General features: G+C 37.7%; 4 protein-coding genes and 1 long non-coding RNA gene across 8 annotated transcripts; all 5 read right to left on the reverse strand.

Moving 5' to 3' along the window:
- Nucleotides 1-6,632: 6,632 nt before the first annotated feature.
- LOC139196796 (uncharacterized mitochondrial protein AtMg00810-like) lies at nt 6,633-7,577 on the reverse strand. The gene has a single exon (XM_070823139.1). The coding sequence runs from the start codon at nt 7,575-7,577 to the stop codon at nt 6,633-6,635; it is 945 nt and encodes a 314-aa protein (XP_070679240.1).
- A 1,973-nt stretch (nt 7,578-9,550) lies between these two features.
- Nucleotides 9,551-10,965, reverse strand: LOC139196797 (uncharacterized). The gene is made up of 2 exons (XM_070823140.1): nt 9,918-10,965; nt 9,551-9,594 (listed from the first exon to the last, which is right to left on the reverse strand). The coding sequence occupies exons 1-2, from the start codon at nt 10,963-10,965 to the stop codon at nt 9,551-9,553; spliced, it is 1,092 nt and encodes a 363-aa protein (XP_070679241.1).
- Nucleotides 10,966-18,903: 7,938 nt separating this feature from the next.
- On the reverse strand, nt 18,904-21,364 carry LOC114825621 (probable WRKY transcription factor 15). 3 transcript variants are annotated; one of them, XM_029104576.2, is made up of 3 exons: nt 19,850-21,364; nt 19,576-19,701; nt 18,904-19,309 (listed from the first exon to the last, which is right to left on the reverse strand). In XM_029104576.2, exons 1-3 carry the CDS (start codon nt 20,527-20,529, stop codon nt 19,303-19,305), a joined length of 813 nt encoding a protein of 270 aa, XP_028960409.2. In that variant the 5' UTR covers nt 20,530-21,364; the 3' UTR covers nt 18,904-19,302. The 3 variants fall into 3 exon arrangements, with proteins under 3 accessions (XP_028960409.2, XP_028960408.2, XP_070679555.1); XM_029104575.2 differs by having other exon boundaries at nt 18,904-19,265; nt 19,850-21,281; XM_070823454.1 differs by having other exon boundaries at nt 18,904-19,247; nt 19,850-20,768.
- A 637-nt stretch (nt 21,365-22,001) lies between these two features.
- Nucleotides 22,002-27,486, reverse strand: LOC114825622 (uncharacterized). Of its 2 annotated transcripts, XM_029104577.2 has the most exons (6): nt 27,044-27,425; nt 25,069-25,190; nt 24,577-24,723; nt 24,144-24,237; nt 23,718-24,053; nt 22,002-23,611 (listed from the first exon to the last, which is right to left on the reverse strand). In XM_029104577.2, the coding sequence occupies exons 2-6, from the start codon at nt 25,177-25,179 to the stop codon at nt 22,725-22,727; spliced, it is 1,575 nt and encodes a 524-aa protein (XP_028960410.2). In that variant the 5' UTR covers nt 25,180-25,190; nt 27,044-27,425; the 3' UTR covers nt 22,002-22,724. The 2 variants fall into 2 exon arrangements, with proteins under 2 accessions (XP_028960410.2, XP_028960413.2); XM_029104580.2 differs by lacking the exon at nt 25,069-25,190 and having other exon boundaries at nt 27,044-27,486.
- A 36,441-nt stretch (nt 27,487-63,927) lies between these two features.
- Nucleotides 63,928-67,107, reverse strand: LOC139197004 (uncharacterized). The gene is made up of 3 exons (XR_011581964.1): nt 66,675-67,107; nt 64,304-66,012; nt 63,928-64,163 (listed from the first exon to the last, which is right to left on the reverse strand). It is a non-coding gene; the product is annotated as an uncharacterized lncRNA (long non-coding RNA).
- Between the last annotated feature and the right edge of the window lie 4,982 nt (nt 67,108-72,089).

Genomic DNA, 72,089 nt, shown 5'->3' on the forward strand with positions numbered 1-72,089 from the left:
TGAATTTATTTTTTCACGGGAGCTATTTGATGATCTCATTGAGTTTGAGCTTGAGCTCGAGGCCTTTGATGCACTTGACTTCATCTAATTAAGATACAAAACATATAATAAGCAAAGGTAGGATGCACATGGAAAAGCTACGGATGCACATAATAAGCAAGGTCTATGACTATAATCCTTCCATATAAAAGCAAGGTCTATGACTGTAATTATCAAAAGATACAAAACATATAAGATGGATTAAACTAGTTATTTACACTCTCAAACACAACAAACTTTAGTCTTTCTGCTGTTGAGTGACAAATAATTAAAAATCAAAATCAAACATATTTTGGTTCTCTTTGAAATTTAGCCGTTGAGCTAGTATTCCTCATCATATTACTCGAAAGTATTGACACCTAAATACTAATCAATTTGACATTTGGAAAGTAATCTGCAACTCATAAGTCATAAAGATGCAATCAGCAATCCTCCTCCGGTAAAACTTGATTATTTATAATTATGTTTTTTTTAACTTTTAAACAGACAGATACTAATGAAGACTGAAGTGGAGGCCACGAGCAAGAACATACAAATTCCATAACTTATTATTTACTGGTTAATTACATGTTGCTTAACTGAGAATGAGGAGAACCCTAATATAATTGAGGAAGCTACCCCTTAAGCTACTCCAATAACCTACATCGACACTCCCCACTCTCTCCATGGACTCGAAAAGGCTCACATTATCCTGAGAAAACCCTAGAGTGAAAGCTGCAGAACCAAATCCAGCAGCATACCTAAAACAAATTAATCAAACCCTATGTACTCTCACAAATTAATCAAACCTCAACTAATAGTCTAATAGTGTTCAAAAATGAAGTTACCTAATCAAATCCAGCATACCCAAAACAAATTGCAAAACCATGAAATTGAAAAGCTACATATTAGATTCATCAGAACCAACGAAATTGAAAAAAAAATTCTACAAAACGCATCAGGGGGTGAAAGACTAACCTTGCAAATGAGGGAATTTGTGGGTCGAGACTCGAGACTCGAAACGGCGAGAGGAAATCGTGCCTCATGGGTCGCAGGTCACCGGTCATGGGGGTGAGAGACTAAGAGTGAGACGGCGACAGTGAGATGTGAGACAGGTCATAGGTCGCTGGAAAGGAAGAAGACGAAGTGGAAGACAGCGGAGCTGGGAACGAGATGGTTCCAAATGAGAGTATGTACAGAGGAGAGGGATAAGAGAAAAGGAATGGGTTTGGTTCTATTTAGGGTTTCAGACTAAAGAAGGGGCCTCTACAAATTGGACTGAATGACGCCGTTCAAGGGAAAAAATAATATTTATTTATAATTAAATATGAAATGACGTCGTTTTGCCTATACTTCGGTTCAGTTCGGTTTTTTTTGGTTTTCAGTTTTTCGAACCCATACCTAAGCCTAGGTAGGCTAGAAGTCTGGGCTAGGCTGAATTTTCATAACAATGTCAACGAAACTCAAGCGGCCATCGCCGAATCAATAGCTGGCTCTAATACATCTGCTGCATTGGGCTGGCCGATTACTAAGATCTATGTGGTGTGCTCACAGCTGAAGATAGAACGACATTGTCCCAGCCTATATAGATAAGGCAAAGACTGATGTCAATTCGGCGACCGTGCCCTCGAGGGGAGATAGAGAACTCCCAACTGGGAAGAAGGTCAAAGTGCAGGGGATTTGTAGAGGCTTGGCCTCCAACCAGATTACCCCGCTTGTCGCAAAATTGAATTGTGGTTGATTACAAACCACTCCATCTACGAGCGAGCCTAAAAGTCACCAACTTATTGACTCAAACATGGGTGTCGTGATCCATACCAATTGCCATCTGCTCACCCCTTCATGGAAGAAGCTCTCCCCAAGATGCAAAAGGAGATGAGGAAAGAGATTTTAATAAGTATGGAATTTTTTTTTTTTTGCTTTTACTTATTTTGTGTAGTCCATCTGTCACCATTTCATTGAATCAATATCAGGGACCATTTGCGATAAAAATCGTTATTTTGTGTAATCATGCATCACCATTTCATTGAATTTATAGGGTAGTAAATGTCAAGGACGACATTGATTGTCTTATGCCCCCCCCCCCCCAAACAGCAGTTAAAAGACTTGAGTCGAAAAACTATATGGAAGAAGCAAGCCTCAAGACTTATTAAAATGAATGCCCAAAAGGTAAGATCAAGGTGAAATAGTTCACAAGCTGCTAGGGTGCGGCACCATTCAAAACATTACATCCAGGGATTCAAAGGTTGAGATCGCATATCACATTAGTAGAAAAGATGAAAAGGTGCACCTGTTTTGTCTAGGTAGCTTGGTAATGTAGGATAGATATTTGAATGTTGCTAGGGTTAGCGGGGGGTCTGCTAGATAGACATTATCGAATAGCACATTTTGATGAGAGATATGAACAAGTGGCTTTGACAAAACTAGTGTTTTCTGAATTATATGAAGCCAGTAAGCAAACAGTGAATCCATAGGTATTTGAACCTGAGTATCCAGGAAAAAGTAGAATATTTGATGGAAGAATAGAATATCCTTTTGAACAACCTGATTTAATAGGAAATCTTTATATCTTGAAATTAATTCATCAAGTTGATAATAAAATATGTGGATGTTCCAGTGGACATTATGCACTTGTTACACAACAACCCCTTATAGGAAGGGCCAAGCAAGGGGCACAACGGGGTAAAGTTTGAAATTTATTAATTCTATGATTTATGATTCAATTTTTTTTTTTAAGATACTAAAGAATAAAAATCTAAAAGCTTTTCTTTGTGGTTATAATGCCAAAAAATCAAGTCGGCTCATTCGTCTATATATTGATTGTTACAGGCCTCTTGAATTTGAAAGTGAATGACCAAAATGATGAGTTTGATCAATTTCAGGGACCATGAGTGATAAAAACCCTTAAATGTATTTTTTTAAACTAATACACTTGTTTTGTGGTCTATTTCAAACCAACTTCTCTATCGACATGTAGCACCTAGGTACGAAGGAGTATACAATCTAGGTGTGGACTAAGCTCCTACCGATCCACCCCTAAAGTTTGTGAAGATGATTGACTAGTGAGAATGGTTATGCAGTTATTTTTAGAAATTGGAATTTTTTATAAGCTTTTTTTTAATTTAATTCTATTGTTTTGTTTTTCTATTTAAGTTTTTTTTTTAAATTAATTGATTTTTATAATTTACGGTAGAAATCGATAGCAAATAAGGTTAACGGGGAAGATAAGTCATACCTTCGTCACTCTGGTTCTCGGCCCTTCACTTCCCGAGTTGAAGAACAGCGTGATGAGGGTTCGCTTTTCCCAGAAGTCGAGGCATAGGAGCATACGTATGTCAATTATGGCAACCAAGTGGCAGTCGACATTTATGTATGTATTTTGTTCAAAATTTTAATTTTTACACAAAATTTAGAATTATGATCGACAATCTTAATTGGTTTTTTATAGGCTTCTATGTTGCAGAAAAAGGATGAGTACCTCACCAACCTCTCCTAGCAGCAACCGGACACGCCAATGGAGGAGCTGGCACCTGATCTAGGGTTTTTTTTTTTATAGGCTTCTATAGTTGTTGATGGACAAGGTTGGATGACAAAAAGGCAAATAACTCTGCGACCTAGAAGAGGGGGGGGGGGGGGATCTTCTTCATCTAGTAGTCAACCTTGACGCAGAAAGTTTTTCAGACTCCAACAGTTAGAGATTGAGCTAGCAGACCTATGACAACGAGAAAAAGAAGCTTGGAAAGAAGTGTGCTAGTGAGAAGAGGGCCTTCTGCAATACATTGTTAGGATGAAGAAATGGAAACCCCAGGCATTGGCTTCCTAGTCCTCTGAGCAACCTTTAGCCACCATCCCACTAGCCAGCTCACCAACGACCCAATAGTCGTAGTTGGTATAGGATATTTTGTATATGAATATTTTATTTTTAATATAATTAACTATTTTATCATATTGTGATTATTTAGGTTAACATAATTTAAGTTACAATTAAAAAAAATAAAATTAAAAGGTCTGCCTGACAACTACTTTCATGTGGCAAAATATTTTAATTTTTTTATTTTATGGAAACCCAATGAAATAATTGCGTAGGCCAAGATTCATTTGCCGGGCGAACTTGGTTATGTTAGGATGCCAGATGGTATCATGTTATGGTGTTTAGTTACTAGTTTTAGAGTTAGTGATTACTACGAACAATATCTCGTATAAGAAGATAGGCAATTAATGAAATATAGTATAAGCCAGTTTTCGTTCCTCTCAATCCTTCTCCGTTGTATGACGAGCAAAACATCGCGCAAAACCATGGAATCGCGAGTTTCCAATCTAGAAACTGTGTTCGACGAATTTAAGAACAAAATCAAGATTACCCAAGGCTTCATTCTTCTTCAATTGCAGTCCCCAGTGGCGAAGTGTAATGAAGGTTCTCTTAGGGAATCTTCGGAAGCTACTCTCGGTGATCCACATCTCCAAGAGGCGAAAAACCCTAATTTCGGCCCCGATTCTCAGCGTTACGATTTAGTACCAAATTTGTGGCGACCATTCATCAAAATGGTGTTCTCTGTTCTGAAATCGAATAAAAATGTTCTCATGCTTCAATCCTCCCACGAAAGATTCAAGCCCGAGAGAAAGCATATGAGCTCTTTCTAAATTTCGTCCAAGATACAAGCCCAAGACTCATCCTTGTTTAAGACTCATATTAAAGAAATTCAAGAAGGTTCGAAACTACGTCAAACAACACAACGATGGTTCTGCAACGTTTCGTTCCAATCCCAAATTTCAAGAAAGTTTTGGGTATTTTCTTAATGATTTGGATAGGCAAAATGAAAGGTTGTTTTTATTTAATTGACAAGAAAGCTGAAGATTTTGTGATAGTTTCTCCAGTTCTTCATTTTGATGGCATGGAATACAAGGTTCAAGCTATCGTTTTTGGGTTCTGCATTTCCTAACAGCTTGGCTACTGCTTTTGGAGATAAATTCAATCTGTTTTGGACAACGCCTTTGTTTATTTGTGAATCTAATTGTAAGAATGCAGTGGCCCAGGATTTCGTTTTCAAAATTTCTGTTTTTGATGTTGGGTTCATGAAAAAGGATTCATCTACACTCCAAGTGTTTGATGAAAGGTCGTACTCAACAAATGATTATGATCTTCAATTAGGCTATCATATGCCAATTTCCGACACTGGGGGTACAAATATTTGTGGGCGTGGTTTGTTTCGAAATTTTAGAAAAGTGACGAATTTGAGATAATCACATGGGGTTTTGTGGGTTTCTATCAGTTTATGCAAGCACAACCCTCAATTGTTGAGAATGAATGCCAGAAAGACCTGGATGGAATGTATGCCCACAATGTGTTTGTTAGAATGCAGCAAACAACAGACATTGTTTCTTTGAAGCTTGGGTTCCATGTGTCCATTTGTGATAAAGGCGGAAGAACAACTTTTCAAGGGCTCTTTAATTCGAAATCTACAAGGGAAGTTGAAACCATTTCGATGTTACAAATGCTTCTGCTTAACTAGTTGATGAAATGTGGTTTTTTAGTGGGTTTTATAATGATGTAATTGTTGCTGTTGGTTTTGAGTTCAACTACCTTATGGAAATTCAGGACAAGGGTGGAGGGTCTCAATTAGATCTGAGTATAAGATGTTATAAAGAACTTATCCAAGGAAAATGAAATATTTCAACTTAATGAACATGATTTTAAGTCTGCATGTGTAGAAAATAAAGGATATAAAGATGTTAGTGAGTCTACAGTTGCAAAATAATAGCTGATATTAAAGAACATTATCGGGAAAGGCATCTAAAGTACAACTTCCATGTCTTGGTTATTAACCGATGGAAGAATGATGACAATGAGAGACCCTGATATTCTTTACCATCTTAGTAGAGAATATATTGGCCAGAGAATATATTGGCCAGAGAAAATGGGATCCTGACTTCAATGGTGCAAAAATGATGCTTGAGTTAGTAGATGGGTACAATGCTTCAACTGCAAAACATTGTCAGCATCTGTTTTTACTTCATATTGATGTTTGCTTAAAGTGATGGGGAAGAAGGCAACAAATATTTAGAAAGGGAGTTTGAATTATTTTGAAAGGAAGTCAGAATGTGAGGAAGCAACGAAATTTTAAGATTACTCTACAGTAAATATCATTGCTCATTTTTTTGGAGGGTGTAATGTGGAGTTATTTTTCAGCAGTAAGCGACTCTAGATAGGAGAATGATCAAGAAGGACAATGATGTTGCTACTCAAAGTGTGAGTCCAATGGCAGAACCATTCCAAGGATGAGGTTACTTGGGAGTTGTATCATGATTTGAAGCTCAAGTTATTAAGTTTGGATCCAATATATGATTTGAATTATCTATCTGCTGCAATTGCAGCAGAGTTTATATATACATCTTATTACACACGCATGCAATAAACAAAAGGACTAGAAGTGGCATCCTTGTTGTCCATGTTGCAGCAGTCAGAATACACATGCAGTGACCTTGCTGTCCACGATGCATGTGTTCTTGCTGTCCAGATAATGATACATCTCCACATGCTAACCTAGCTGTCAAGGAATGATAACATTCCTTTTGTCCAGTCTGTCATGCAGATGGAGCACCTTTAACACTTCCCCTCAAGTCGGAGCGTAACTGTTAATGACGCCCAACTTGCCTAGATGTGTTTGAAAAATAGGCGCACGAAGTGGCTTAGTAAACAAGTCTGCGACTTGTTCTCCTGTTCTGACATAGGAAGTTTTAATTTCTCCCCTTTCAACCCTCTCACGAACAGTGTGGCAATCGATCTCAATATGCTTTGTGCATTCATGATACACAGGATTTGCGGCTATGTGTAAAGCCGCTTGGTTGTCACAAAATAACCTTGCCGGTTGGGAATGCTCAACACGTAAATCTTCCAATAAATATCGTAGCCAACTTAATTCACAAGTAGCTGCAGCCATAGATCGATACTCCGCTTCATCAGAGGAACGAGCTATTGTAACTTGTTTCTTGCTTTTCCAGGACACCAGTGACTTTCCAAGGAAGATACAATAACCAGTAACTGATCGACGGGTAATGGGGCAACGTGCCCAATCTGCATCACAGTAACCGATTAAATGTAATTCATTTTGGGAAGAAAACATTAAGCCTTGTCCAGGTGCTCCTTTGAGGTATCGAAGAAGTCGATACGCTGCATCAAGATGGTGTCGTTGTGGATCTTGCATGAACTGACTCAATGTGTTGACCGTGTATGCTATTTCTGGTCTTGTGATGGTCAAATAAATTAATTTTCCAACCAAGCGCCTGTACCTCGCAGGTTCATGTAGTGAAGTGCTACCTGTAGGGGTTAGGACCAAATCGGCCTCCATTGGGACTTTCATGGGTTTGGCTCCAAGAAGGCCAGCCTCTTCCAATATGTCCAATGTATATTTTCGTTGGCAGATTGTGACTCCAGATTTTGATCGTGCAACCTCAACTCCAAGGAAGTACTTCAAAGGTCCAAGATCTTTAATTCGAAATTGGCTGCTGAGGAAGGCCTTTAGGTTCTTGATTTCTGCCTCATTGTTACCTGTAATCACCATGTCATCAACATATAATAATATAATGGTGAGTGAAGTACCCTTGACTTGAGTGAACAGAGAATAATCTGCCTTGGATTGGCAGAAACCGATGGTGCATATTGCTTTCGAGAATGCTCGAAACCAACTTCTGGATGCCTGTTTAAGACCATAAAGAGATTTGTGGAGTCGACAAACGACATTCTCCCCCTGTCAATGACAACCCGGAGGAGGCAACATGTAGACGGCCTCATGAAGTTCGCCATGAAGGAAGGCGTTTTGAACGTCCATTTGATGTAAGGGCCAATTGCGGACAGCAACCACAGTCAAGAGGCAACGCACAGTAATGAGTTTGGCTACCGGTGCGAAGGTCTCTTTGTAGTCGATACCTTCACGTTGAGTGAAACCTTTGGCAACAAGACGTGCCTTGTAACGTTCAAGGGTGCCATCAGATTGGTACTTGAGTTTGTAAACCCATTTGCAGCCAATGGGTCGTTGTCCTGGTGGAAGAGGGACAAAACTCCAGGTTTGATTTTCCTTTAGAGCGGTGAGTTCAGCGTTCATGGCTGCAACCCAATGAGGGTTTTGACAAGCCTGCTCATAGGTAGTAGGCTCCACCAAGTGTGAAATATGAAAAACAAAACGCTGATGTCCAGGAGATAATGAGGAATAGGAAACATACCGATTCAGTGGATAGCGCGTGCTGGACATGGATAAAGAGAGGCCCTCCGATGGAGTGAGCAAGGTGGAATGATGAGCCACATAATCTTTGAAGTGAGCAGGTGGGTTGGTGAGACGAGTAGAATGACGTAGTGGAAGTTGGTCGGGGGGGTTTGGTGCAGATGGTGGAGGAAGGGGGGAAGGATGTTGCGGCAAGTGGTAAGTGGCAAGTTCATGTGGTGTGTCGGTGGTGGCAGGTGATATGGGAAGGTTTGAGTTGGGTGGAGAAGGCTCAAGGTTGGTCGGTGAAGACGGCTCAACTTCATTGCTAGGTACCATGGGATATGAGGTGGTGTCGGGTGTGGGATGAATAATGGGAGTAATATGTTCGTTAGTTTGGTCCATGGTGGGTGAGGATTTGTAAGGAAAAATGTGCTCATGAAAGACGACATCACGTGAGATAAAAAAATCTACGTGTGGCTAGATCATATACCTTATAACCCTTTTGGCCAAGAGGATAACCAAGGAAAACACAACGACGAGCACAGATGTCAAACTTGTTGGTGGGTGTGAGATTGGTGGCATAGCTTAGGCATCCAAAAATTCGTAAGTGGGTGTAATTTGGTGGTGTGTTATGCAAAATTTCATATGGAGATTTATGGGAAAGTAAGGGTGTAGGTAAACGATTGATTAGATAACAGGCGGTTTGAATACTTTCTCCCCAAAATTGTAAAGGTAAGTTGGCTTGAAACCTAAGAGCACGACCAACATTCAGAAGGTGCTTATGTTTACGTTCGACCACTCCGTTTTGTTGTGGTGTGTAAGTGCAAGAATGTTGGAATGAGGTGCCACATGAGTCTAGGTAAGGGCGTAGGGAAAGGAATTCACCACCATTATCTGTACGAAGAATTTTAATGGCACATTGGAATTGTGTTTTGACCCAAGAGAAAAAGGATTTCAATATCGTTTGTGTGTCAGATTTGAAATTCATAAGGTGTACCCAGGTGAAACGAGTGAAATCATCTACAATAGTAAGAAAATATCGTGCTCCAGTATGTGTTTGATCTTTGTAAGGTCCCCAAATGTCACAATGAATTAAGTCAAAAGGTGCAGAAGATTTGATTTCACTTTTATGAAATGGTAAACGAGTTTGCTTGGCTAAAGGGCAAATTTCACAAACGTGTGTGGAATCAAACATTACTTCAACATTATTTTTGGCTAATGAAAGTGAAGGTGCAGATGATGGGTGGCCGAGTCGCCTATGCCAGAGGCTATTGGTATGATGAATGTGGTTGGCGAGATGGGGGTTTTGTCTTGGTGTAAGATAGTAAAGCCCATCAAAATGCTTGCCCAGGCCAATCACCCTCTTCGTGTCCATGTCCTGCGCAACACAAAAATTGGAATAGAATGTCACTTTACAATGCAAAGCTCTTGTCAATTTACTAACAGATAATAAATTGACGCGGAACTTTGGTACGTGAAGAACTTTATCAAGAGGGAGATCATGTGACAATCTCATGGAACCAATATGTTTGATTTCTGCATGCTCCCCATTTGGTAAGCCAACATACTCATGATGAGCATCAATGATGCTGTGTGATGGTGGTGAATGTGATATATGGTCGGTTGCTCTGCTATCAACAATCCAATATATAGTCGAGTGTGGATCTGTTTGTGCTATGTTGCATTTAGGTGGGAAAATACCTGTTGCATTTGCAAGTGGTTGTCTATTACCATTGCGGAGCATGGCAATGATCTGATTGTACTCCTCGGCAGTGAACATGGGACCGACAGATTCCGCCGAGTTGTTGGTGGTGGCAGAGGTGATGATTTCGGCATTGTTGGCTGCTGTCCTTTTGTTCTTGAGTTTCATGTTCCTGCCATGCCATTTATGACCTATTGGGAACCCAATGATGTAGTAGCAGCGGTCCACTAAGTGTCCATCTCCATCACAGTAAGTGCATTTAAGTGACTTACGTGAAGATGTGTTGAAGTGCTTGTTGTTATTCAATTGCGACGCTGAAGCTTGTTGAACCTGCATTGCATGGGAGTTTGTTCCCATATCGCGTCGATTGACCACAGCTATTTGTCGTTCATGTTGGAGAATAAGACCATGAACTCGGCGTGTGTCAGGAAGTGGACTCATCAACATAACCGAGCCTCGTACAGTTGAGTAAGAGTCGTTCAGTCCCATCAAAAATTGCATGACTCTTTCTTTCTCTTCCCGTTTAGCAAGCCCCTTCAAACCTGCACAAGTGCAAACAAGTGGATCATGGTAGGACGCTAACTCGTCCCACAAGGCCTTCATCTTGGTGTAATAGGCAGAAACTGAAAGCTGCTCTTGACGATTCTCGACAATTTCTTGTCGAATTTGGTAGATCCTTGAGTCACTGCTTTGTGAGAACCTGTCCTTGAGATCATTCCAAACTGCAGCAGCAGTTTCGGTGTACATGATGTTGCTGGCTATGTCCGAGTGAACCGAGTTCACAATCCACAATGTGACCATGTCGTTGCATCTTTTCCAAGCTGTATGCTTTGTGTCCAAGAGTGGTGGAGCTTTGATGGTTCCATCAATGAACCCAATCTTGTTCTTTGCGCTGAGACCCATGCACATGGCACGGCTCCATTGCCCATAATTGTTTCCGTCAAGTGTTTTGGAAACTAGGATAAGCCCCGTATGATCTGAGTGGTGTATGGTGTATGGATCTGAGAATTCCTCATCAGGTTTGGTAATTTGGGTTGGGTCTGTCATGGTGTTGACAATGGTGTTTGTGGGAGATATATGTAGTAGTTATGGCGGGGAGGAGCGGAGCTACGGTGGTTATGGCAGCGGAAGAATGAAGGCAGAGCAGAGCAGGGATTAGAACCGCTCTGATACCATATTAAGTTTGGATCCAATATATGATTTGAATTATCTATCTGCTGCAATTGCAGCAGAGTTTATATATACATCTTATTACACACGCATGCAATAAACAAAAGGACTAGAAGTGGCATCCTTGCTGTCCATGTTGCAGCAGTCAGAATACACATGCAGTGACCTTACTGTCCACGATGCATGTGTTCTTGCTGTCCAGATAATGATACATCTCCACATGCTAACCTAGCTGTCAAGGAATGATAACATTCCTTCTGTCCAGTCTGTCATGCAGATGGAGCACCTTTAACACAAGTTTCCAGAAATTGTTAATCATTGAGCTGTTATGTTTTCATTGTGTAGTTTCGTACCTGGCTTTTATTTCCTTAAGTTCTGTTTTAAGAGGGGGTATTATTAGGATGCCAGATGACATCATCTTGTGGTGACAAATGTACAATGGATATTAATAGTTAGTTACTAGTTGTGTCATGATGAAGATGTCTATCCTTTAGGTAAATAAGCAATTTAGTTTTAGGTAGTACAAAAGAGGCTCAGAAGACAATACAGACTCATGCCATTGTTCACTTACCAGACTTAAGAGTACCTCTGCAAGATCATGAACAGTTTTCTCATAGTATTCAAGAGGTCAATACATTTTCAGTTACAGATAACAGTGCAAATTTAGTTTCAAGTATCAGTAGTCTAGAATCTCCTACTAATGGTGTTCTCAGTTCTTCATCAACAATGTTGACTTCAAGGCCTTCACATCATCACTCTCTCATACATCATCACTCTGGTACAACTCCAATGTAGCTTGTCCATCCACACAACCAGATTCAAATTCATGCAATAATTCATCATCTCATCATTTAGAAAGGCAGCTACTATGTCACATTGAAAAATGGCAATGCAAGAGGAATATAATTCACTCAGGGCTCAAGGAACATGGATTTTAGTGCCACCTCTAGACGATAGAGCCATTGTTGGAAGTAAGTGGGTATACAAGGTTAAAAAAAAACTCAAATGCGTTAAGATAAAAAGCCAAACTAGTGGCTTAAGGTTTTTCCCATGAGCATGGTATTGATTATCTGGATACTTTTAGTCTTGTGGTAAGACGTACAATAGTTAGGATGGTATAAGCCTTGATTGTTGTTAACCATTGGGATCTTAGGTAATTAGACCTTAAAAATGCCTCATGCATGGTGATTTACAGGAAGAGATGTATATGAAACAACCTCAGGGCTTTGTTGATGCTACTTATCCCACATATGTATGCAAATTGATCAAGTCATTATATGGTTTAAAGCAGGCCCTAAGAGCATGGATCTCAAAGTTTACAAAGTTACCTAGCAACTTTGAATTTCATTGTTTCTTCTTCTTCTTATACAAGTCTATTTGTGAAGAATGATGGTTCATATATGGTTATTCTGTTACTATATGTGGATGATATCACCATACTGGTTCTATCCCATCAAAAGTACAATTGGTTATTCAAGAACTCTCTGAAGTGTTTGAACTCAAGAATATGGGTAAGCTGACCTATTTCCTAGGATTACAGATCAATTATAAGTCAAATGGTGATATGTCAGTAAATCAATCTAAATACATTTAAGGCTTGATTCACGAAGCAGGAATGGATTCATGTGAGTCTGTAGCTATACCTTATTAACCTTATATTAGTTATTTGATGCAGAAGGTACCTTATTGACAAATTCAATTGTATACAAAAGTTTGGTTAGTTCATTGCAGTATTTGACTTCACTAGGCCCTACAATGCTTTTGCAGTAAATTCAGTATGCCAATGCATGACTGCACCCACTGAATTGCATTATGGAGCTGTCAAAAGAATTCTTAGATATCTCCAAGGTACAATTACCATGGGATTACATATTCTGCAGACACATTAGTTTAGTTTACTGCATTTTCAAACTTAGATTGGGCTGCTAATCTTAATACTAAAAGATCAGTGACTGGTTATGTGGTGTTTTTGGGATCCAATCTCTTGGCAATCAAAGAAGCAAAGCTCAGTGTCTAGAAGTTCAACTGAAGCTAAATACAAAGCTCTATGACATACTGCATCTGACATTACTTGGGTGAGAAATATTTTGAAAGATTTAGTTGTTGCTTTGTCTAATCCTCCAGTGATTCAAATATGTTGCAATTGCATTAAGTGTAAATCCTGTATTTCATTCAAGAATAAAGCACTTAGACACAAACTACCATTATGTAAGGGAGAGAGTTTAGAAGAGAGATTTGGAAGTGGTGTATATTCCAACAGATGAACAAAGAAGTGGTGTATATACTAACAGATGAACAAATTGCAGATGTATTGACTAAAGGACTTCACAATCCAGCTTTTGTTAGACACTATTACAATCTTCAACTTGGAAGCCCCAGTTGAGATTGAGGGGGGATGTTGAAGATAAAACCATATCAGCTAAATGCCACATCAGCAGAAGAGTGCCACCGCAGCTAAAGTTTGTCAGAGAAACTTTAGACTGTTAGTAGTTGTTAGAATCTGTTAAGACTGTTAGCTATAGCTTAAGACATAAGAAGGCTCATGAGAGTGGACCTGAGGATTAGAAATGCAGAGCTCTTATCAAGAATCCAATGAGTCTGCGAAATCCAAATTGCACCAGATATGTGGATCAAATTAATAATAATTGGAATTAGGGTTCCAATATGCTTAAGCCTTGAGCTCCAAAATGAGGTTATTTCAGCAAAACTTAAAGATTAACATGCACCAAAAAGATCAACGAGAACAGACATGTCATAATGCGACGTAGAAATTTCCGATAAAAACTTTCGACAGACTTTCGACAACCAAGTTGCACATATAAGACGTATCTCCCACAGATTTTTCTTTCTCATCGTAATTCAATGGTTCTGGTGGAAGTCCGTCAGTTTCATTGGACTTGTGACCTAGCTATATTATATATCTTATATTATGTATATGTCCTCTTGTCTATGATGGCGAGGAGAAAGGAAGCGGATTGGCTAAAAGGAGATAAGTATGGTGACAAATGTGCTTCCTTTTTGGCCAAAAAGATTTGAGGGAAATACTATTGACTTTTTATGAGGACAAATTTTTCTACCAAATGATGGAAGATTGAACACAAGGATCCCTTTCACGTCTATTGAAAAATGATTGTTTTTAGAAAGTTGCTAACTTGTACAGTTTTACTAGATGGTTGGTCGATTTTCTCATACAACAATTTATCATATTCACTAAACAAATTAATATAGGACTACTTGTAAGTTGTATACACGAGTTACCTAGCAAGGGCAATTTTATAACAACAAAGTTGATCCTTAAGCCACTTTTAGCTTGTTAAATGTGTACGTTCACAAGTGTTTGCGTGTTTAATATAAAGGAGGAAATTTTCCTTTTAGACATAGATTTTACCAAATTAATCCTCTCATGGATGAGATATATATATATATATATATATATAATGTTTATGAAATATTGTTCCAAGTTTATATACATTATTCACCTATCTTTTAATGGTTCAAGTTTTAGTAACATTTAGTAAGAGTATTTTCTCCCGGTGAATTTGGTTAAGTGTTGGATATGATAATCAAATTGTCAGTAACCTCTCGACAATGTTTAAACATCTTCCATTTTGCTCTCATTAGATCGTCGTCGAATCGGTAACATTCTAGAGAAGACCTAAATTGAGGACTTGCTTGTTGAATCACATGAAAAATATAAAATCCTCAACTTATGTCGACATCAATCAATCTTTCCAAGTTACTCACTTTTTCCCAAGGTGGAATCATTCCTTGTGATGTGAGTTTCAACTATCTATACATTTATCCAAGACTCAGTAATCATAAATTCTGCTTTTGATGATAATATTCGAGAAGAAAAGGAAGCATGCAGATGCAGTTTCAAAGGGACAAATCATGCAAAACGATTGACTGCAATAACCTTCAAACTTGATTTCTACATCAACCATAATTCGATGGATTTTCATGCGGCTTATGCTTATTATTATGATATTGGACCTCCCACTTCAGCAGATTAAGCATAACTAATGGTTGAGAATGGATAACATAGGATGGTGCCCAACTTTATATAACACCTTCTACTGCTGGCACTCATCAGCCATCACTCATTCATGCATATGCATCAATCTACACCCATCATTCAATAAGCGTTCGAGCTAGCACACTTTTGATGAAAATAAATAAATAAAACATCATATTTCTTAAAGGACCTTAATGATTCAATATCAATGATATATATTTCGAGTAATGCTAGGGAGATCAAATTTTTTTTAACTAAATTTACAAACCAAATGATGTGGTTGTAGATAATTAGATTGTTAATGAAATGTCGATTAACATGCTTGTTTATTATTTGGGACACGTAATTTGATTTTAAAATTTGGTCTTTTTAGCATTTATCCATTTCTAAAAGAATGTATACTATTGAAATGAAACATCAAAATCATACATCCTTCAGAAAGGAGAATCCAATGTCGAGAAAGTGTAATCAAATGCAACTTGTAGGGAAAAAAAACCATAATTAGAAATATGAAAAGTCAAAATGAGTGAGGGAAATTTACTTAACTAGAACTTCTTATAAATGTTCAATGAAAAACAATTTTTTTTCCTCTAAAACAGGCAATAAAGATGAACTTAATGGACACTAAAGAGACACTAAAATGACTTATAACTTAGGTGGTTAAACATATTCAATCTTTACCTAAGGTCTCGAGAATAAGCTGAAGTGATGCGATACATAAAAGGTCGTACCCAGTGCACAAGGCTCCCGCTTTACGCAGGGTCTGGGAGAGGTGAATGTCGGCTAGCCTTACCCCCATTTATGAAGTGATGCGATACATAATGAAACAAAATGAGATACTTTAACGATACAAGAGGAGAATTTTGATTCCCACATCCTCCGATATCTCTTCTAGAGAAAAATGGGACACTATTATTGACTATGTAGTGTCTTTTAGTGAAAGTTCTAATATACGTTGAAGATTTGTTAAGAGATGAACCAATCCATTTATATTTCCAAATAAGTAGTAAAGGGAACTAAAAGCTTGTGTGTATTGGAATTAGAATTTGTTAAGACGAATTTGAACCACATCATTATTAGCTTATTGTGAAGCTAAATTCATCCCTCCCTCTTAATGTAGATAATATCGTTTGTTCAAAAAAAAAAAAGGGGGTCAATACACGGTGTTTGGTGTGCTTGAATTAATGATGGTTTGTCTTATGCCTAAGACAGAATGTTATTTACATATCTCTGTCAAGCCTGTGAGATCTTCTGGCTAGAAACTACTTCAGACAAATTGGTGGGCCTTTAGGATTTGTTTGCAAAGGATATGTGGGGGAAATTAGCCGTATCGAATTGAGCCGAAGCTTGAGAGCCAGGCACATAATTATAATATAATGTAAAATATTGGTTAATCTAATTACTTGGTAGGGCATGCTAGGGAATCGCTAGTCTCAATTTTTTTTTTTAGAAACCAGTCTCAAAAAGCTTAAACGCCCATATTGTAGAAGAGCGAGACAAACATGTAAGTGAAGCCTCACCAAGAGCTTTGTAAATCAATAAAGATGTGGGGAATGAAGATCAAACTCAGGAACACTTGTAAACAAGATTCTGATACGATATCAAACATCTTTTAAGAGGATTCACGGCATGTTAAATCATGTTAAGGTTCTTTGCTATGCATCGGAGTAAACCACATGCTCCACCGCTGCTACAGTCCTCCTCAGTTCTTTGAGTTTCATTCTTCCACATTGTACTCCAGAAATAAATATAGAAACAAATATATAGAAGAAGAAAATAGTTTTATGAAAACTATTTTGATCAAAATTAAAAGGGAACTTTCATGAAAAGGGCTTGGGCTAAATTTATTTTAACAAAAAACCATGCTATAACTTTATTAAATAAAGATTCGACGTAAACTAGGAGTGTCGGCTGTCGACTACCTGACGCCCTCCCCCTCCTCCTTTATCCGGGCTTGGGATCGGCAATGTAAGATAAACTTACACAGACGGAGTTTATAACTTTATTAAATGAAAAAAAAAAATTAAATTTTAATGAAAAGCCCTTAAATTTTAATAAAAATGACAAAAAATATAAATTTTAATGAAAATGACACAATCATAAAAAAATAAAATAATAATAATAATAATAATAAAAACTGACACACGGGACATGTACACTGTTTATAAAACTAAACACTATTTATGAAACTGAACACTATTTATAAAACTGAACGGTACTATACTATTTATTGGTCAAATTTCATAAATAGGGCCTAGTTTTTTTGTCCACTTTCATAAATAGTGTCTAGTTCTTGGTCATATTTCGTAAATAATGCCTAGTTATTGGGCCCAGTTTCATTAATAGTGTCTCTTTCTTGGTTCAATTTCATAAATAATGTCTAGTTATTGGTCTACTTTCATAAATAGTGCCTAACTCTTGGTCAGGTTTTTATAAATATTGTCTAATTCTTACTCCAGTTTCATAAATAGTTTCCACCTATCGGTTTAGTTTTGGAAATAATGCATAATTCTTGTTTTCGTTTTATAAATAGTGTCAACTTATTGGTCCAGTTTCATAAATAGTCTCTACTTATTGGTCTAGTTTCATGAATAGTGTCTACTTATTGGTCAAGTTTTATAAATAGTGTTTAATTCTTGGTTCAATTTCATAAGGTTTGAAACTTAGACCATTTTTGGTTCTGTAAAAGCACCCATTGCGCAGAAAACGATGAACACAAAAGTGATCTTTTAGATCAAAACCTTGCAAAGATTATGTTCTTAGTAATTATATTTAAAAAGCTATTTTCAATTATCAAATTAAAATTTCCTCACATTTTTTACATACCTACAATAATAAATGTAGCTCTCCATCCAATTTCTTGAGCTTGGGTATCATCTTGGAGAAATTTTTCCTTGTGCCCATAATACAAAATGGTATACCATGTATTAATATGTAAGTGGTGGAAAATTTTATTTTTTATGTTATTAATTTTTTAACACAAAAATCTCATAACTTGTATAAAGACAAGTGGTGTATTATCCCGTGTTCCGAGCATATTGAAAAAAATTTCATCATCATGAACACTACTATTGGAAAACAACACCACAAAAATAAAGCTAGAGAATGTAATTCAATTTGAAGTATTTTAAGCAAAAAAAAAAAAAAAATATATATATATATATATATATATTAATTAGCTGACAATGAGAGAAAAAAGTGGAATGTGGAAGGGGGGGGGGAGGGAGGTGACGCGCCCAACACAAGTTAGGTTATATATATATATATATATATATTAATTAGCTGACAATGAGAGAAAAAAGTGGAATGTGGAAGGGGGGGGGGAGGGAGGTGACGCGCCCAACACAAGTTAGGTTATATATATATATATATATATTGTTCTTATTATTAAATAAATAAATAAAGTTGATGAATGATTTTTAAGTAAAATGTAAAGATTTAAAAAAAAAAATTATTAGTTTTCCTAAATTATAAAAGCATTCTACTTGTCCTCACAATTGGTCACGACCAGCCACACATCGTGGTCTTTCAATTTTGAGCCCATCTAATTAAATAAAAGTTGGGAGCCCACTTGGGTCATTTCGGGTTTGCAATAAGGAAAGGCCATTGCATATCCTGCACCTGCACTACATCGTCGTTCATTCTTTCTCTCAACAACGTTAGCCTGCTTGTTTTTGCTTTATTTTCAGCTTGCCATCTCACACATGGCAATTTTCACTGACCAAATTGTGGCGTCAACAAAACTGAGAATCTGGTGCATTTTTAACTTGGTTTCTTCACAACCATAAGACCATAAGGGATGTAATTCAAATACAACTTTTCACATGTAAATATGTACAATGATCTGATCTGAGTAAAAACATTATTAAAGACAAAAATTGGGACGGAGGAGTAGATCACACTTCAAAGTTACACTTTTAACAGTTTCAGGATTTGAGCAGAAGAGAAGCCTACAATGTAAAACCAGGTCAAGCTGTGAAATGTCGGCCTATTTTGATTCATTTGGTGAACTTAAATCGCAACAGAGGGTGCCTGAAATGTAAACCTCGGGTGTTGATGATTGCCTTCATATGTAACAACCAACATGTTAGGATCCTCCAAGCATCGTTCGACATGCTTTCGTGCAGGACATCCTCGCACACAGCTGCATTTGTAATAACTCCTTTGAAACCAAAAGCATGATTGGACAGACATATCAGCTAAACCCTTGGCAATGGTTAAGCATACATTCAGATTTTGTACTTAATTGACCATTAGTTGGTGATAAAACATCGAATCTATGCTTTACTAGCAGGACAATGACAAGATATGCACGCATACATGATAGAAGCGTATGCATATATATACACATCAAATAATCTTAACACTGAGATTGGAAACCAGTGCAGCTTAATGGTTAGTGGTTAACTTGTATGCAGTTTAGGAGACTTTTCGAAATCTATATGGAAATGAAAATAATAACATAGAAATACCTAGGATATGGAGACCCTTTGATAGGCTTCTGCCCATACTTCCTCCAAGAATAGTCATCAGGAGGTATATCAGCTAGCTTATTGCTCACAGCCGGAACTCGTATTCTTCTCTTTATTCTCAGTTTCCTGTGAGGAGATGAACAAACATAAGAGATTAGTAACCTTTAGCAAGCAACAAGAAAACAGCAAACAAAAAAAACCAATTATAAAATTGTATAAAAAACAACAAAAAGCAGTCATGTATAGGATTGTATTTTAATTAGGACTGAAATACCTTCTCTTTGAGCAATGACATCCACCGGTAGAGGCTAAACATCTTGTACTGGCTTCTTCACACTTCTTTTTAGAAGAAAACATAGAGTCGCTATCTCGAGAAGCGAAGAGTTCAGACGAAGAATAGTGAATCATCCACGTCTGCGTGTTAATGCTACTTCCGTCCATACTGATCAAAGAAGTACTAGGCTTCTGTGAGAATTGGTTCAAACCCATGATCAAATTATTAGGAAGAACCACACTGGTTTCACAGTGGCCTTGTTGCAATGCCAGGCTCGGTTTTCGCTCTCTACCCATGCTAAAGCCATTACTGCGGATCACATTTGCAGCTACATGATCACTCTGATGAGTATTACTAAACAACTGTCTAAACCCTAAGCAAAGGTGATGGGATTCCAACAGTTCAACCTGGTTTATGCCATGGGATTCGGGCAGTGGACCCCTTCTGATCCTCTTCTGATTTGATAAGATAGATCCATCAAGGAGAGTAAGCAGTTTGCGGAATTCGTTTACTGCATCTTGAGCAACCAGGCTTACTTCTTGAGCACTTCTCTTATGCTTTTTCTCAGAGATGCAACGAAAGAGGCGATGGGCATGCTTCAAACTGCTTTGAGCAACCTCATGAATTGTGAAATCCATTCCTGGGTTCCTTGAAAGACAGACACCTGATTCCCTTTCCATGATTCAATTGCAGATTAATATTCATGCAAATTATGCAATCGCAACCTCAATATTCGGGCATATCAATGTGACTCTGTGATAAGGGTAAAAGCAATGTGGCAGAAACCACCCAATGTAGTGTGATGCTTTAGTGGATAAAATATTCATCATCCACTTCGTCAGATCTTTGGTTATATTTTGAAATAAACAAGAGCTTGCTGCCCAGATAGTCAATGGTGCCTTAAGTTTCACAACCCACTAAGTCACTAACCAATACAATATCTGACAAATCTTACATTGATTGAGAGAGAGAGAGTGGAGTACAGGGAAGAATGATAAATTGCATGCTTCATCTGTTTAAAAATCATAAATCTTAATAATAAATTGCATGCTTCATCTATTTAAAAATCATAAATCTCAATAGGATGTTGAAAAAAGTATATACTAATACTTCATCTTTACAGTGATGACGTGCTAATCATAAATGGGGGAACAAGTAAGTTCACACATGAAAGAATGCAATCATTTTTCACCTATAAGATCATAACTTAGTGTCACTTAAAGTATCGCCTTTTAAAAATCTAAAATTGACTAACAAAATAAAATGTTGTTTAATCCATTTTCAATATCTGGTTGCTAGAAAAAATTGGAAAATGATTTTCTCACTTTTTTTCTTCCATATGTAATCTGCACACTTCTATTTATTTCTTTCGCTTGATTCTTCTTTGATTAATTCAACTCAAACGCAAAAATAACCATAAGTATGCGAGGAAACAAAATAAGTGATAAAAAAATCAAGAAACAAATTAAGTAATCAAAATTCATTTGTACATGGAGGAAACCGAAGTTTGAACTTATTCTAAAATCTTAACTCATTACGCTACTCTCTCCGTCCCTTATAACCACAAAGGCTTCAATTCTTTCCACACTCTCTCCCCTCTTTTATCAGTCCTTAATTCCAAACAAAATTAATCAACAAAAAGTATCTGGAGGAAAACTATTACAAAGTTTGTTTTCAAAATTTGCATATGAATTCAATGTTATTATCTCATAATTTGCATTTGTGAATTGTGGGGCATGTAGCAAAGAAGACGACGAATAAGGATTCGATGACTTGAGTGAAGAGTTTGGTTTTATGTAGCATTATTCGACTTACCCATCAATCTATTCCCACTAATTAACTAGCTTGAAGCATGCTTGCTCCCAAAGGGTGGCAACTAGTCGCTTTGCCTCCACTCATCACTTTACTGCATCGTTTATTAATTTCACAGGATTCTGTAATACTCAAATTTTGGGGATTTTTTTGTATACATATTCGTTGGATTGACTGTACATTGAATCATTCATCACTTTGATGCATCTCCTACACTCGAGCATAGTAAAATTTTCGAATTATTGTATCCATAGAACTCATTTGGTTGGGCTAAATCTTCGGCCGAGTATGCAACTACGAATTCTACCAACTTGAATGCTCAAACAAAACAATCGCAAAATCGAAGCGAACAAAAGCTGCAGAAACATGTTTCATAAGTCTACATCTAAGTTCTTTTCTTCCAAAATCTGTTCATTACATCGTCAATTGTGTGGCCTAATGTGCTCCTGAAGAATCAGAAAATTCTGTCTCTTCATAGGGAAAGCAATCGTTCTAGAAACCTTCTTTGGCTCTTGTAAGCTCATCAAGCACGAGAAAAAACCATAAATGATAACAAATTCTGAATCATTATTTTTGAATTTCTGCGTGAGCACTTATCCGGTTACCAATACTAATACTAAGATCAGTACATGAATCAGAAAGTAAATAAATGATTCTAAAGCCTGAATACGCTTGTATGCAGCTAATGGTACATAGTTGAGTCGCGAACGTTTGTTTTTGACAGGAGTACACCAGCTCTGATAATCAGCCACCTTGCCTCTTAGCTTTTTGTACTCTCTTGATCTTAAAACTGTCTCCATAATGTTAATATCTTCACGAATTTCGTGTCTGGAAAGAGATGCCAGACCTGGAAGAATGTCCCTCTGAAAATCTTTCATTCTCCTCCCTCTTCTCAACTTAACCCCAAATTCCTTACTGTCATTGTAATTCACCTCAGAAGGCTTTAATGACACGCAATAGTCATCTTCAGTGCCCTCTATTAGATTTAGTGTGAGTAACTCATAAGAATCAGAAGAACACTGCGGTTGTTCACTCCCCTTCGTTTCCATCTTATTTGCACCTCCTACTTCGTAAGTGCAATCATGACAACATGATGAACTCTCCAATGAGATTCTACAAGTGCTTCAGCTGCTCTGATCAAAACATTCAGTTCGGCTGAATCCCCTCCCTTGTCAAGGTCTTTGTGTTTTAATTCACTGTTGTCAGAAGATCTTCGGTCCTGCTCACCCATTAAGGTTTCTGAAACTTGAGACCCTACATGTGTTCCTGAAAACTGATCAACGGAAAAGGGATTTGAGGTTCTATATTCAATTTCAGACTGCATAGTCTTTACGCTTCTGGAATCATCTTCCCCAATGCAGCATGGTTTACATGAAGCAGAAGAAATATTGCCATGTCCATCTGGATCAACTTTTCGACAATGATCAGTATATGAAAATACAGGGTCTTCTACTTTGTTGTTCTCACAATTTACTTGTCTAGCAGAAGTGCACGAACTACTTCGACTGTTTAGGAGCTTTATGACAAACCCGTTGTTTCCATTACTGGAGTCATTACTGTGGAAACCAACTGCTTCCTGGAGGTCTATCTTCGATCTAGGCGCAGCCTCCAAGCTTACATTGCCCATTCCACTTATGCTTGATCCATCAACTTTGACGTTTCCAGCATTGTATTTTTGAAACCTTTCCAAAGTTTCAATTGAGCCATTATTATTTAGTTTTTTCCCAGTTTCGTAACAATGAGTGCCCTCCTCTACCTTGCTAACTAATCCGCGTAAATGTGAAGAGCTAGCTGTTGAAAAATGGGCTACTGTATGATCATTTGAGAGACAAGATGAATCATCATTCTGAATTTTGTTAAGGTCCACTAGCCCTGTTTCATATGAGCCGAAATGCTGCCTTGTGGTGGATGAATTGTTAATTGCAATGCCACCAGAACGCTTTTCTAATCCTGAAAAAAGAGACCAACACAAATTCTGAAGTGTGCACAAGACTGAACCTTCAGAAACAACTCAATGCCACGTAAATAGTTGTGCACAGAATAACTGAACCCATACCTTGATTGAAAGGATTCCACTCACTGCCATCTAAATGAGGGTTACTCTCAGCAGCATGAAAGAATATATTTTTCTTCACACTACTCGAGATGATCGGATCAAAGAGGACAGAAACTTCTGAATTGTTTGTGCCCCTGGCGCTTGTTATTGGAGCAGTACTGCTGAAGGAAGGTGACTGTTCCAAGCCCTCATTTGATGTCCTTTCAATCGGTTCTTCTAAATCAATCATGTGTTGCGAGCAGGAATGAGTTTCTAAATCAAACCAAATCCTCTTAGTACCTCCCTCTTTCCTATTGTCCTCTTGAATGCTCAGGGAAAGCTTCAGCTCCGCTGGATCTGCGACATTATCACAACAAAGAGATCACCTAAGTTCCAGAGTTACTTTCAAGTGATACCTTGTATTATTATCCTTGGGGAGATTCTTACCGATATAGCTAATGCATTGATCTGTGTGAAGTTTAAGCTCAGGATTCCTCGGCTGAATCTTATCATCTACACCCTTGCACCGTTCTAACAAGTCCTGAAATATAGATTGTGTAAAGCGAACTTCAAAGACAAGCACCAAATCACCACACTAACACCATAAATAACAAGTAATATACAATGAAACTAGGTTACTTATCGACCCATCTCTAAAGACTAGATACTTCATTTATCTCTGCCTCAGGATAGATCTTGACCAAATTAGTTGATAAGTTTGTTACAAAGGCGAGACCAAATTTCGGTCCATATATTCTGCCTTAGACCTACTGCTATCAGTCTGAAAATACCACATACACTGCAACGAAACAAACAAGGGCCGAGTGGGAGCACAAACTGTGGCTGCTTCCACTCCCCTTCATCATAAAACCACACTTACCATATGTTCGTCTCTTCCATAATTTCTCCGAGGTAAAAGATTGAAGTCAGCACCAGCTATGCTATGATTGTATCTACCAAACTCCATCCTGCCAAGGTTCTGCATCAGTGTCTTCTGTATCCTATATAGATGATGGAGTTCATGAACCTGAAGGAAAATCAGTAGCAAAAATTAAATAGAGTGGAATCCATTTTTTTCGCATTTTCCCCCATTTGTATCTTAAACACGTGTAAGGCAATTTCAGTGCAGCCTACTTTGAGTAAACCCAAAATTTCCAATCTGCCAAAATTAAGCAGTAAAAGTCTCACATGTGCAATTGATACAAATGTTGTTTTTTTTTTCAAGCCTTACATGACGTCAATCAACGACAAGGTTTTCCCAATGCAAATTATTTTATACGATAGCCAATCATACACAAACACAAGATCTGTGGTCCTAAATTATTTCAGTCCATGTCTAACTTTTATCCTGGGATTTAGAGTATCCTAATACCTGTTTTTTAAACATAATCTCCTGGCTGAGCATAGTCTTCCTCACAACATCGTCTAGAGAACCAGTGTATGCTCGCATTGAATTCAGATCAAGATCTCCCCGCATCAACATTTTTTCTGTTTCTGAAATTGCATCAAATCAGATTTTACATCTTTGAACATAACAGTATTTATAACCAATTTCCACAACGTACTTCATGCCTAGTCCCTACAAAACTCTGTTTAACTAATTGCAAGTAATAAGAAGTGGTTTCTACACTGGCAACCAAAACTTTGTTCTTTGCCGTTTGAAGGAAGAGTTTGCAAAATATCTGTTGTAGTCTCTCTCACTTGCTATTTTGCTATGATCTCACCCCCACCAACTGACTTTTTCTAGCGATAATCTGTTCTCCGCCAACTATCCTTCCCTGTCCTCTCCTCTCCTGTACTCTCCTCTCCTCCGTAGTTTGACCAACACTAATTATTGCAATTAAAAATTATGTCACCGTAACCAATCCAAACGCAACTAATTATGATTGCACTAATTATAGTTAATGCCTAAATTGCCAGCTGCACAGTGATTGACAAGTAAGTTTAAAAATGTAAAACAAAAGGAAGGGTGTATAAACATCCATTGAACCCGAGTAAACAATTAATGAGACCTCTGTCATCCTAATTGCAACTGTCGTAACCTGTCTAATTCTCTTCTACGCTTGTGTGGAATTCGTTCCCCACAAAGACACAAGGTTTACGAAAGTATCACTCTTAGGGATGGACAAATATCCATTGGTTATGGGTAGCCGCGGTTACCCACCCATTTAAATTAAACGGTTACGGTTATGAGTGACCGTTTAGATAAATAAACGATTATGGGTATAACCGTTTACCCGCGAAATTTAAATGAACGGTTATGGGTATTAACCACGGTTATAAACGGGTAACCGTTTACCCATTTATTTTATATATGTAAAATTAACACAAACCATGTTCTCAATCCAATAATACTTAGCACCCAATAAATTAGCAAGGAATTCATCTGTCATTCTCTCAATAACACTACTACAAGAATGATGATTTTCATCGTCAAGGAATTGGCCAAATTAATTTAAATTCCTTGCGGGTAACCGTGAAATTGACAGAAATGTCTTCTAAATGATTTTTGTAACCCAATAATATTTAGCAAATATTATATTTACCTTCATTTGTAACAATTAAAAATATCATCTGTAAACTATTATTTCAATTATTGAAATGGTATAAGGACTTAAAAAATTAAAATTTGGAAATGTATGATGAATGTACCTATAACGGTGTTTAATTGTCAAAAAAAAAATTATGACAATTTTTTTTTAATTTTCAAGTTGTTAAAAAACATGTAGACGGGTGAAAAAATGGTAATGGTAAAAAAAAAAAGATAAACAGGTTAAAAAGGATAAATGGGTAAATGGGTATTAAACAGTTACGATTAAATGAGTATGCAATTATGAGTATGAGTATAACCGTTTAGGTAATTACCCAACGTTTAGTAAACGGTTATGCGGGTATGAGTATAAACAGTTATGGGTAAATTAACCGCGATTACCCGTCCGCATAACCATTGCCCATCCCTAATCACTCTTGATGAGACAATACCCTAAGTTGTGAGACAAGTTAATATGATGTTCTTTTTTTCATTTCTGGTATTTGGGGAAATCTAGGAAATGGTTTTGTGAATAATTACTAACATGGGCCATGGAAGTTGTTTTACAACCAAACTACTTCAAAGTAAAGGTAGTATTACTATTAATGCATCAAACCGTTAGTTTCCTGTAAGTAAAAAGAAAACCCAAAAGGTCATTACTTTGACTCAACACATTCATTCAACACCCAACCACTGCAAAATAATTCAAGCAACAGAAATCCCATATCGCAAATTGTCTATATATGACAACCGAAATTCCAAAAAACACATCTTCCTGCAAATTTTGGAAATGTAGAGAAAGAAAGAGAGAGAGTACCAAGGTGAAGAAATATCTGCTTCTACTTCTTCTTCTCCTTCTCCTTCACTAAATTCTCATTTTCTCCAACATATCTAAGGGACTGTAATCCAGAAACAATGCTGCCTGCCAATGATTCAACATGTGAAGGGCGGGAGAGAGAGAGAGAGAGAGAGAGAGGAGAGAGAATCGGATCACATTGGGGTCATCAAAGGACTGAAGGTGGGAAAGATACTTCTGTCCACAGAGATAGGAGAGAGAGAGAGTAGCGAGTAGCAAGCGCAGGAAGGGCGCGTACAGGATCACGTATCCGTTGTTCCCACAACCCAAATCATCCTCTCCTTTCTCCTCTCTCTCTCGGTCGTTGGGATTCCTTTCTTCTCTCTCTCTCTACGTCTCTCTCTGGAGTCTGGACTTAGATTTCTCTTTTAAGGAGGGCTGTCACTTGTCAGACGAGCTTCTGCTGGGACAGTTTCAACGGCAAAAGTTCTGATGACACTTGTGCATCTTCCTCATTACTTGTTTTACCTTCTTATCCCTCATACTATGTCCCAGATTACACTTTTGTCCTTGCTTCATAATGAAATTTTTTATTTCATACGTTATGTTTAGGGTGGGAGATCTGAAACCAATTGACGAAGTATAGCTTAATGTTTCTCACATGCAACTATAAAAGCATTATTAGACTGTAGCATTGAGGGGGTGTTTGATAATGGAAATGATGTATACCTTACATGCCAATTTGTGATACGTGAGCATGTCATAAGACTATGATTGGGTTTTCTACTATTCTGAATACACTTTGGGGGATTTGAGTAGCCAATCGATCAACACAATGTAACCAATTAACCAACTATTCACATCTCGTAAATTTTTTATAATATTTGTTGTGCAATAAAGAATTTTGGGTAAATTACATAAAACTACTTTAACTTTTAGGTCAGTCACAGTTTCATACTCCGTCTTTAAAAATTTCAATGTCATACCTTATCTTCGAATTTGTTGCACTGTCATACCTTCCGTCAGTTGTTTGTCAATTCCTCTGTTAAATGCTGACGTGGCTTGAGGCAGGGCCCACTTTGTCACATCTCGACTCTGCCGTAGCACGATATTGTTCGCTTTGGGCCAAGCCCTCACGGATTTGTTCCTAGGCAAGAGAACCTCACTACCCAAAATGCGTCATGCTAGGAAAAGAAGGTCATGTACATATAAGGCCAGGGACCAACCCCCACCCCGCTTATGTGGGATACTATAATCCACCCCTTTAAGGAGACCAAAGTCCTCGTCAACACATCTGAACGGACGGTGAGTCTGGCTCTGATACCAAATTGTCACATTCCGACTCCGTCGTAGCACGATATTGTCCACTTTGAGCCAAGCCCTCACGAATTTGTTCCTGGGCAAGAGAACCTCACTACCCAAAACACGTCATGCTAGGAAGAGAGGGGCATGTACATATAAAGCCAGGGACCAACCCCCACCCTGCCGATGTGGGATACTACATACTTTCTATTAAAAAATTAAAAAAATATTAAAAAAATAATAATTTACCCTTAAAAAAATAAAAAAATAAACACCCAAATATCCATCTTCCCCGACCCCTTGCCATTCCCTGCAACCCAAATCCAAAACCACTCCCACCCATGCCAAACTCTAAAACCTAAACCCTAAACCCTAAACCCTAAATAATTACCCTTAAAAAAATAAAAAATAAAAACCCAAACACCCATTTTCCCCGACCTCTTCCCCTTCCCTGCAACCCAAATCCAAAACCACCCCAAACCCAGATCCCACCCACGCCAACATCTCCCCCCCAGACCCACATCCTCATTCTCTCCGCTGCTACGTCATCCTTCTCCTCCTTCTCCTATCCAATCCCCAAACCCTAATTGCACCGTCTGCTGCAAGCACTCGCTGTCGCCCACCCTTGACCTCCTCATCCTCATTCTCCTCCTTTTCTCAGGGACCTTCTTCATCACCTCCTACTTTTCCTACATCTTCAACTCCCCTTCGACCTCCTCATCCTCATTCTTGTCCTCTTCATGCCGTCTTGCTGTTTTGGAAGCAATGCGGATGCTCGGTGGCCAAGCTCGAAAGCTTGGGGGTTGGATAGGAGGAGGATGACGATGATGTGGCAACAACAGAGAATGAGGAGGTTGGTCTGGGGAGGGGGGATATGTTGGCGTGGGTGGGAGTGGTTTTGGATTTGGGTTGCAGGGAAGGGGAAAGGGTCGGGGAAGATGGGTGTTTGGGTGTTTTTTTTTTAAGGGTAAATTATTATATTTTAGTATTTTATTAATTTTTTAATAGAAAGTGGGCCCCGACTCAAGCCATATCAGCATTAAATAGAAGAATTGACAGACAACTGACGGAAGATAAGGTATGACATTGCAACAAACTCGAAGATAAGGTATGACATTGAAAATTTTTAAAGATGGGGAATAAAGCTGTGACTGACCCAATAGTTGAGGTAGTTTTATGTAATTTACCCAAAATTTTTTTACATCATAATTAGGTAATATTTTGTTTGAAGATTTTTTTTATAATCAGTCGATCAAATGTGTGCGAGTGATTTCCTTAACTTTAATTAATAAATAAGACATTTTAACTCACCAAAATATTTTTGGGTAAATTATGGTTGGGCAAGTAAGATTAGAAATTTAGCACCTTCTTTAACAAAAAATTATAAAACAAAGTTGCCTGTTTCTTAACAAAAATTAGCCATTGCAGATAAGAGTACCAGTAAGTTGAAGTTTGAGAATAGTGGTAGTATCGTAATTAAGTTGAAGTTTAGTGACATCAACAACTATTTTTTCACAAAACCAACAAAATTGTCACTGTACTTGCATCTTGCCACATGCACAATATGGTTGGTGTGGTGTAATTAAAGTAACAGCACGCAATGTAAGTCATAATGAATTATTGAAGAGGAAAGTCATAATGAATTGTGTTACCTTTCCGATATGGATATTCATGTATTCTTCAACATAAATTAAATGCAAAGGAAAAACGTTATTCCATCCAATTCACTACGCTTAACCGCTTAGGTCGTTTCAAAAGTGGAATTGACAAGAATAACTGTCATAACCCATCTCGAATTATTATTATCGGTGATGTAAAATGACGGTTTTATCCTTGGATATTGAAATTTTAGTGTGTGTGAGACTTATTTTGGAGACTTAGATGTTTATTTTCTTGGTTGGGTGGTGACCACATGGAGCTCACACACAATACACGCACCCTCTCTCTTCTCTCCCGTGCTCTCTCGTCTCTCGGACTCTCTCTCTTTCCCTCACGTACGGACAAGCAACAAAGCTTACACTCATGCACGGATCGACGTTCTAAAGGTGAGATTCTCGTTCCTTACAAGCCCCTAAGTACATCTATACTATTCTTAGGACTTGAAACCGTGAAAAACCCGAGAAACCCTAACCCCGATTTTGTGCACTGTTCATGCACACGTAAAACCTTGTGTTTCAGGGAATTTTAAGGACATAGGAAGCTTTAGGACGTTCTTGTGAGGCTCGGAGAAGAAAAATAGAGTGAATTGGACGTCGGAGGACTGAGATCGAAGCACTACAAGTTTGGCCGAAATTATTGAGCTTACTCAGGCATGATTCAGTGGTTTTCGAGGCTTCAAACAGGTATAACGTCGTTCCTCTCATCTCCAGCTTTCCAATGGTTCAAGTTTCATGAAAAATGGTGAAGAAACGAAGGAGAATAAGCGTTTTAAAGTTTTTCCCAGTTTCCGACGCCGGCGACGGTCGCTGGAGGTTCAAGATTAGGGATGACGGAATATTCCGTCAAGTTTGACGGAATATTCCACAGCGTCAGTTAAATTTAACAGATTCCGTTAGTATTTGACGGAATATTCCTGACGGCATTGACTGATGCTGTCAGTATGCCTGTCACGTGGCCGCGCATGGGGGCGCATATTGCCGGGCCTTGGCCGGCGCATAGCGGGGCGTGGGTGGTCAAAAAATTATTCTAAAAATATGGGGATGTTCGTGGAGTTGTATAGGTCACTGTGGAATATTCAAATACCAAAATTGAACATTGTATAAGAAGTTATTAGCTAGGTTTGCCTATGTGCTTTAAATAACGTTTTTATAGTTAATTCGCATATATGTGAGACTTATCCCGAGGACGAGCGTGTTCAAGGACGACTCGGGGGCTACGACCCTTTGACATACCAGTGAGTGGGCTTTTGGTTTTCAATATATATTTATATACTTGATATTTTCCCAGAAATATGTGTTGAAATGAAAATATGCCGTAAATGCCATGCATATAAGTATAATTCGTATATGAATTGGTATATGATGCTTTATATATATATATATATATATGTGGTGCTGTGGACGCTCAGGGTTGTTTTGTCGCTTAATAAGCACAACAATTTGAATAAAAAAGTCAAAGACAAAGATTTATACCTTTGTTTTCTGAGATTTGTGCTCAGATCCTTGCCAATATTAGATGCATGCACATAAATATCGAAGTCTATAAGAACATGAAACAAAGAAATGAGATGCACAAGGAGAAATAAAATACAAAGTAACAACTTCAATCTGAACAATCAAGACGGTGAGTTTTCGATCGCATCTGTTGTCTTTGCTCAGAAGATCTGCAACAAAAGCCAAAATGCATCATTTTAGATGCTAATTCCGCTCAATCGAGAGAAGAAAAAAGAGTAGAAAGATTGCAGAGACAAAGAGAGAGAGTGAAAACAATTGCTTAACTTTGGCTTTTTTTTGCCAATGGTGAAAACTCCAGGTCCCTTTCTCATCTTTGCAGAAGAGAGACATAGTGACAAATTTTGGGAGATGGGCAATGGTTATGGCGGGCGGGTAACCACGGTTATTTATCCATAACCGTTTATTCTCATACCGTATAACCGTTTACCTGTTAGGTAATTGCCTAAACGGTTATACCCATACCCATAACCATTTATAAATGGTTAACCATACCCATAACCGTGTACCCATTTAACCGTAACCGTTTAGTACCCGTTTACCCGTTTACCCATTTATCATTTTTTAACTCGTTTATCTTTTCTTTTTTACCATTTACTCATTTTTCATCTGTCTATGTGTTTTTTTAACAACTTGAAAATTAAAAAAGAAAAATTTGTCATAATTTTCTTTTTCTAACAATTAAACATCGTTATAGGTACATTCATCATACATTTCCGCATTTTAATTTTTTAAGTCCTTATACCATTCCAATCATTGAAATAATAGTTTACAGACGATATTTTTAATTGTTAACAATTAAGGTAATATAAAATTTGCTAAGTATTCTTGGGTTACGAAAATTGTTAAAAAATAGTATTCTTGGGTTATTTAACTCGGAATGTAAAGTATTAACATAATATATATATATATATATATATATATATATATATATATATATATATATATATATATAATGGACCATGAAATTCAAAGTGGTTAAGGAAAACTATATTACATTAGCTACAGAAATCATGCATTATAGTCAATAGTATTGATCAAAGTTTTGTTCGATAGAGAACATGGTTTGTGTTAATTTACATATATAAAATAAATGGGTAAATGGTTACCCATTTATAACCGTGGTTGTAGACATCGAAATTGCGGTGAAATAAATGTTCACCAACGCATTAAAATTTTGACGTGTCAAGGCATACATGGCATATGCCATGTGTCATACAAATTGTACACATGGTGTGTGACTCAACAAAATAAAAAGAAATACCCTTGGAGGATTACACAAGTTTTTCTTCTCATTTTGGGCAATGACAAGGCAAGCACATTTCAATCCATTGAAGATCAAAACAAGGTTTTCTTCTCATTTTGGGCAATGACAAAGCATGCACATATCAAGTTTAAAATGATATTAAGTGGAAAATTAGGCCATAAAATTACCACTTCAAGTTTAAAATTGTATTAAGTGGGAAATTAGGCAATGGTGCTTGGAAAAGAAAAAAATATTTTGTGGTGGTGATTCATTCTCAAAGCCTATAAATAGGCTTCTACATCAAGGTATCATGAACCAATTCACAAATACATTTCTCTACTCCCAAAATGGAAGAGAATACTCCCCACTCATCCAAAATCCTTGAAGCTTTGAAACTCTAAAGCTTTCAAGCATCCAACCTCCCAAATTCCTAAGAATCCTGAAGGATCAAGAAAGCCCTCTTCGTTCTTCGTCAAATCCTCCTTCAAGATCAAGCCCCAACGGCCCTTGAAGAACTTCCACCAATTCAAGATCAAGCCTTGACGGCCCTTGAAGAAAGTGTTCAACAAATCCACACATCTGTTCATCCTAAGATCAAGCCCCGACGACCCTTTTGGATCAACAACATCACCAAATCCACACAATTGTTCCTTCAAGATCAAGCCCCAAAGGCCCTTGTAGAACTTCCACCAAGTCAAGATCAAGCCCCGACGACCCTTGAAGAAAGTATTTATCGTTCATCATCTGTTCATCCTAAGATCAAGCCCTAACGGCCCTTTGGATCAACAACATCAATAAATCTACACAACTGTTCATCCTAAGATCAAGCCCCAATGGCCCTTTGGATCAACAACATCAACAAATCCACACAACTGTTCATCCCAAGATCAAGCCCCGACGGCCCTTGGATCAACAATCATCCATCTTTACGATCAAGCCCAAAAGCCCTTGAAGATCCGTTCATCACTATTCTTCAAGATCAAGCCCAAAAGCCCTTGAAGATCCGTTCATCACCGTTATTCAAGATCAAGCCTCAACAGCTCTTGAAGAAACGCTTATCCTCAAGATCAAGCCCCAACGACTCCTTGAAGATCCGCTCAAATCAACCTTCAAGATCAAGCCCACGGCCCTTGAAGAACGTTCATCCTTAGATCAAGCCCAACGGCCCTTTGGATCAATCGCACATCTACAAATCAACACCTTACGGAGATCGAATCAGAGGATCAAATTTGAGAGAGATTGTAACCCAAAATCATCAAACACAAATATTATTTTGTGCACGTTGTTCTTGTCTCTTTCATTTCAGGAATTTTTCGTGTTCACAAATTTGGCACGCCCAGTGGGACCATCTCTACCTCTCATCTCTTTCTCCGTCAAGGAATCCAAACACACCTCAAAGTTAATGGCATCAAGCAAGGGACAAGCTGTTCTCGCAATCACTGAGGGAAGGATCCTAAGCACTTCTGCCGCAAATGGACAATCCATTGGCGCCACAACCGCTCCTCAACATGCCACTTCAAAGTTGGTGCCGCTAAAAGAGCAAAGGGAGCATCAAAGGTGTGAGTCTGTCATCAACCTGACCTCGCTGGGGGCACCAAAGCATGCTGCTGAGGCACACAAGATGACATCCCAAAACAACCAACGATGTTCTTCGTCAGCATCTTGGATGTCTAAAGGAAAGTCACGTCTATTGGTTGCACAAGTCATGACCATCGGTGTTACCTCCATCGAAGAACAACTGGCTCAAATGAATGAAGCAATTGCAAGGCTAACCCGAACTGTGGAAGAGAAAGACTTGCAAATCGCTGCACTCGTCAGTCGACTGGAGCCACAGGACGGCGAGAACCCTAACCTAGAAGATGAGCCTACGGTGGAGAGAATCGATGTGAAGCCGGAGCCAGACCAAGAAGCGGCACTCATGGGATCTCTTTCTATCCAGCAGTTGCAAGAGATGATTGCCAGCACCGTCAAGGCACAGTACGAAGGGAGCTCAAATACCTCAGGGTTGTACTCAAAGCCTTATTCAAAGAAGATTGATGCCTTAAAGATGCCGAGGGGATATCAACCACCAAAGTTCATGCAGTTTGATGGAAAAGGAAACCCAAAATAGCACGTTGCACATTTCGTCGAAACTTGCAACAACGCGGGGACGGAGGGAGACTACCTCGCCAAGCAGTTTGTGCGCTCGCTGAAAGGAAACGCCTTTGAGTGGTACACAGACCTAGAGCCTGAGTCCATCAACAGCTGGGAACAGTTGGAAAGGGAATTCCTCAACCGCTTCTACAGCACCCGCCGCACTGTGAGCATGCTAGAGCTAACGAGCACAAAGCAGTGGAAGGACGAGCCAGTCATTGACTACATCAACAGATGGTGCACTCTAAGCCTCGACTGTAAAGACAGGCTATCGGAAACCTCTTCAATCGAGATGTGCATCCAAGGCATGAAATGGGGTTTGCAATACATCCTTCAAGGTATTAAACCACGGACCTTCAAGGAATTGGCCACCCGCGCCCATGACATGGAGTTGAGCATCGCCCATCATGGGAAGAAGGAATCGATTGTCGACTACAAGAACGACAAAATTCTTGAGAAAAAGGTGGAGAAGGCTACGTGGAAATCCACCAAGGAAGCAATGACAGTCAACACATCTCCCATCAAAATCCCTACACGAGGCAAGGCGATTCAAGCTGAAGCTTTTCGTGATCAAGAGATGCGTAGACGCACTTTGAAGGAGCTTGAGGAGAAAACTTATCCATTCCCCGACTCTGATATGGTCGCCATGTTAGAAGACTTGCTGGTAAAGAAGGTGATGGCTTGCCTGAGTGCAGTCGGCCAAAAGAGATGAATCGCACCGACAGTCCAAGGTACTGTAAATTCCACCGCTTCATCAGTCATCCGACAGAAAAGTGCTTCGTGCTGAAAGATCTCATCATGAAGCTGGCTCAGAAAGGAATCATCGAGCTAGATCTTGGTGAAGTCAAACTATACCACCATCACTTCTGGCTCTTCCGACTCAAAATTTTTACCTCAACCTCAGGGGGCATCCTCCAAGACAAGCAAAGTTGAAGGATGGACTCAAGTCACTCCTAAGAAATTGCACAAGAAGCATACGTCTCCTCCACAAGTCCGCCAATCGAAAAAGGGGCAAAGCAGCTCTTGTCAACCTTCAAAGCAACGTGAACGTGTTGAAGATGATGAAATTTTGACATATAGATCGTCCATTCCCATCACGATGCGCGATTTCTTTCCCAAAGACTTCTTCAATCACTCGGTCAAAGCTCCTTGCTATGAAGATTGTGAGGAACGCCTCTCCAAAATTGCTTGACAAAATTCACAAATTCTCCTCGCCCCCACGAGTGTAAACTGCATGGCACAAAGCTCTTGGTCTGCACGAGCATAAAAGGCAACACCAATGCTCCTTGTTCGCACGAGCCTAAACTGCACGAACCAATGCTCCTTGTTCGCATGAGCCTAAACTGCACGAACCAAAGCTCCTTGCCCGCACGAGTCTAAACTGCATGGCATAAAGCTCCTGGTCTGCACGAGCATAAAAGGCAACATCAACGCTCCTAACCCGCACGAGCATAAAAGGCGACATCAGCGCTCCTGGTCTGCACGAGCATAAAAGGCAACACCAAAGCTCCTGGCCCGCAAGAGCATAAACTGTGTACGGCAAATTCATCATCAAAATCACTGTTAAAATTATCACTCATTTGAACTACGTTATGGCTTGATCTCTTCTTTGGAAGGCTACGTAGGCGGCTTGAACATTCAATTTCGAGTTCAGTCATATCAAAATTAAAAAAAAAAAATATATATATATATATATATAAAAGTTTTATTAAAGAAAGTCAATTTTATTACAAAAGAATAAATAAATAAATACATATGTTATTATGTATTTACAAAAAAAAAAAAAAAAAAAACAAAACAAAACAAATGCATTGAGAGAAATAAAGTCCGTTTTTATTTTTTCTGGAAATTTTACATAAATTTGCATTATACATACTTAAAAAAAAAAATCAAATCAAATTTACAAGAGGGGATCTTCAAGGACTATCAGGTGCCGCCTCACCACTCGGCAGAGCTCCAGAAATGAGAGGCGCCGGAGGTTGACTGTTTGAAGCCACACCACTCGGCGGAACTCCAGGAAGAAAAGGAGCCAAAGGTTGATCATTTGGAGCTTCATTACGCGGTACAGCCCCAGAAGACGAAGGCAAATGCTACTGGAACAAACCCACAAACCTCTGATGATCAAGTAAAATCTGACCATCAGATTCCTGCATCTGGTTAATCTTCCTCTTCATGTTTGTCGCATAGCTATGTGCGAGCTTATGCAACTGTTTATTCTCCTGCTTGAGCCCTCTAATCTCCTGTTTGAGACTCATCACTTCAGCTGCCAATGATTCAACTTGACGGGTTCGAGCAAATAGGCGTTGGGCCATATTAGACACAGAACCTGCATACTGCACACTGAGAACCAGAGAATCCTTAACAGCCAACTCATTAGACCGTTTGGAAAGTAGTCTGTTATCTCTGGGAGTGACAAAGTTTCAGGCCACCACCGCAGCGGTCATATCATTCTTCACCACCGAATCCCCAACGGTAAGAGGACCAGTAGGGGATATGAAGGATGGGCGCCATATGTTATCTGGAGAAGACGGGACTACCTCTTCACCAAGGTTCAAATCAAAACGACGGTCGGAGGGTCCAGACATTTTCAAAGGTGTTGAAGAAAGAAGAGGTCGGACAAATCAAGATCTTAGAAGTGCAAGAAGGGAGTTTCTACAAGCGAAAATTCAAGTGTGCTTTGAAACGAACTGCGTGCCTCTATAAAGATCAACACTCGACGGGATTTCAAAGATCGAAGAGGAGAGCTCAGAATTCAAAGAGGCCAATTCAAAAATCAAAGAGGCAAGCTCAGAAATCGGAGAAGCATCTTGCTTTTCTAGACGCGTTAGCACCCGTCACGCGCAAACTCAGCTTTGCGGAAATCATGGGCAATTTGTTAAAGCGCCAATCCCAGATATCGAAGAGGTGCCAGTCTTTTTCAGCCTCGTCAGCACCCGTCACGGGCAAACTCAGCTTTGCGGAAATCACGGGCAATTTGTCGAAGCGCCGATCCCAGATATCGAAGAGGCGTCAGTCTTTTTCAGCCTCGTCAACACTTGTCACATGCACACTCAGCTTGATGAAAATTACGGACAATTTGTCGAAGATTTCTGATAAAGAAGAAAGCACGTGAAGCCATACTGATCAATCACGCATTGGTTGCCGACACGAGTAAAAGAATAGTACCTCTACAGGTACTAAAGAATTTCCTATAACTGTCCACCTTCACCCTCCATAGCAAGGCAGACATACATAACCTTTCTTCATCTCCGAGAACCTTTCTTCATCTCTGAGAATGCCTTCCCAACGAAGCCTCTCGAGTCACTCAGTGTTTCTTATTCCTTGGGGTACCTCTGCAAACAAATGACACCAAAGCAAAAGTATCTCATATCACCAGGGTAGAAAGCAAGAGTATCTCATATCATGCGTTCTCCCTGTCCTTTCCTTTGTCCTTGTTCTTACCTACAAAAAGAAGGATAAAGAAAACAATATGCCGGAACCTCCACTCAAACTCGGATGCCACATTTGCCTGGAGAACAGATAAGGCAAGTGAAAATGATACCTTGTAGCATGTGGAGACAACGTGCAGCAGAAACAAGCAGAGAAGAATGCAGTCTTCACAGTCAGCTCAGCAGAAGGAGTTCGAGCTGAGGAACTCAAGAAGCTGCCACATCTGCCTAAAGAAACAAGTAGAGAATAATGCAGCCTGCACAGTCAGCTCAGCAGAAGGAGTCTGAGCTGAAGAACTCGAGAAGATGCTACATTCTGCTAGAAGAATAGATAAGACAAGGGAAAATGATACATTGAAGCATGTGGAGACAAGCACAACAAAGCACGTGCCGATTCATCCGCTACTTCTTCAAAATCAAAAGTATCTCATATCATCAGGTTTGCAATCACTCTGGGTGGATGACTGGTTTTGACCCTCAAATTCTTGGGTCGACTTGCTAGGCGTTGTGGGCTGCATGTGCCGTTTCACCACCCTTGAATCAAATCCTTAAAGATCAAGTCACCAACTGGAAGAAGAGCCCATCAATCTTGAAGATCATACCGTTGACCAAACTGCTCAGGTGTGAATTAGAAAGATTGAACAAAGCAACAAGTCGTCACCTTCACCTCATGCCTGCTTGCCATGTGTTCGAGTCAACCTTCAAGAATCAAGCCTCAACGGCCCTTGAAGAAGTTTCCGGCCAAATTCAAGATCAAGCCTCGACGGCCCTTGAAGAAATCTCCAGCCCAATTCAAGATCAAGCCTCGATGGCCCTTGGATTGACATCTACAGTAAGGGACTTCAAAACGCATCTCCTACACGTGACAAGCACATGTATAAGACGCACCTTGAAGTGGGGGCATTTGTAGACATCGAAATTGCAGTGAAATAAATGTTCACCAACGCATTAAAATTTTGACGTGTCAAGGCATACATGGCATATGCCACGTGTCATACAAATTGTACACATGGTGTGTGACTCAACAAAATAAAAAGAAATACCCTTGGAGGATTACACAAGTTTTTCTTCTCATTTTGGGCAATGACAAGGCAAGCACATTTCAATCCATTGAAGATCAAAACAAGGTTTTCTTCTCATTTTGGGCAATGACAAAGCATGCACATATCAAGTTTAAAATGATATTAAGTGGAAAATTAAGCCATAAAATTACCACTTCAAGTTTAAAATTGTATTAAGTGGGAAATTAGGCAATGGTGCTTGGAAAAGAAAAAAATATTTTGTGGTGGTGATTCATTCTCAAAGCCTATAAATAGGCTTCTACATCAAGGTATCATGAACCAATTCACAAATACATTTCTTTACTCCCAAAATGGAAGAGAATACTCCCCACTCATCCAAAATCCTTGAAGCTTTGAAACTCTAAAGCTTTCAAGCATCCAACCTCCCAAATTCCTAAGAATCCCGAAGGATCAAGAAAGCCCTCTTCGTTCTTCGTCAAATCCTCCTTCAAGATCAAGCCCCAACGGTGATGTGAAAATTTCTTGACACACAAATTAAACCCTCTTTTTGACAATTGTAGTATAGATGTAAGTAGGGTATCGTTCTAGGCCGGGGATTAGGAGGGATTGCTAATCTATCCTAAATTAATTTAAAAATATTAAACAAGACTCAAGGATACAAAACTAGGCTAAAAACTCTAATAACTCGAAACACACTTAAAATGACTCAAAATAATGAAAACAATCAAATTAAACACTAGGAACTGAAATGGACGGAAATTAAATTAAAAGACTAACAATAAAGAAAACTAAATAAATAATATAATTTAATAATGGAAGGGTGTTTGGTTTTGACTAGAAGTAAATTAAACTTAAATAAATTACAGAATTGACAAAAACATGAAATTAAGGTGAAATGATAAATGACGGACTAGCTAGAGGGTTCTTCTCCACACATGACACATATGCAACCTAAATTGATTTTCAGTTGTTCTTTCAATAAATTGTGAATCTCAAAACTCCAGATTAACCGTGAACAGCACTTTTTTAATCTTCAAGTTTTCCTTAAGTTATTGAATTGGACGGAAAAACGCATACAACAATTCAAAACATTCTTCAAAAGTCCCCTACGTGAAAAGCACAATAGCGATACAATCAAAGATCATTAAACTTTGTGAAAACTATAAGCATTGACGAGACATTCGTAACTATGAAAAGCATGATACTCTTGCCAAGAATTTACTTAACGTGATTGTGACTAGCAACCTTTACTACTTGTGAAAATAAGTTCATAACGATTAGGTGAAATTCACTTATATTCTAGCATCAAATTCATGCATGTAAATTAAGCGTGCACTCTCAACCAACATACACAAATCAGTTTTTATACGAACGGATAAGTAAATTGAAATCACAACTTATGAAATCACAACCGAAGGTAATCAATTCATATTACAAATATATCTATGACTTTGAATTAACCTCTAGCCAAAATAAATTTAATTACACATTATTAAAAATAGAAATAAAATAGGAGTTTGGAAAGATTAAACCGAAAGAAAGGATCTGCTGCTTGGACTCTGAACTGCATTTTCATGCTGACCTCATGTCCTCCTCGCCACTGACTTCCCTTCCTCAAACTGCCCAATGGCAGCACTCTCCTCTCGGTCCTCTTCCTGCATCTCTGCGAGCTGCCTTCTGACCAGCTGCAAAGCAGCTGTCACGCCTGATCTGGACTGCCCTTGCTGTCTCTATTCCCGTGCTGACTTGCCTTGTTTCTCCGTCCTCACTCCTCTTTTCCTCCAGCTGCCAAAGGCAGCTTTCCCCTGCAGCTTCTTGCTGCTCTCTGGACTCTCCCGCCTTCTGCTATTCCACGCTGCCCAAAGGCAGCCCTTTCACTCACCTCTGCACGTCAACTCATGCTCCAGCTGCCAAATGGCAGCTTTCTTTCTTAACCTCTCTGACCTCCCCTTCCCTCACTGCTCTCTCGCCTCTTATTCCCGTATCACCCCTGTAACCTGCGCCTACTGCCTTCTTTCTTTCCCGCTGCCCCCAAGGGCAGCTTCCCGTGTGGACTGTCCGTCCCTCCCTTTCACCAACCCCTGGTTTCTTATTCTATTCTTTTTCCTGTCTTGCTTCACACTCCCCGCATCTACTCCTCTTTTGCCTTGGATTCTTTCCTTTCTTTGTCCAACTCTTTCTTTCCACCGTTTTCTTTCTTTTTTTCTACAAAACAAAACCATCATGATGATGTTTCAAACATCATCACGACTTATCATTATTAAATATAATTTTTAATTTAATTTAAAAGCTGATCTACACAGACAGTTTTGACGAATTTATTACATAAAATTTCACTTGTTCTATTTTTATTTTCTTTGCATAACAAATCCTATAAACACAAAAATAACGTAAATAGCTCAAAAATATAAGGAACTAACTAAGAAAAGACGAGTGAATTCGAAGTAAAAATATATATAAATATGATCCGATCAAATACCCCCACACTTAACTTTTGCTAGTCCTCGAGCAAAACAAAGAAAACTAGAACAAGAAGTAACAAGAAAAACATTAGCTTCCCTCTATGTGACCCTCATAGAATTTCATTCGAGAAAACAAATCATCAAGAACCATAGCTAGCATCAAGGAAATAATCCAAGTTCATCTTCCTTATTCAAATATTAGCAGTAATCTTTAAATCATCCTTGAAGTGTAGTGTGTGAGATAGCCATGCTAATGCAATTTCAAGTTTTTATTTTTAAAATCATCATATGCAAACTAGCGACCTTCTCACGGGATATGCACTCAATCACACATGTGTTTAGTTTTAATGTGTTTCGCTCAAAGAATCAAATGTGAAATTTCTACCATAAGCTTGCATAAAGATCTCATCTCCACAATCATAATTGCAAAACTTAAATCAAGAGGACTTTTATTGGACGTAATGAGGTTTAGGGAGAGGGTTATTGAAATGAAAGAATAGGAAAACACAAGTTACAAGCTACATTGCAAGCAATTCTTTTGTTTAGATTTATAAGAACTCAAGCTCTCCAACGATTCTTCTGATACCTCCAATCACACCCTTAAACTGAAACTTGAAAAACTTTTTATTTTCTTTGTATACAATCTTTTTTTTTCTTTTTCTTTTTTTTTTCTTTTTTTTTTCTTTTTCTTTTCTTTTTAAATACAAACATGAAATACCCCCACAGTTATTCTTTTGCCAAACACCTTCAAAGTACTTCACAAACATTTCTCATAAGACAATCTCACATTGCTCACTAGCTTGCTTGGAAAGGGTAAGGAAAAAATGTTTCAGGTATAAGGGTAGACATATCTGGTGATAAGAAATAAAAGGTTCAACAAACACGGCTCAAATTGGCAATCTAATGATATCATTTTTATTTGGGGAACATGGTTATTTGGGCCATGGTGGTAAACCTAATGCCTCTATCATTTCCAAGTTCATGTAATCAATGACAAACATTTTGAAAGATCGTTACGCAAGTTCTAGAGATGTATCTCACATAAGTTTATCACACATGAAAGAATAGGAGTATATGAAAAATGCACACACTTTCAATAGGCTCAAAAACTCACATAGGATGTATATGGTCACTAAATTCACATATGAAGCTTTAAGTCATGCTTTAGTTTCACATTAACAAGGCTATGTGCATTTGGTTTTTCAAAGATGGTCAAACATGTACAAAACTAACAAGAGAATTAGGAATTTCACCAAACACATGTTAACTAAGTTCTTGATGATCATGATTCGAATTTGATCCAATTATATCATTGGGTCGGGAAACTAACAAAAATCTAATTCAAAACAATAAGGGAAATAAGACAATATTTTTGGATTTTTAAATTTTCCGATTTTTTTATTTTTATTTTTATTTTTTATTTGAAAACAAAACTAATTAAGAACACAAAAAACAACAACACAGAAACAAATGAAATTCTGGAGATTTCTACCCCCATACTTAAACTGGACATTGTCCCCAATGTCAGAAAACACTATAATGCAAATAAAAATAAAATAAAATAAATAAATAATAAGAAACAAAATAAAGCAATTGGACTGACAACTTCCCTAGTTTGCAGTAAAATCAAGCGATGACCCCCAAGATAAAATTCTGCAATCAACTTCAAGGGTGGAAATAACCAAAAGTTCCTGCAAAAAAAAGAAATAATTCAGTTAAGTACGCAAGAAAATTAATTAAAAAAAATTGCAAACGAAAAATTGAAAATTACGATAAAAGATAATGAATAAAACTAATAAGTAATCATTGGTCGTGCTTGTTGACTTTCCACAGCTTTCCTCTTGAACAGGGTGACACTTAGCTTTTCACTTGCAAGTGATGATTTTATGATATTGTACGGCGAAGCTTTGCTCTTTGGTTATGTTGCAGTTCCTTATTTGTTCTCCAAGCAGATGTGGCAGCTTCTCTAGTTCCTCAGTTCGGACTCCTTCCGCTGGGATGATTGTGCAAGCTGCATTCTTCTCTGCTTGTTTCTTCTGCACAACGGGCAGGCACGAGGGAAAGGTGTTGGTCCTTATTTCTTTCTTCAATCTTTCCAAGTGCCCACCTCTTGCTTTCTTTCTCCTTGTCCCTAGCTGAATTGTCTCCACATGCTTCGAGGTATCATTTTCACTTCCCTTACTGTCCCCCAGGCAGATGTGGTAGACGAAGATAAAGCATAAAATGATGAAGATGAGTACTCGAGAGCAAGGCTAGGTAAGCAATCAGGAAGGGGTTCCAGGCAGTTGGCTCCAGATCGGAAGATTGATACCAAATGCTGGCTGATTGCTCTCTTTCTCCTTGTCGGAAAACAAAGACAAGGAGAAGGACATGGAGAAAGCATGATATGAGATACTCTTGCTTTCAACCTTTATGATATGAAATACTTTTGCTTTGAATGGGTTGTTCGCAGGAGTATCCCAAGGAATGAGGAACACAGAGTGACTCGAGAGGATTCTTTGGGAATGCATTTTCGGAGATGAAGAGGTGTTGAGAGGGTGTGCTGAGAGAGTGTGCTTTTGCTGTGGAAGGCGAAGGTAGAAACTTATAGGACTTGTCTTCACAACCGGAACTGTTCTCTCACTTAGTGTCGGCAGCCGGTGGATGGGTGAAGAATACAAATTACGCGCTTTCTGACAAAGCTGCCCGTAATTTCCGCAAAGCTGCCAGTTGCATGTGACAAGTGCTGACTAGGCTGAGAGAGACAGATGGTTGGAATCGGCACTTCGACAGACTGCCCGTGATTTTCGCAGAGCTGAGTTTGCGTGTGACGGGTGACAACACGTCTGGACGAATTGATCTTGCGAAATCCGGGGTTCGGCTCGTGGTTTCTGAGCAAGCCCAACTTTTAAGAAATGAACGCCTCTTTTGAGAAAAGAATCCGGCTTTTGAGAACGGAAACTCCTCTTTTGAGAAAAGAATCCGGCTTTTGAGAAAGGAGCCCCGACTCTTCGATTTGCGAGAGGACGCTTCTCTGAGGAGCGCCTCTTTGATTTCTTCTTTTTATAGAGGCGTTAATTTTGTTCCACAACACACTTGAGTACCCTCCTGTAAACACTCCCATCTTGCACTTGTTTAATCTTGATCAGTCCAACTCTCTTATTTCTTTACCACCTCTGAAAAATGTCTGGCCCTTCTGATCGTCGTTTTGACTTGAACATTGGTGAAGAGGCAGCTCCGCCTTCACCAGACAACATATGGCGGCCATCCTTCATATCCCCTACCGGTCCCCTTACCGTGGGGGATTCGATGATGAAAAATGACATGACCGCTGCGGTGGTGGCCCGAAACCTTGTCACTCCCAGAGATAACAGACTGCTCGCAAGGCGGTCTGATGAATTGGCGGTCAAGGAGTCTCTGGCTCTCAGTGTGCAGTGTGCGGGTTCCGTATCCAACATGGCCCAACGCCTATATGCCCGAACCCGTCACGTTGAATCCTTGGTGGCTGAAATACAGAGTCTCAAGCAAGAGATTAAAGGGCTCAAGCATGAGAATAAGGAATTGCACAAGCTCGCACACAGCTATGCCACCAGCATGAAGAGGAAGATTGACCAGATGCAGGACACCGATGGTCAAATTTTACTTGATCATCGGAGGTTTGTGGGTTTGTTCCAACCGCATCTGCCTTCGTCTTCTGGGGCGGCACCGCGTATTGAAGCTCCAACTGATCAACCTCTGCTGCCTCTTCCTTCTGTGGCCCCGCCGACTGCTGAAGCCCCGCCTACTACTGAAGCACCACCCGACCAATGAATACTATTAGTTTACATCATTGTAAAATTTTAATTTTAATTTTTTTTTTTTTTTTTTTTATGTATTTTTTTTTTTTGATTTTTTAATTGTTTTTTTTTTTTTTTTTTTTTATCATTAATTTTAAATTTTATCTTTTTTTTTTTTTTAATTTAATTTTTTTTTATGTAAATTAATGTAAAGAGACTTTGGTTAACCTTCCCCCACACTTAAACTAAGTAATACAAACTCACAGAAATCAACCAAATAACACAACTAACTAAACAAAACAAAATGAAAGCAGTAAAGATAAGGGTGTAAAAATGCAAATCTGATTGGGTTAGCGATTCCAAAGTCTCCCTTCGTTGAATGCTTGGGTTGCCTCCCAAGAAGCGCTTGATTTAACGTCTTTAGCCGGACGCATCTTTCCTTTAAATTTCCCTCAACTCCATTTGTGCCTAAAATCAAAGAAAGAAAAATAAATCAAATATCAAAAGTAAAATACACAAACACCAATATAAACATAAACAAAAACAAAAATAAAAGGATTAGCAAAGTTACTAATCCCCGGCAGCGGCGCCAAAATTTGATGTGAAAATTTCTTGACACACAAATTAAACCCTCTTTTTGACAATTGTAGTATAGATGTAAGTAGGGTATCGTTCTAGGCCGGGGATTAGGAGGGATTGCTAATCTATCCTAAATTAATTTAAAAATATTAAACAAGACTCAAGGATACAAAACTAGGCTAAAAACTCTAATAACTCGAAACACACTTAAAATGACTCAAAATAATGAAAACAATCAAATTAAACACTAGGAACTGAAATGGACGGAAATTAAATTAAAAGACTAACAATAAAGAAAACTAAATAAATAATATAATTTAATAATGGAAGGGTGTTTGGTTTTGACTAGAAGTAAATTAAACTTAAATAAATTACAGAATTGACAAAAACATGAAATTAAGGTGAAATGATAAATGACGGACTAGCTAGAGGGTTCTTCTCCACACATGACACATATGCAACCTAAATTGATTTTCAGTTGTTCTTTCAATAAATTGTGAATCTCAAAACTCCAGATTAACCGTGAACAGCACTTTTTTAATCTTCAAGTTTTCCTTAAGTTATTGAATTGGACGGAAAAACGCATACAACAATTCAAAACATTCTTCAAAAGTCCCCTACGTGAAAAGCACAATAGCGATACAATCAAAGATCATTAAACTTTGTGAAAACTATAAGCATTGACGAGACATTCGTAACTATGAAAAGCATGATACTCTTGCCAAGAATTTACTTAACGTGATTGTGACTAGCAACCTTTACTACTTGTGAAAATAAGTTCATAACGATTAGGTGAAATTCACTTATATTCTAGCATCAAATTCATGCATGTAAATTAAGCGTGCACTCTCAACCAACATACACAAATCAGTTTTTATACGAACGGATAAGTAAATTGAAATCACAACTTATGAAATCACAACCGAAGGTAATCAATTCATATTACAAATATATCTATGACTTTGAATTAACCTCTAGCCAAAATAAATTTAATTACACATTATTAAAAATAGAAATAAAATAGGAGTTTGGAAAGATTAAACCGAAAGAAAGGATCTGCTGCTTGGACTCTGAACTGCATTTTCATGCTGACCTCCTGTCCTCCTCGCCACTGACTTCCCTTCCTCAAACTGCCCAATGGCAGCACTCTCCTCTCGGTCCTCTTCCTGCATCTCTGCGAGCTGCCTTCTGACCAGCTGCAAAGCAGCTGTCACGCCTGATCTGGACTGCCCTTGCTGTCTCTATTCCCGTGCTGACTTGCCTTGTTTCTCCGTCCTCACTCCTCTTTTCCTCCAGCTGCCAAAGGCAGCTTTCCCCTGCAGCTTCTTGCTGCTCTCTGGACTCTCCCGCCTTCTGCTATTCCACGCTGCCCAAAGGCAGCCCTTTCACTCACCTCTGCACGTCAACTCATGCTCCAGCTGCCAAATGGCAGCTTTCTTTCTTAACCTCTCTGACCTCCCCTTCCCTCACTGCTCTCTCGCCTCTTATTCCCGTATCACCCCTGTAACCTGCGCCTACTGCCTTCTTTCTTTCCCGCTGCCCCCAAGGGCAGCTTCCCGTGTGGACTGTCCGTCCCTCCCTTTCACCAACCCCTGGTTTCTTATTCTATTCTTTTTCCTGTCTTGCTTCACACTCCCCGCATCTACTCCTCTTTTGCCTTGGATTCTTTCCTTTCTTTGTCCAACTCTTTCTTTCCACCGTTTTCTTTCTTTTTTTCTACAAAACAAAACCATCATGATGATGTTTCAAACATCATCACGACTTATCATTATTAAATATAATTTTTAATTTAATTTAAAAGCTGATCTACACAGACAGTTTTGACGAATTTATTACATAAAATTTCACTTGTTCTATTTTTATTTTCTTTGCATAACAAATCCTATAAACACAAAAATAACGTAAATAGCTCAAAAATATAAGGAACTAACTAAGAAAAGACAAGTGAATTCGAAGTAAAAATATATATAAATATGATCCGATCAAACGGCCCTTGAAGAACTTCCACCAATTCAAGATCAAGCCTTGACGGCCCTTGAAGAAAGTGTTCAACAAATCCACACATCTGTTCATCCTAAGATCAAGCCCCGATGGCCCTTTTGGATCAACAACATCACCAAATCCACACAACTGTTCCTTCAAGATCAAGCCCCAAAGGCCCTTGAAGAACTTCCACCAATTCAAGATCAAGCCCCGACGGCCCTTGAAGAAAGTATTTATCGTTCATCATCTGTTCATCCTAAGATCAAGCCCCAACGGCCCTTTGGATCAACAACATCAATAAATCTACACAACTATTCATCCTAAGATCAAGCGCCAATGACCCTTTGGATCAACAACATCAACAAATCCACACAACTGTTCATCCCAAGATCAAGCCCCGACGGCCCTTGGATCAACAATCATCCATCTTTAAGATCAAGCCCAAAAGCCCTTGAAGATCCGTTCATCACTGTTCTTCAAGATCAAGCCCAAAAGCCCTTGAAGATCCGTTCATCACCGTTATTCAAGATCAAGCCTCAACAGCTCTTGAAGAAACGCTTATCCTCAAGATCAAGCCCCAACGACTCCTTGAAGATCCGCTCAAATCCACCTTCAAGATCAAGCCCACGGCCCTTGAAGAATGTTCATCCTTAGATCAAGCCCAACGACCCTTTGGATCAATCGCACATCTACAAATCAACACCTTACGGAGATCGAATCAGAGGATCAAATTTGAGAGAGATTGTAACCCAAAATCATCAAACACAAATATTATTTTGTGCACGTTGTTCTTGTCTCTTTCGTTTCAGGAATTTTCCGTGTTCACAGCGGTTAATACTCATAACCGCCCATTTAAATTTCCCATAACCATTTATTTATCTAAACGGTTACCCATAATCGTAACCGTGAAATTTAAATGGGCGGGTAACCGCGGTTACCCATAACCGATGGGTATTTTCCCATCCCTAGCTGCGATGTGAGATTAGAAAGAAAAATGGAAGGTTTTGAATGCCAGGGAGAAGGGTTTAGGAGCTGCGATGCGCGATAGAAAGAAAAATGGAATGTCTTGAATGCCAGGAAGAAATGGGGGAGAAAGAGAATAGCAGAGAGATCCATAAATGAAGGGAGATATTAGACGGACGTAGGCTTTGCCGTCAGGGACAAAATCGGAAAGTCAATATTTGGGCCATTTTAATTGGACTGATTTAACGTTGGGCCTTATCCTAACCATTAAATAAAGTAACTACATGTTTTTTTTTTGTTAATATTCAAAGTTTTCAAATCTTTTTCATTATTTTTTTAAAAAATAGTTTATTAAAAAAATCTGGAACATCAAATGTGTTTGATAAAAAAATAAAAAATAAAAAGAAGTGTTTTTTAAGAATAATTTTTTTTTTTATCAATGATAGTAGAAAAACATTGAAAGTAGAAGCAGGGTCTACCATGCTTCTAAAAAAATGTTTTTTTTTTTCAAAGCATAGTAATCCTTTCTCATTTAATGAAATTTTCAAATGATACAAAATTACTCATTACACCTACATTATTCTTTTTAACAATTATTATATCACATTAAATATCATATTATTTTTAGTCATTTAATATTTACATTAATTTATATAAAAGTTTACCAAACACTCAGACACTTTTACAAAAAAAATGTTTATCAAACACTTAACAACTTTATTTTACTGTTGTTTATTCTCACAATACAACAGAAGCAATTTTTCAAAAAAGTGCAGTAATACCAAACTAGCTCTATGTAAGTTGTTTTACCTTCAAATGCATGAATTATTTATTTCTTATATTATTTACAAGGCGTCGTTATATGAAACAAAAGCCCCTTTTGGATGTCCATAGTTCTGAAATTATTTTCGTATATATAGCTGGAGGATGGACTTTGCTCTTGGAATCATGCTAGAAGAGGACACGTATCGTGGTCAACAGTCTCAAGCTAAAAGCAAGTGATCAAATGTGCTAGAGGATAAAATTTGTTTTATCAACTAATTGCGTAATTGCCTCAAACTTTCTCTATTCTTTTAGTCTAGCTAAAAGTAATAATATATAATTATAATTAAAAAAGAAACCTCAACCATTCAACAAATTTGAATAATTAACTTAGAACTAAATATTTTGTTTTTAACTTGCCACTTAGTACTATGGTTTAATGGTATTCCTTTTTACTTGTAAATAAGAGGTATTATGTCTGATTCTTGTCAAAGACAAATTTGAACCACATTATTGCTACCTCATTGTAAAGCTTAACCCACATCATTTTTTTAGCATAAATAATATCGTTTGTTAAAAAAAATTATTTTTAATTTGAAAATAGTGGTTCATCAGATGTGAATGGATGACTTTTTCCAGCAAGACAAAGGCAGAGAATGCTGATTGTTACTGTGACCAACCTAGACTAACCCACAATAACCCTATATTTTCTGTCACACTGTACATTCATCTACTTCTTTTAGAAGAAAAAAAGTGCATTTATATTCTTTTTTTCTTCCTCTTTAAAAAGATACAAAGGTTGGCAAGCTATAAATCCACCCCTTTTAGGCCTTAAGAGGCCATGGGAAATTTTACTATGTCCGTCGTCATAGTCAAACAGACTCACCAACTTGGAATATCGAACCTGGAAGCTCCCACATTTTCTGTCTTTTTGAGGAATTGTAGTCTGCGCTTTTATTACTGGGCCACTTACTGTGGTCAAAAATACATTTATATTCACAAAAATAAAATTAAAAAAATTCAGCACGTGCCACACATTTAGTATAGGCAATTATTGTGACGCAATTTTATTTTTCTTTGTTATAAAAAGGCAGCTAACTTTGTTCAAAAAAACAAAAGGCAGCTAACTGATTCTTTAACCCAATAGATGTGAATAACCAAGTGAGGTCAATGATTAAGATTCATATAGCCTAACAACTTGGACAACAATCTGATTTTTTTTTTTTTTAATTTTACTATTATTAAGAGGAAGAAAGAGTTCAAAAATATTAGTTACAATAATTTAGGGAAGTGAGAAGTTTCGAACCTGCGATACATGGATAGAAACTCAATACCTTTTTTTAAATGTGTGGTCTTACATCCCCTACCTTCTTAAACTAGGAAGATCCTAAGTTTATATATGCTTGGTCATTTTTTTGACCACACCAATCCAAGACATTACGGACTTGAAAATGTTATTCTTGTAAATGTCGTTTTGCAAACATTCAAATGGCTGAGTGTAACAAAATTGGTTAGAATAGTATAACTCTTTTAATATTTAAATTATGCTGAAGAATACAAGAATTTCAATATTAAAAAGTTAACAAAATTAATTATGATTTATATTAAGTGCTTGCAATATTTCTTTTAAAATGTTATTGACACACCCCGACTGAGATCAAGGCATGTTGGCCGTCATGTGAGGGTGACGTAGCCATGTGCACAGTGCGGAAGCAATGAAGATAAGAATTATATGAATAGTTAAAAACCAAAACTACTAGAGTGCACTACTAAACAGAAAGTGTTAGGAGTAAGATACAAAAGTAAATACTCATAATCAGAGCATATAAAGTCTAGGTACAGTCCAGTAGGACAAGTACTAATTATACAGTACCATAAGATGTCCTACAATTATTTAGATAGGTCAGAACCGCTGAAGTCCTCGCACCCAGCAACTGCAAACTTACCTAAAACCTGGAGGGGCGCAAAACAGAAAATGTGAGTGGGCAAAAACAAATGTTTTACAAAACCATTTCATTTATCAACATATCTAACCCCTCGCTGTAAAACATGTATAATTTTTCCCATAATCAAGATATATGCATATACATAAATATATATGAAATTATATCAATTCAAATCATGCTTCACATAATCATAATCATATGTATGCCATGCCAAGATATAACAGAGTAAGCAATTCAGGTAATAATAATTTCATATAAATATAACATGTTAGCTGGAACCCCTGTAGTAGTCTGTACGGCTGAATTCATAACTCAAAGTCAATCTAGTCAGAGTCACTACAATGACCTATACGGCAACATACTGCACAAGAGTCAGAACCAAAGGAAAATGTCTGTACGACAATAATGGGTGTGATATAATTATGCTCAATACTACTCTCACATAATAGCTAGGCGATAAATCGCTAGTCACCTACGAGTCGGAACCATAAATAAGGTCTGTACGACAAGACTGTGCACCTAAATGGATCCAATATGAGCATATGGTGCGGGAGGTGACATAATAAACAGGCCTATGTCATAACTCTAGCTAAATCACAATCACCCTAGGTGCAGTCTTATGAGCTCAACATTATTCAATCACATATCACATAATTGACAATTCACATAACCAAACATAACTCACCTGAGCTTATTGAGCGACAAAACAACCAATTTTTGATATATTTGTATGTATAGTTTATGAATTGGGCATGAAAATTTATTTGGGTGAATTTGAATTCTGCATATAAATTGTTTGTTTAGATTAATTTGTTGTCCGAAGCTGAAACTTACCTTGCCGCGATTTATCTATTTCTATTGACCTTTCGCTTTTGCAAAAATATAAATGATAGTATTCATTTAATTACCTTGCCGTGATTTAGTTGTACCTCTAAAGACCTATCTGCCTAATGGAGATATTGATTTGATTGCTTTGGGTGGTATGAATGTTGAGGAGGCACTGGGCAATGACATCTGCACTATCCTTGAAATGGAATATCAAAATATGGTTGCTGAGTTTATGGTGAAAGATGTCCAATGGATTCGAGCAGAGGTTTTTAGCTTTTGCCTCTTAATTTTATTAGATTGATGATAGTTATAAGTCACAAGTTAGTGTTAATGCTACCATCTATGTCTAGTAAAGTTTTTGTGTTGAGTTTATGTTGTGTAACTTGCATTTCCCTTGAATTAAATTATTACGTGCGTGTCTATGTCATTAGTCATTATTTTGATTCTATCTCAAAAAACTTTTGATTTTCCTCTGTAAAGACTATTTGTTTTTGTTGTGGCAAGTCAAGCTTGTAAAGTTGCCTTGTGCAAAATATTCGGGTCGATATTTCCTTCAATCAGTTAGGAGAGCTATGTACGATGTGCTTCCATGCACAGGTAGTCATTCACACAGGGCTAAATTGAAAATGAAGTTCAATTTGTCACATATGAATTGAATGATTTACCAGATTTCATTCATATAATCGGATTCTTTTATGGAAGCTCTGAGTTGTCCAATGAAACTTGTTTTTCAAGTCTTTTGTTGAAAGTATATGCTGACTTATGCCTTTTCAATTAGTAGTACTTTGTGGAGTGGTGACTCCACCCACTTTTGTCCTTTTTAAGTCATAGTTTTACTTTGATCTTATGGTATGCTTTTGGTGATCTGAGTGGTTTGTGATTTTTTGGAATTTATGTCCCTTGTTATTTGGCTTCCCTAAACATATCCATGGTGTTTCTTATTGCATGGGTTGATCACCTCATTGGCAAAGATCATCTTTTCAAACGCAGTAGCATACTAATTAAGGCAAAGTGCTATTATGGGGGTCGAATTCTTGGTGCCATCATGGTTTGATTTCAACATATGCTTTGGAGACTTTGATTTTGTATATTTTCCATCTCTTCCATTCATCTTAGAATGGTCCTCTAGCGGTCAGTGCTTTAATGCTTTAGCACTAGTAAACTAAACCGAATCAAATTTGTTTGTTTTTTATTTTTCTGCTTGGTTGATGAGAGATGATGAAAAAGTTGGTACTGAAATTTGTGTGAATTAGTGTATGTTGATTGGCACTTTGATGGAATTTGATCTGACAATACATGTTGCAGTGGAGCGGGCCCAGGATGTGGTGGACCCGGTTGTAACATCCCACATCGCCTAGGGAAGTGATCCTTAAATGTATATTCTCATCCACCTAGCACGAGGCTTTTTGGGAGCTCACTAGCTTCGGGTTCCGTCGGAACTCCAAAGTTAAGCGAGAAGGTGGCCAGAACACTTCCATGATGGGTGACCCACTGGGAAGTTGCTCGTGAGTTCTCAGAAACAAAACCGTGAGGGAATCGTAAACCCAAAGCGGACAATATCATGCTACGGTAGTGGAACAGGCCAGGGATGTGGTGAACCTAGGCCAGGATGTGACACACTATTTCTGAAAACTGAACCAAAATAACTCATATTATTTCTGGAAGGGAACAAAATAAATATTATTTCTGGAACTATAACAAGATAACCACTTTTTATGAAACTGAACCAAAATAATTGATATTATTTATGGAAGGGAACAAAATAAACATTAGTTCTGGAACTACAGCAAAATAACCACAGTATTTATGAAACTGAATCAAAATAACCCACATTATTTCTTGAACTGTTGTAAAATAACCCACACTATTTATGGAACTTTAGCAAAATAATCCACACTATTTCTGAAACTGAACAAAAATAACACACATTATTTCTGGAACTACTGTAAAATAACCCACACTATTTCTGAATCTACAGCAAAATAACACATTATTTCTAAAACTGAATCAAAATAACTCACACTGTTTATGGAAGTGAACAAAATAAACATTATTCAAGAACTACATAAATATACCCAACACTATTTCTGAAATTGAACCAAAATAACTCAAGTTGTTTCTGGAAGGGAACAAAATAAACATTATTTCTAAAATTACAGCAAAATATCCAACACAATTTTTTGAAACTACAATACTAATACTACTAGTATTCAGTTTGAGAAATAGTCATTGTTCAGTTATAAGAATAGTCAGTGTTTATTTCTAGAAATAGTGATAGTGTTAGTGCTCAATTTTAAAAATAATGTTAATGTTCAGTTCTAGAAATAATGTTCAGTTTGAAGATTTTACATTTTGGAGATTTTTCATGTGTTTATAATGGTATCAAAGATCTCTGCTTGTAGGAATCTAGAAATATATAATGTAATAATGATCCTTATAATTAACAATGTTTGACCTTAATTAATCATACCTATACAATGATCACACAAGGGTTTCATAAGTTGATAATGAGGAGCCTAAAATAATTCCAAAAATCTTAGAGGCGACACGTGGACTTTTTCTCAAGAATGACAAGATTGCCCTCAATAAATAGGCAAGTGTCTCAGATGCTCCCTTGCCCAACTCACACCCCTGAAGGTCCCAACAGCTGAATACGACTGCCCACAACACACCTACCCTTGGCAACGAAAAGTCAAGGCATTAAATATCAGGATTAATTACCCAAATCCTATCTTTAATAGATTCCCAATTGAAGATTGACTCCAATCAAATAAGTAATCCCAATTTAAATCAATTAGGGATATTACTCCATTATCTCAAGATATTATTTCCTATTTAATATCTTGAGAATATTTATCTATAAACCTTGCCCAACAGGATGTTGCCACGTGTAGGGTAAAACCCTAACATCATGCCAGACCCTATCCCTATAAATACACTATATTCTGCCAATTTGCAGAAGCTTTTGATACCCCCTAAAAAGCCCTAAACATTTTACTCTCTTAGAGAAACTGACTTAGGCATCGGAGTTCCATTGGCCTAAACCCCCCCCCCCCCACCTCAATCACCTTGTGGGCGTGTGAGGCTTAGGTCTTTGATCAAAAGTGTTGATTGTTTTGTAGGTACATTTTCGTCAAGATTGAAGACAACAAAAATTTGCATCGGCAGATAACACCATGGATCACACAAAGTATGATTAATAATTGATCTTATTTCTTGATTATTCTATTGGATTTGCAATGACGAAGAAGGTTTAAATGCATTATAAAAGAGATAATTGCAGCATGATTGAAAACATGCTCATCACGTGATTGGGGTCCTAATTTTTCTAGGTTGTTGTAGGCTTCCTCTTCCTTATAGAATATTTTGTTCAACAATCCCAAACAAAAACAATTATTTGATTTGTTTCAGTTAACATATGAGTGGCTTAATTAAGAACTTGCTTTTGTTGTAGAAGATTGGACTATACAAGTGAATGTGCAATGTGATACACTCAGTGAAATTATATGTCATTTTCCAATCTAAAGTTCATTATTTTGTAGTGATTTTAGAAATTTAATTTTTGTAATTTATTTGATTGGGAGGCGAGGTGAGGAATTGGAGATATTTAATTATGTTGGCGGTTAATTGGTATCCTCCAGCAAAAGTGTTTTTTTTTTTTTAACAAATCCTCTAGAAAATTTTAAAATTATTTAAAATTTTTTATGTGGTTTTTGTGCTTTAATGAGGCAATGTCATATTTGTAAATAAATGAAAGTTTAATTCTAACAAAAGTGGGCTGACGGATGTCAGGGGCATGGATGGAAAAGGAGTTTCTTATTTTGCACGTGAGGCTTCATCGTTTTGGTTGTTCTTTCTAGTTTTTGTCCTTTTCATTAAAGATTAAGTTATTTTTATTAAATAAAGTTAATAAATAGTTTTTTGTTAATAAAAAGTTTGGAAAATCCTTTTTCATTCCCTTTTTTAAAAGCATCACAATCCCAAAAATATACTATCATATTACATTTCGTGCTAATTAAAAAAAGACACGTGAATAAATTTACACATATATTTATTTTATAAGCACAAAACTCTATGACAATGTACCAGTATTGTATAAGACATTTCCAAAGTACAAAGGAGAATGTATATATATATATATATAAAGAAATCTTATGTTGGCCTTTTCCTCTTTCGGTATAGGTTGATAGACATTTCGCTTTTTAATGTAGGTCAATTGAAAAAATTTGTCTTTAATTATGGGAAAACAAATAATTTTTTTGTCCAATTAAAGTTAATATTACTTGATAAAATTGATCTTTATTGACCTCCTTTCAGTTGTAAGTCAAATGTTCAAATAGTGTGAATAGAGTGCGGTATCTATTTCTATTCCTCACATTTTAGTGTAAATATAACATTATATAAAAATAAAAATTCAATTTTACACTTCTAACATTTAAACTAAAATAAACAAAAAACCTAGTGATTGCCCTTCTAACATTGTATGGGTGCGTTTGTTGCATCGATTGTCTCATATTGGACTAGTTTTAGAGACTAAGTTGGATTGGCTTCAACTACACTAAGTTGAACTGACTTAGTGTAGTGTTTGGTGCAGTGTCGGACTAAAAAAAAATGATAATTAACAACTATAATATTATATTTGTTATCACCTATATTTAACTGACAATGAGGGGGGTTGGCGGCACAGAGAAAATATAGAGAGAGATGTGTTTGCAGGGTTGTGTAGAGGATGTGTTATTCCCCACTACACAGTGCCTTTATTTATAGTAATAAGGGAGGGAAGAAATCCTTCTCCTCCTAGGAATACAAGTCCTAATAGGGAAGAATTACTAGTATCAAATCTAATATAGGATTTACACAATCAAACTTAAATAAGAAGTTTATAACACTCCCCCTTGAATTTGTAAATACTCAAGTAAATTTGGCAACATGTAGAGTTGAGGAAGTTGACTCGTCGACACTGATTTTGGGAACATGCTAGTCTCAAAGTAAAGTAGGAACTTCCATAAGGAACTAAGTCTCACAAAAACCCGACAACAATGGTAAAACCCGAGTAGGGACAAAATTCATGTACCAAGGAAAAATGCATGAGAAATGCAAAGTCAAATGAAATGTCTATGGTACGTCATCAGGGATATGATCAGCTCAAGGTGGGTGCCTCGTCAAAACATTGTTGGGTAGAAAAAACCCAATGGGAAAATGCTCTTAATCGTAGGGAAAAGAGTATATTAAGATCAAGCAAGTATACTTAAGGATACTCCCCTGAGTTTGACTTAATTCCAACGAGAACTAACAATGTTTCAACTCAGAAAGTTTACGCATACCTATTCCTTGAACAAGCTTCTGAAACGTTGCCTTCAGTAGTGATTTGGTGAAGAGGTTAGCCAAATTGTCTTGTGAATGGATTTGCATGACTTCAATCTTCTAATGCTCTTGCTGTTGATGTGAGAAGAAGAACTTTGACGCAATGTGCTTGGTGTTGTCTCATTTGATGTAACCCTTATTATGTTGTTCGATGCATGCTTCGTTATCTTCATAGATTGTAATCAAGATGTCAACGACGGGGTAAAGATCGCAAAAGCTTGGAATATGCCCACAACTGCTCTCAACCAAAAGCATTCCAGAGTTGCTTCGTGTAAGGCGAGCATTTTAGCATGGTTAGACTAAGTGGCAACTAAGGTCTGTTTAGTTGACCTCCAAGAAATTGCAATGCCTCCAACAGTAAAGACATAATGTCAGCATAACCAACAAGGTAAGAATCAACTCGAGATAAGGGGGTGAGACATCACTCGAGGATCCGTAAGGATAGAACAAGCCCAAATCCGCATTACCCTTAAGGTAATAGAAGATCTCTTTAACACCAGTCCAGTGTCTACGTGTTGGTGCATTACTGTATCTTGCTCGAAGATTAACATTGAAGGAGATGTCGGGTCTAGTGCATTGAGCTAAGTACAATAAAGCACCTATCGTACTTAGATAAGGAACTTCAAGCTCCAAAATCTCTTCATCATCCTTATTCGGACGAAAGGGATCTAGTTTTTCATCTAGTGATTGAATGACCATAGGAGTACTTAAAGGCTTCGCTTTATCCTCGTTAAAGTGGTGCAACACCTTCTGGGTGTAGTTCGATTGATGTTACTAAGATTCCATCCGAACGGTGCTCTATCTCAAGATTAAGACAATATCGAGTCTTTCCTAGATCTTTCATCTCAAATTTCGACATAAGGTGCGCGGCAGTTTTCTTGAGCTCTTTAAAAGTTTCGATGAGGTTCATGTCGTTGACAAAAACTGCAACAATCACAAAACCAGAATGTGACTTCTTAATGAACACACAAGGGCATAGTTCCATATTGCTAATCAAATACTTACTCAAACGGTTATACCACATTCTTCCAGATTGCTTCAAACCGTAGAGTGAACGCCTTAGTTGAATTGAGAGCATGTTCCGGGATTTGGAAATATTTGATCCAGTCAATGTAAGTCATTCGAGAACTTTCATATAGATTTTCATATCAAGATCCCCATAGAGATACGCAGTTACTACGTCCATCAGCTGCAATATATATATATATATATATATTATTGAAATAATTAATGATGTTTATTAAAATCTAGGGACCTTGATCAAAAATTGAAAAGGAATAAGGTTTTAATCAATGGAGTAGGAAAAATAGGGATGAGAACCTAATTTTTCTGTATTTTAAATTTTAATCTCTATTACACAATTAATAACATATTTGTTAATATTTTTTAATTCAAGCAGGGTCGAAGTTTCCTGAGATTGACATGTTCAAGGAAGGATACCTTTGCCCCGGCGATGAGTTGGCCGAGCAGCCCCATGTAAATTTTTGTAGTTCTTAGATTTATAATTAGTATCAATATTAATTAAATTTTTATGTAAATATTAATTAGATTGTTTTTATTATTAATGGCAATTATGGTGGAGAAGAGCCAAGCTGTTTTGTAAGAGGTGGCTTCCTATCTCCTCTAAACACACCAATAGAGGACGTTGTTCACACCGAGGATATAGGTCATCATATCTTGATGGGCACACTCGGTCGTAGGCCGGGGAAGGTTTACTAGGGGATGGGAAATGCCCGCTTTAGTAACACAACTGCCTCATCTTCCACTTCGAGCACAGGACATGTCGCAATGTTGACGACACAAGTTGCGAACCTAGAGCAGCAAATAGCAGCCCAGAATGCCCACGTACATTGCGGCCCAGGACAATAGGATAAGTGAGCTTATACACGCCCTTTAAATGTCTGGCTTTCAGTTCCCCCAAGCTCCAGCTACTCTTCAGGCTCCTTCAACCTCCTAGCCCCTTGACCCAGCACATAAACAGCCAACCGAAGTAGTCAACATGGATGATTCTATTTTGTAGTGTTTTTTTAATATTTGAATTTATAAATAAATAATTTTTTTGTTTATCAATTACTTTGTTAATTTAATTAAACTAATTTAAATTAAATATAAACCATTTATTTCAAATTAAAAAAAAAAAGTTAAAAAAAAGGTTGCGCTAACACAACCTAACCTGGGTAGGTCGAAGCATGCTGGCCATCACCGTGAGGTGACGTAACCATAAGGGTAAGTGATGCAAAAAGTGAATAAATTTAAAACTAATTAGAACTAGTTATACTAAATAGTGAAAGAGTGCAGAATCACAATTATTTAGAGCGTAATAGACAGTGAGACTACAGAAGAGTAGTCAAGGTAACTAAAGTACACTTATTACACAACAGTGATAAGTTCGTACGTCTAAACAGAAGAGAATGCCAAAACTGCGGGGATTCCTCAAGTGCCACAAAGAGTACAGCTATCTAGGTCCTGGAGGGGCAAAAAACAAAATTGAGTGGGTCAGCAAAACAATGCTTTTATGAAATCCTTTATTTTCGAATATAGTAACCCCTCGCCGTAAAACAAGTATAGTTTCCTTAAAACATACTACGTAAGTATGTAAATAATAAATCAACAATATGATGACAGTATAAAGATTATAAATATGCCAAGTCATGATGTATCAAATTCCACAATAATATAATCATGTGATAATCAAGTATAGCTAAGTACTCATTCATCTAGGCTGATACACGAGTTGGAATAAATAATTTCTGAGATGAATAGGACTTGGTGTAATCAATATGCTCTAGTACTACGATCACGTGCAGACTGGTGCAGAAGCACGTCACATACAAGTCAGATTGCCTAATGTAATCTACCTGACAGGACTGGCACCTAACTTGGATCCAAGGCGAGTGAACGGTGCGAGGTGAACATACACATGAAGGACTGGCCCTGACCATAGGGCGAGTACTAACACCGAGGTGCAGCAAGATGAGCACGTACAAATATGTATGAATGCCATGATAGTAATTGTGGATGCAAATTTCTTCCTCCTTGATCTTGGACAAAATTGCACCTACAAAACAATTAACACCTTATGGTCAAGGCCAAGAGCCTCATGCACCCACGATGAATGAGGGGGGCTTTGGCCGAAGAACCTCTGATGCCAAAGTTAGAATTTAGAGAGAAAAGTGTTTGAAGAGTATTGGGAACTTTGCAAGTGTGTTGGAATGATCTTTTGGTGAAAATGGGAGTCTATTTATAGGGATAGGGTGGCTGGTCCCCTTTGGATATTTTTTAGGGTGTAACTTATGGTTTAATGTGTGATTTAATGGATTAATTAGGCAATTAATCCATTAATTGGTTAATCAACACATTTTTGGAATAAATATTTTGGGGGTTATGTAATTTATATGGGATGTTTTGACGGTTATGAAATAATTACCTTGTGAAAAATATAGGAAATAACTTTGAATTTGTTACCTATTTTGGGCATTTTTGATTTGGTTGAAGGATGATTGCCCGCTCCTCAAGGGTATTTTTGCCGGCTTTTGTCCAAAAATCCACACGTCGCCTTGTGATTATTTTTGGCTCCACAGTAATATCTCAACCATATAGCAGCATTTATCACAATTATATTGCAGTTCTCAATTATTTGGCAATATATACGCAAAGTGATGTATTTATGCAATTTTGGAAACTATAAAATACGTATAGATATAAAAATAAATTGCCCACTCACAAGTACGTCACTGGGTCGTAGCCCTCGAGCCTAGCCTGGCCCCGAACGTCCTCGAGATACTTTTCCCTTATATGTGAAATAACTAAAATAAAATTAATTAAAGCACATATACGGAAACCTAAATAAAACCCCCATAGTTTGCTCAAACCTAGGGTTTAAATATACCATCGTGACCTACTCGATGTCACGAGCATCCCCAAAATTTTAAAATAATTTTTGGACGGCTCACACGCCCCCACGCACCATCAAGGGCATGGCCAGATGCGCCCCCACGCGCAGGCCAGTGCCGTCAGTTAGCCTGACGCCGTCAGGAATATTCCACTGAATATTCCGTTAAATGCTAACAAAAGTTAACGGCGTTACATGACGCCGTCAGGAATATTCCATCAACTCTGACAGAATATTCCGTCTCCTTCTCCGGTTGTCCTCGCCGTCGCCATCGTCTGCAGCTTGATTTTTCGCCGGATTTCTGGAAAATTTTCAAACTCACTATTCTCATTCATTTCTCAACCATTTTTGACGTACTTTATATGGATTTGAAGCTAGTGAAGTATACCTAGCCTGTTCCATTGTCTGAATAGCTCTGCAATGGACTTGTGTGCCTACATAAATTAATGAGCATTGATTTCTTGTGAAAACGATTTGAGATTTGATGTTGAGATACCTTGATGTAGTACCTTACATCCTTTGACTCGTGCTACATGGTACCTTATTACATTTTAGTATTATAATATTTTTGGAAAACTATATACTTGTTTTACAGTGAGGGTTACACTTTTCGAAAAGGTTTTACAAATCCTTATTTTATAGGCTTACTCACCCCTATTTTTCACCCCTCCAAGATTTTAGTGGTAGAGGTTTTGTGACGATAAGGATTGCTGGTAAAAGCTATTATGTAGGGGACTTCTCATTTCAGTATAAAAGTCCTTACTCTTGTTTTACTGTAATTTATCTATGCTCTGAAACCACTTGTGTGATATGGGTTCAATCCCGCTAACATGCGCATTCTAAATTAGTCACGTTTAAGTTTTAATTTATTCACATTTTCCTCATCATTACAATTTATGGCTTCATCACATTCTAGGTATCGGCGAGCACATCGTGATTTGGGTGGATAGGTGGACATTCCGGGTTCGGGTGTGTCAAATAATACAATAATACATATTTAGTATACAATATACACTATGACTATTATATTTTATAGTAATTTTTTTAGTAGTTTAACTTTAAAATTATCAAATAATTGGTTTCTTAATAGGTCGAAATGTTCTATCCACGGGTTACCAACGTGTAAACTCATTAAGGACCCGTTATTAATGGGTGACCCGATAACGACCGAATTAGTTATTGTGTTGACCCGAACCCGTTATTATTTTGCCTTTTTTTTTTGTCATGTTAAAGGGTGTGGATAGCTCTGGGAGAGAACAAACTAAGCTTCCGTGTCCCTTTGCAAGCCAACCAGCCCACTTAGGAAGAAACTAGGATTCAAAACTTTAGAATCAAGTGTAGGTTTAGTGCAAAGCGTCCACTAATGAGGAGAGAATGAATCTTTCCCTTCCTAGATCACACAGAAAAATGAGGAAGGAAAATAAGGATGAGCGTTGCCAAAAGTGACACCTGTGGAGATTGACCAGGAAAAAAGGCATTCTAAACAAAGTGCATGATTTAGTCTTCACAGGAGCAACGACGTTCATCAATGTTACGCTAAAAAGGAAGGTAATAGCTGTACCAAGGGAAAAAGAGAGGAAGACTTAGCTAGGATAGGAAGAAGCATGGAAATCAAGGGATTCCTTAAGGAAATGTAGAAAGATACATGCGCCTATAAAAGGGAAGGATTAATTCAATGCAAAGGAAGACTGACCACATGAAGGAAATTTTTTGGAAAGATAAGTTCATTAAGCAACATAATACATGCATATTAGATGGCGGAAGCATGTTTCTATGCACTTTAAAACAAAGCTTACACCATGAAATTCAAGGCCTAGTAGTTATGGTGAACCAAGACTTAACTCTAAAACAAAGTGAATTGAGAAACTTTTATACCTTTGAAGCACCTCATTGCTTAGCAAAGGATATTCACCCATGTGAGTAGGGCTGGAAAAAAATCCCAAAAATCCCAAACCAAACCAAAAAAATCCCGATCCCAAACCAAAATAATCCCAAACCAAAATTCCCGAAAGTTTCGGGATGTAATCCCAAACCAAACCGAAATTTTCGGTATGGGATTCGGTATTGCATTTCATTTTTTCGGTATTCCCATACCGAACCAAAATATATATATATATATATATATATATATATAATTTTTTAATTATAAGAGAATTATTTCAACCGTTGATTGTTTTGGATTTAATCTGTGCCGTCGATTTGTTTTTAGGTCAGATGATAACATTTCACTTTTGTATTCCTCCGTTCATTTGTTTCGAAGCGGAGCCGTGAGCCTCCAACCCTCACCAACGTCGTCCCTCACCATACTGTTGAATTCCGACTAGCCACCGACCCACCACCACACCATACTCTCGTCTCTGACTCTCCAGCCTTCCTTCACCACACAACCACCGCTCTCATTCTCTCTAGGGCGATTGTCTTTCACGGACAGGACAGGTTACAGAACTGGGGATCTCTCTCGAGTATACTTCTGCAGTTGGATCTCTCTCAAGTTTTGCTGCAGGCAAAGCTGTGCGTGGATGAAAACATCCCTGTTATTCCTATACCTGGGCCGTCTGCTTTTGTGGCTGCTCTCTTTGCATCTGGCCTCTCCATGGATGAGTTTACGTTTGGTAAGTTTTCCATGGAAATGATGCTGCAGATATTCTTCTTGGTGGATAAGATGTATATAGAACTCTGAAACTGAGTATACTTCTGCAGTTGGATTTCTCTCTAAACATGCTGGATCTAGAAGAGAGAGGTTGACGGTTTCAGCAAATGAGGGGACGACCCAAATATTCTATGTGCCTCCCCACAAACTTCAGCAGTTTCTTGAAGAGACTTCTTCAGTTTTTGGTGTTTCAAGGTAAATACTTTTAAGGCTTCAGATTAAAAATCAATTTTAATAAAGGTATTAAGAAAAAATACCAACTTCAATAAAAGCTTTACTAACTTAAGAAAAAAATGATTATATATTAGTTTTTGTTATGGTGAGTTACAAATTAAACTTCCATGTATGGATTTATGCGCTTTTACTGACTTAGTGGTTTTACAAAAAACTGATTTGGTGAGTTTGTAATTGTGTTTCAGAAAATGCGTCCTAGCTCGTGAAATTACAAAAATTCATGAAGAGGTAGGTTTATGGTGATGTCTTTTATTTATATCTGTTTTACTTGTGATCAGCTTGCTGAATATGTGCACATTATTTTCCTTACTTCATTTGTGATGAATCGCATGCCATTAACCATTTTAAAATCCCATTACATAATTTATCAAGAAACGAAAAGTGATCTACTTTTTATGAGTAGTCTTTGATTCTTTCTGATGATATAACTTAAAAATTTTGCATAGATCTAAGACTAGTAACTGATAATATGGGCGATGTCTCTGTACAAGACTCTTTTGACATGAAATATGCTCCTTTCTGTTAGCTTTGGCAGGTTCCACCATCTCATTTATTCTTTCATGTCCATGTCATTGCATAGATTGTTGCTCTGTTAGTGTTAGTAATATCATTAGTATTGTAATACTCATGTTGCTTGAGCATTATTAAACAAGTAACAAGTTAATGTTATCATAGGATGTATATATTGGGTCAGATTTTACTTTGAATGTACATTGTTATTAATGTTACAAGTGAAAAATGCAGCTGAACTGCTAATGTTCGTTCTGCTCTTATAAACATTGCATGTTTGCCCAATATTTTTTTTATTTGGTTGAATAAAAGTTAAGCCCATATGTGGGGGCTGTTACATTCAGTGGGCAGGCCCAATATTAGGTTTTTGTCCAATTGGACCAATATTAGCTTTTTTTGTCCAAAAGCCCAAAAGCCCAAAAGCCCAAAAGCCCAAAATTATTTTTGGGATTCCCGATTTGTCCCGAAATCCCGAAACTATTTCGGGATTCCCGAAAATTGGGATTCCTGAAAATTTGGTTTGGGATCGGTATTGAAATTGGGATTCCCGAAAATTTCGGTATGGGAATCGGGACAAGGGTTTCGGTATGGGATCCCATACCGAACCACCCCTACATGTGAGGCCTTCTTTCTTTTGTCTTCATGCTCCTTGGCTTCATCGATATGAATGGAGGAACTTTACTTCTTAGTTGCATGTCTTCTTGTATTTAATGGAACAAAAGGATTCTCCAAAAGCCTCCAAAGTTGAAGGCCTCTAAGTTCTGACAACAAGGAATGATTAAAGGAAGAAGATGAGTGATGTAGGAGGAGGAATATACTAGTATCCCCCTCCTACATGGCCTCCTAGAGAGAAAGAGAGAGCAAAATTTCTCTCATCTTTCCTCAGAGAAAACCCTTAAAGAGGTTAAGGCTATGAATTTGCTTTTTATACGTCTTTCTAAGTGAGTGGAAAACTTGTAATAAGTCCACCACCACAACTTAAACTCCATGGGTCTTGTGGATTAAAACCCTTTTGGACCCCGAAACCCGAAACTAATGTAAAAGCCCAATACGAACCTTTCGTATGATTAAGTAACATATTAATTAATCCTTAGTACATACAATTAAACTAATTAGATGTCTTTACTCATCTTCAGTAAATCCTTCAATCATTACCTTACATGGTGTGTGATCCATTAGGTTGCTTTTAACGAGGCAGTGGGCGATTATAACTCTTTCTAAGTCGATTGTGAATCGAAACTTAACGAAAATATAATCAAACAATGGAATTTCATCAATCGGATGTCTAATATGAAATTGGGGCACCCATTTTAGCCTAGAGAGGTCAAATGGTGTCTCTGCCCATGCGCTGCCGCCGCACGCGGTGGCCGGCCACCCTGACTTGTAGAAATGAAGATCTTGATGAGTAGAGTAAGTTTTATACCTGTGACCAAGTTCAATTTGACTGAGAAAAGCTCCGATTTTCCTTGAACCCGCCCGAAACCCTAAAAAAGGTGGCCTTTGATTCGGCTTCTCCGGTGCTCCGCCGCCTCCAAGGTTGTTTGGGGTTTGTTCCTGGGATCAAGGAGAGTTTAATAGGGGTGGTGGTTGATGGAATTTGATTCATAAATGGCGGATCACCGCTGTAGGTGCCTTCAAAGCCGTTGGTACGAAATCACAAAACCTAGGCTTAAAATCCACCAATTAATGAATAAAAATAGAAGAGGGGAGGTCATGAGATGGTTTCCAGGTGGTGTCTTCGGTTAATTCGTCAAAAATTGGCTAGGAAACCATTGGTTTCTATGGTTCTTGTTGGTCGGGTCGCAAGGGTTAAGGGAGACCCAGTTTGGCTTCCCTTATGTTCTTATTCTTTCATTTCCCTTCTGTTCTCCTTCTTGTTTCATTCCTTACTTCCCTCTCTACTCCTCATTGGTCGCCCATTCCCCTCTTTTCTCTCATTTCTCCTTTCTCTACTCTGATTGGGCAGCAGCCCTCTTCTTCCTCTTTTCTTTTCTTCTTTCCTTCTCTCATCCGTCCTTCTCCCTCAACTACTATTAAATAATAATGTAATAACAAAATAATGTTAAAATAATAATATAATAATTATAAGAAATATATAAAATAATAAATAGTAATCTTTACAAAAGTACTTTTCGAATTTGTAGTTTCGTAAAACCCCTATCGTAACTCCGGTTTCAATTCAGATTACGCTTACGCGATCATCTCATCGAGAACTTTGAGAGTACGGTAAAATAGTAGTTCATACAAGTCATGAACTAACGGTCAACGAAAGTCAATAATCTCACCTCTAGGGCATTTTTGTCAATTCACGCTAAAAATTAATAAAACCGTAAAAGTAGGGACGAGTTGTCACAATCTACCTACCTTAAAAAAAAAAATTCATCCCCGAAATTTGAAATCACTTGTTATACAAAAGTAATGAAATGGCCGCGGGAAAAATAAATATGTAAAGGAAGATATCAAGTTAAATTGGTTGCATAAAAGAGAATGCCATTCCGTCACGATCGGATTGCAATGATTCATCTTTCATGCCTCCAAACTCAAACTTCATTCTCCTTCGATACAATACCAAAATATAAGACTTTTATAAAAATATAAGGTCAAGAATAGATATATAAAAACATAACGTCAAAATACATATGTAGTGAAGTAAAGTTAAAATAATTGTACTGAAATCAAAAGCGACCATAGATAGATTTCACCTATGCACTCGTAGTATAACGTACTCCGAGAATAAGCATGTAGTATCACTTAGTTAAGCCCAAACGACAAATAAATAACTAGACGTATAAATAAGTAAATAAAATACTAACGTAGACAGACCTACATGTCCACTTGTTGAACGAGTTCAATAAATAAGTTATCGATATTACAATCTGCAGCTCGTAATACTGACAACTCACAATTGTCTCGATAAGTAATTAACAAATTCCCGAGGGTGCAACATTACCATCATGCCCCTCATTGGGAAATACACATAAATCATCCAATTAATGCCTCAATCGCACTCACGTACTGCCCTCTCGGGCGACAACGCTGATAGCACATAATTTGCTACATTGTAATCTCGATCATTCAAATACATGTTCACAATACTCTTTTGTCAATCATGTGCTATGCATAAAATTTCCGTACTACATCTCAACATTGCCGTACCCAAAACCAAAAATTGTAAAAGTAGTTACAAGCAGCTCAAATAAAAATAACTATGTGTTACAACCATGCTAATTGTAGAACGGGCAAAATGCAACATGTCCACTAAGGTTTGAGTAGCTCGTTTCAGACTAACGTTAGTCTGAGGGTAAAATGTGGTACGTGACAAAGCTTAATACACATAGCCTTCAAGAAGGCTTCCCAAGACTTGGAAATGAAACACGTGTCACAGTGAGATATAGTAGTGACACACATCATATAACCAAACAATGCAGTTCATAACACCATAGTGAGCAGGTTTATATTGAATTTGCCTCGAGTTTAGCAAAAACTATGTCGAGAAGGCTAAAAGAACACTCAAGAATCTAGGAGTCAAAACAAGTCCATCAATCTAGGATACAAAGTAACCAGAGTGGACACATGATATCTCACTACAACAGTAGTTTCCTAAATATTCAATCACTAACGGTAAAGATTCGTTCAACAAAGTATTTGTTGGGTGATTGAAGAATTAATCGTCACAATTAAAATTTCAATGTCCGAGCGATTCTTCACGAGCTTTGTGCGACGAACCATGCATTACCAAAATTTCATCGCGCAAAGTTTTGCATGACAAAATTGTATTTTACGCAACAAACTTATTTGGTCGCACAAAGTATTTTTTGTAGTAATGACTCTCTTTCTCTCATTTGCACCCACGTCTACTTCTTTCCTACTTTTTCTAACTTCCCTAATCCACTAATTTTTTTACATGAATTAAATTTAGTTCTTTTTAAAATTTTAAATCACAAGTGTGTGTGTGTATCTAGTTCCTAAATAAGATAATCTTGTTAGTCATCTGGTATTGAAAATTTGATAGGTATAATTTCTATAGCTATTTCTAGTTCCTAAATAAAATAATCTTGTTACTAACATGATGCCTAACGTTAATGGTGCGGTCACTCACAGCAACTCTGGTGTAGTTGAGTGGGAAGCTAATGTTTTCGTGTATGGATAGGAGCCCAACTTACATAAACGAGTTGACCACTAAATAATACTAATGCAATATCATATGAAAGAGAAACTTACAAATTACATTGTACTATTTAATCGAGACATCACAAAAGCAAGTAGGTTAACTTAATCCATATAAGAGTTTGTTTAGAAGTGCTTTTGAAAATGACTAAAATCGCTTTTGGTAAAATTGGTTTATGAGTTCCAAAGGCACTTTAAAGAACCTGATATGAGCTTCTTACAAAAAAGTACTTTTTCAGTATCCGTTTGAATTTTTACTAAAGATTGGTTTCAGAAATGTTTTCACTATAAATATTTCTAATCATTTTAAAAGTACTTACAAACCAGGTGAAAGTTGTTTGTGTAGAGATGAGGGGGTGCGCCAGTTGTTTTAATAGAAAGAGACACGATAGGGACGGAATCATTCAAATTTTGGTTTTAACTTGACAAGAAGTCTTTCTCACCCCAGTTTTGGTTACAATTCTTAAATAGTTAAATGTCTATTTCTTAAAAATAAGTATCTTTGCAGGGCAATGCAAATATCTCAACAAGCTAGTTAAATAATCAATGTCTAATTAGTTGACTTCCCATTTCCCCCGCTACCCATCCTGCGCGGACCCGCCAACAACATAGACTACCCATATTCCCGCTAAGCCCACTCTCTCTTATTTTAATGAACAATAAATTCAATTAAATACTCGCATTCTTCTCGCCAATGACCAATACCCACAACGCTACATACAATGCAATCCCCAGCCCATCCATTGACCACCTGCCACATTGCGGTGATCGGCGCCGGGGCAAGCGGACTTGTTGCCGCACGTGAGCTACGCAAAGAAGGTCACAAGGTGGTGGTCTTCCAGCGAGGTGACCAAGTGGGAGGTACGTGGGTGTACGATTTGTTTGGATTAATATTTGAACCATGGGCTGCAAGTATGTAGAAACCCAAAGATGCCGATTAAAAGAAGACTTGCCGAAAGTCTAACATCAAGCCCAAAGACAAGTTGGCGCCTTCTCATTAATGCATAGGCCATATGCCTATGATTTAAAATGTCAAGTGATGGGGACTAACTCACAATCAGCCAAAAAACATTTTTCAGTGGCAACACAAGTAAAAAGTTGATGGCTCACTACCCTCCAAGTGCCATCTGGCAAGAGCAAAGTCACTGTAGTCGGGCTAATCTACCTATAAAAGGAGGAAGAGGCCCTAGAGACAAGGACACTTAACCAATCAAACAAACAAACAAACAAACATACAAACTCTGCTCTCAAGCCATATTTGCATCCAAAAGCTGTAATCAGCCCAGATCTCAGTCCTTCTCAAGATATCTCCCTCACAACAGCCATCTTTTGTCTAGTTTAAAGCTCTGTTATTGCTAGGATTAAAAGCACACCACAAAGTAGTACACAAATGTCCTATTGATTTTCCTTATTAACACTAAGATTTTTCAATTGTAGCATATGAAAATAAGGGTCTTTCCCGCAGAAGATTGTTTCATCTAACTACTTAAAATGTCACAAAAACTGGGCTGCTGTCCATATTGACCAGCCACTGAAAAATAATTATTAGACCAATTTACACTTATCTAAAGTCTATGAAATTTTATATAAAGACACTAGACACACAGAGCTACATTCACACAAATGTTTGGGATTTTTGGATTTGATTTGATATTTAAATTAAATCAAACAAAAATAAGACTGAAACAGATTTTAAGTAGTTTACAAATTAAGAAAAATGAATTAGGGGAATTGCTATCCACCACTAAATAATCATGCAAACATGTTATGTTTCATTCAAATTCCTTTTATTTCCGGATGAAGATGCTCAAGTCGGCTCAATGTTAGAACTCAACCTATTACTCTTTCTTTTGTAGTATGTTAAGAGAATGACGTTTTCAACTTAACTTAATCCCTAGCATGCAATCTAGAATGGCGTGTTCGCAGATCTAACAAGTAGAAATCATTAAGAATGAAAAGAGTTTGAGTCATCACAAGACATCGTAAATACTGGCGTTGTCTTACTTATCCTAGAAATTGGTTCACATGTTAATCGCAATTAACAAGTACTACTCTAGAATATATGTAGGTCCTCATTCAACAAAGGCAGACATACACATATTCATAGCATTAGAATCCTAGATATGCTTACTAAGTAAGCATCCGTAGAAAACACATAAAGAATTCATCAATGACACAAGTAGTGGATTAATTTTCATCCATTCATAAAAGTAATTCAAACGAAATGTCATAACAAACTTGCAATCATATTCGGGGCTTCAAAACAGCCCATAACTACTACAAATTTAGTTACACACAATCCTTAAGTTAAAACAAAAGATAGACATGAGTTTGAGAAGATAGAACCGAAAGAAATTGACTGAGGCCTCCTCCTCTTTCCTTCCTTCCCCAACACTGCTTTTAAACCAATTCTTGCTGCATCATTTTCTTCTCCTTGACTCACCCACTAATAGCCATTTAGTGATGACAATAAGTGAGAGGAAATGGTAAAACAATTGTAACTCTTTGGGTAGCCTTTATGCCAATTACTCCCTCTTAATCCTCATCTTTAATTCCATTCCCTTTTATATTTAGTGTCAGCTGACTTGTTTTTGGCTGCATCAGTTTTGGTTGTTAGATTTATTGGGTTTATTGCTTTCATTGCAGTCTTGTCAGTTACAAATTGCTCAGC

This window comes from Malus domestica, chromosome 06 (genome assembly GCF_042453785.1).
Source record: "Malus domestica chromosome 06, GDT2T_hap1".
Classification (NCBI taxonomy): Eukaryota; Viridiplantae; Streptophyta; class Magnoliopsida; order Rosales; family Rosaceae; genus Malus; species Malus domestica.

Coding starts and splice junctions, on each gene's coding strand:
- LOC139196796 (XM_070823139.1), bottom strand. CDS start 7,577: ATGGTGATTACAGGTAACAATGAGGCAGAAATCAAGAACCTAAAGGCC.
- LOC139196797 (XM_070823140.1), bottom strand. CDS start 10,965: ATGACAGACCCAACCCAAATTACCAAACCTGATGAGGAATTCTCAGAT. Junction 9,595..9,917: donor ACCACTTGCAAATGCAACAG/GTATTTTCCCAC, acceptor TGTGTTGCGCAG/GACATGGACACGAAGAGGGT.
- LOC114825621 (XM_029104575.2), bottom strand. CDS start 20,529: ATGGAAAGGGAATCAGGTGTCTGTCTTTCAAGGAACCCAGGAATGGAT. Junction 19,702..19,849: donor TGTCATTGCTCAAAGAGAAG/GTATTTCAGTCC, acceptor ATCTCCTCACAG/GAAACTGAGAATAAAGAGAA. Junction 19,266..19,575: donor AAAGGGTCTCCATATCCTAG/GTATTTCTATGT, acceptor TTGGTTTCAAAG/GAGTTATTACAAATGCAGCT.
- LOC114825622 (XM_029104577.2), bottom strand. CDS start 25,179: ATGTTGATGCGGGGAGATCTTGATCTGAATTCAATGCGAGCATACACT. Junction 24,724..25,068: donor AGATTATGTTTAAAAAACAG/GTATTAGGATAC, acceptor ATTTTCCTTCAG/GTTCATGAACTCCATCATCT. Junction 23,612..23,717: donor GTGGAATCCTTTCAATCAAG/GTATGGGTTCAG, acceptor CTCTTTTTTCAG/GATTAGAAAAGCGTTCTGGT.